The sequence below is a fragment of the Herpailurus yagouaroundi genome, unplaced genomic scaffold, assembly GCF_014898765.1.
Source record: "Herpailurus yagouaroundi ecotype Mexico unplaced genomic scaffold, PumYag 182, whole genome shotgun sequence".
NCBI classification, from domain to species: Eukaryota; Metazoa; Chordata; class Mammalia; order Carnivora; family Felidae; genus Herpailurus; species Herpailurus yagouaroundi.
Window position 1 is genome coordinate 41,795,467 of NW_024412413.1, and position 72,089 is coordinate 41,867,555.

The 72,089-nt window shown below is 41.6% G+C and overlaps 1 protein-coding gene and 1 long non-coding RNA gene across 3 annotated transcripts; one reads left to right on the plus strand and one right to left on the minus strand.

The window, feature by feature from the left end:
* Nucleotides 1-4,605: 4,605 nt before the first annotated feature.
* Nucleotides 4,606-9,016, minus strand: LOC121041069 (uncharacterized). Its single transcript, XR_005795553.1, has 3 exons — nucleotides 8,912-9,016; nucleotides 7,983-8,090; nucleotides 4,606-4,672 (listed from the first exon to the last, which is right to left on the minus strand). It is a non-coding gene; the product is annotated as an uncharacterized LOC121041069 (long non-coding RNA).
* Nucleotides 9,017-9,199: 183 nt separating this feature from the next.
* E2F7 (E2F transcription factor 7) lies at nucleotides 9,200-49,408 on the plus strand. Of its 2 annotated transcripts, XM_040491365.1 has the most exons (13): nucleotides 9,200-9,394; nucleotides 10,087-10,179; nucleotides 17,302-17,577; nucleotides 21,548-21,716; nucleotides 25,275-25,565; nucleotides 26,952-27,110; nucleotides 28,576-28,710; nucleotides 37,642-37,827; nucleotides 38,312-38,384; nucleotides 41,150-41,651; nucleotides 43,018-43,273; nucleotides 44,735-45,156; nucleotides 46,453-49,408. In XM_040491365.1, the coding sequence occupies exons 2-13, from the start codon at nucleotides 10,087-10,089 to the stop codon at nucleotides 46,621-46,623; spliced, it is 2,733 nt and encodes a 910-aa protein (XP_040347299.1). In that variant the 5' UTR covers nucleotides 9,200-9,394; the 3' UTR covers nucleotides 46,624-49,408. The 2 variants fall into 2 exon arrangements, with proteins under 2 accessions (XP_040347299.1, XP_040347300.1); XM_040491366.1 differs by lacking the exon at nucleotides 37,642-37,827.
* Nucleotides 49,409-72,089: the final 22,681 nt, after the last annotated feature.

A 72,089-nucleotide genomic window follows, 5' to 3' on the forward strand; every position in this document is an offset into this window, starting at 1 on the left:
GGAAAGAACAACTCTTGCCCCAATCTTACCTGATTCCACTCACATCTGTACCACTCAAATAAGCCTACCCTGAGCCCTTTCTTCTTGGGGCCTATACCTTCACGGTCCTATTCTCTAAGCCACAGATACACCCATTTGAGAGTAGTGAGGCCACTACTGAATATGCCCAAGAAGTGGCCATGTTGGTTTGTAAGTAAATAGTAGAGAGGAGCACTTTGGGAAATATTCATCGAAAGAGACCAAACTTTCGTCCAATCACAATGCCTCTGCTATTGTGGGAGGGAAGGAATTATGAGTACAACACAGTGTCTACAACCCAGATTTGGCCACCAGCCTAGGCCCCATGCTTAGAAAAAGGATAAGAAGTAAAAAGCAACTACCAACAGAGATTGTTCTCTGACTCCGTATTTCAGCACAGAGAAGCAGTGGCCTGCTAGGACTTTGCTGGGTAGGAGGAGAGTGCGAGGGGGAACCAGGCCGTCTCCCATTCATACTCCATGGTAGTAGCACCTCACAGAAGCAGTAGCAGCAGCAACACCGGTACTAAAAGCAGTGAAGAGCCAGTTCTGGTTTCATGAGATGGCAGTGGCTGCAGCCAGCACCACCTTGACACTGGGCACAGTGTCATCACAGAGTATCCCTGACCTGAGTGCCAACGGCTTTACTTGCCAGAGGTGGCCATGCTACCTGGAGATACCCGATGTCACGCATCACTAATAAGGGCAGAAAGAAACCAACATATGGCAGGGGAGGCCTTGGGTATCAGGGAAGATTTAAAGAACCTGTTTTGAGAGGAGGTATGACCAGGGACTCTCAGAATTCACTGGCGAGACAGGGGTGAGTTTCTGAAGGAGCTAGAAGGTCCAGTGTGTTACATGAAGTATTACAGAGAAATTAACCCCATTTTCATCTCCAGGGGCAGACTGAGGAAAGACGTCTTAATGTGCTATGTGGGCGATGTTGGTTAAATGATTACTCTTTCCAGGAACAGTATGCATTTTAACAGAGACTTCTTGTGGACGATACATTAACCTTTGTACACGAACATTTCCCCCTGATTGTTTAGAGAAGACCTGGGCTAATACATCTCCATTTGAGTTCAATATTCTAATTGTCTAGTTTTTTCAAGGTGAAAGGCTCTGCATATAAGATGGTTCTGGGTTAGGAAAGGCAATATCTGTAGTATTTAAGCACAAGTTTCTAGTTCCTGAGCTGCTAACCCCAAGCCTTCTTTCCACCACTTCCGACCCCAACCTCCTCTTTCCACTGCACAATGGAAGCATCTTCATGCGGTCCTACCAAGGATCACAATGAATAAATGTTATTAATATGATGCTATTAGGTAGGTATATAAATACATTCAGCCATTTAATTCTAAGCCTAGAAGAATAAAGGTCACAAAGATCAGTCTTTGGCCTGATATTTTTTTAATATTCTCCTTACTAATGTATGTACATTATGTAATGTAATAAGGAAAGAGGTGTTCAGTTTCACTAAATATGGAAATAAAAATTTATTTCAGTAATATTCTTATATATCCATACTAAGTGATAAGGACTCAGTAGTGAGTAGTTTTAAGATGATAACCTAAGTGTCCACTAAGTATTTAGAATGACGGAATTGGCAGGTTCAGAGGTTTTCCAAATCATTCCTACCACTTAATATTTTTTAACGTGCATTTATTTTTTAAAGAGTTTGTGCCTGTGAGCACACCAGAGAGGGGCAGAGAGAGACAGAAACAGAGGATACGAAGCAGGCTCCATGCCGACAGCAGGTAGTCCGATATGAGGCTCAAACTCATGAACTGTGAGATCATGACCCGAGCCGAAGTCAGGTGTTCAACTCACTGGGCCACCCACGTTAGGTGGCACCCTAATCCTACCACTTTAAAGAGAGACCTGAGCCCCAGGTAGGCAATACTTTTCTGTTTCAGGTTACCCAGCAAGTTCCGGCCAAGCCTGGGCTAGAACCTGTTTCTCTACTCCTCGGTGTGAATTCCTTCCCTTCTATAAGGCTCTGGAAATTAAAGTGAAGCTTGTCCCCCATTTTCTCCAGAATCTCAATTCCAGGGCAGTGGTCAATTCCCATTTTTACTGTTCCGTCCACCATGACCCTTCCAGAGTGGCAGCATAGATGTGGAGCCACGTAAAGGGTGGCCCGTTATACACCCTCCACTATCACATTTCCAGAAACACCTAACCCAGCTTGGAATTCATCCTATCTGTTGTGGTTTGGAATGTTTGTTACAGCACAAAACCCTCTCCACATCCTGGCCTTCAACATGCACACATGGGTACACACATACACATGCATGCACACCAAACACACTATCTTTTCCTTTAGTGAGAACACAAATTACATGATCACTAAGGAAAATGACCTTGCTCCACAGTGCTAACGATGACAACGAATCTATAAAGAATGAATTCCTCTGTTCCCTATGGGACATGTGATCACAGCTTAGGTACCTCTCTTAGAAGAGCTGGACATCTGGATGCAATTTGAGATGGGAGCCATAACTGCCCTTTGGTATTAATATGATCTTTTTGTTGTTGTTGTTGCTAAGGCTATGAGCAGGAACCAATCATAGACTTACTCTCCTGACATAGCTTATGGTCAGCCAAGAATAAATCTGCATTCTTTGAACTTTCTAGCAGTTAGAGAAACAAATGTATTAGGCCCATGAATGGCTGCAGACAAAGGCCATTTTTAAAAACAGTGTGGAGGTTCCTCAAAAAATTAAAAATAGATATACCCTATGACCCAGCAATAGCACTGCTAGGAATTTACCTAAGGGATTCAGGAGTGCTGATGCATAGGGGCACTTGTACCCCAATGTTTATAGCAGCACTTTTAACAATAGTCAAATTATGGAAAGAGCCCAAATGTCCATCAACTGACGAACGGATAAAGAAGATGTGGTTTATATATACAATGGAATACTACTTGGCAATGAGAAAGAATGAAATCTGGCCACTTGCAGCAATGCGGATGGAACTGGAGGGTATGTGTTATGCTAAGTGAAATAGGTCAGGCAGAGAAAGACAGATACCATATGTTTTCACTCCTATATGGATCCTGAGAAACTTAACAGAAGACCAGGGGGGAGGGGGAGGGGAAAAAAGTTACAGAGAGGGAGGCAACCATAAGAGACTCTTAAGGACTGAGAACAAACTGAGGGTTGATGGGAGGTGGGGGAGAGGGGAAAGTGGGTGATGGGCATGAAGGAGAGCACTTGTTGGGATGAGCACTGGGTGTTGTATGCAAACTAATTTGACAATAAATTATATTAAAAAAAAAAGAACAGCCCTCAGTTTATGAACTGCTAAATTGATACACTCAAAAGAGACTTGAGAATTGCCAGGATGTGAAGCCAAGGTCCCTCTGTTGCTCCTTGTGGAGAAAACGTCAACCTCTAATTCCCTCTGTAACTGAACTTTTGAGAACAGATGATGCTACACCCAGATGACTGAGTTTGAGGGAGTGGAAGAAAAGGAAAATATTGGGGCACCTGGGTGGCTCAGTCAGTTAAGCATCAGACTTCTTCGGCTCAGGTCACAATCTCAAGGTTTGTGGGTATGAGCCCAGCCTCAGGCTCCATGCTGACAACTCAGAGCCTGGAGCCTGCTTCGGATTCTGTGTCTCCCTCTCTCTGCCCCTCCCCTGCTCACACTCTGTCTCTCTCTCAAAATTAAATAAACATTAAAAATTTTTTTTAAAAAAGGAAAAGGAAAATATCTGAGGAAGCTTAAATATTAACTAGACAACTCAACCTGTCTGACTGACATGAATTAATATTTCACTACCAAGTATTTTTACTGTAAAGTGTAAAAACTCTTGGGATTTGCAACCGTCAAGGGATAAAAGACTATTTGCAAGTTTGATAAGCTTGATTTCCTCCTTTGCACAGAGGAATGTCACATGTCATCAATGTATTTTCTCTTGGTCACAACCCTTGCTGCTCATTCTCTACCTCACCCATGAGAACTCATTTACAACCTCAACTCCTTTCAAAAATCAGTGACTTAGCCATGAACCAGTAAGACCCAACCCTCTGAATTCTGCATCTACGCCAGAGGGTGACCCACCTGCCCAAATCTTCCTCTCTTCATTGATGGCACAAGAGGGTCCATTTCTGAAATCACTGAGTCGGAAGCATCCCCCAAAATCAATGAATAAGCATACAACCAGCATGATGCTAAGGCACAAGAAACTAGGCATTGGAAAAAAAACACCCGAGCACAATTCCAGATCAGGTAAACTAGAAATCTCTGGGTGTGGGATTCAGGTACTGGTATTTTAAAAAAATCTCCCCCCATGGGATTCTAAAGCATAGACAGCGTTGAGAACCACAGCCCTAGCACAATACAGAGCCCTGGTGACTGTTGCTATGTGGGCAGTACAATACTGTTCCAAAGTCAGGGACCTTTCAGGCAGAGTTTATAGAGGTAGAATTGCAAAATAATTCAATCAGCAGGAAACCTGGTGTGCCAGTTTTAAAATATAGCCCCAAATCATTTGACACTTCTTCCATTGAAACATAGGGTGTATCAAAAAAAAAAAATTCAAATGGATGAAAGACCTAAATGTGTTTAAAGACCATTACCTAGAGAAGAACACAGGCAGCAATCTTTGTGACATCGGCCGTAGCATCATCTTATTAGACAGGTCTCTGGAGACAAGGGAAACAAAAGCAAAAATGAAAATGAACTATTGGGACCTCATCAAGACAAAAAGCTTCTGCAGAGCTAAGGAAACAATCAACAAAACTAAAAGGCAACCTATGGAATGGAAGAAGATAATTGCAAATGACATATCTGACAAAGGGTTAGTATCCAAAATCTATAAAGAACTTATCAAACTCAATACCCCCCCCAAAAAACAAATAATCCAGTTAAGAAATGGGCAGAAGACAGACATTATTCAAAAAAAGACATCTGTGGCTAACAAACACATGAAAAGATGTTCAACGGGGCGCCTGGGTGGCTCAGTCGGTTGAGCGTCCGACTTCAGCTCAGGTCACAATCTCGCGGTCCGTGAGTTCGAGCCCCGCGTCGGGCTCTGGGCTGATGGCTCGGAGCCTGGAGCCTGCTTCCAATTCTGTGTCTCCCTCTCTCTGCCCCTCCCCCGTTCATGCTCTGTCTCTCTCTGTCTCAAAAATAAACAAACATTAAAAAAAATTAAAAAAAAAAAGAAAAAGATGCTCAACATCACTCATCTTCAAAGAAACACAAATCCAAACCACAATAAGATACCACCTCACACCTGTCAGAATGGCCAAAATTAACATCACAGGAAATAATAGATGTTGGCGAGGATGCAGAGAGAGGGGAACCCTCTTAAACTGTTGGCGGGAATGAAAACTGGTGCAGCCACTCTGGAAAACAGTATGGAGCTTCCTCAAAAAGTTAAAAATAGAACTACCCTATGATCCAGCAATTACACCACTAGGTATTTGCCCAAAGGATACAAAAATACTGATTTGAAGGGGCATGCACCCTGATGTTTATAGCAGCATTATCAACAATAGCCAAATTATGGAAAAAGCCCAAATGTCCACTATCTGATGAACTGATAAAGAAGATGTGGTGTTATATATGCAATGGAATATTAGCCACCAAAAAGAATGATATCTTGGGGCACCAGGGTGGCTCAGTCGGTTGAGCATCCGACTTCGGCTCAGGTCATGATCTCACAGCTCGTGAGTTCAAGCCCTGCATCAGGCTCTGTGCTGATAGCTCGGAGCCTGAGCCTGCTTCGGATTCTGTGTCTCCCTCTCTCTCTGCCCCTAACCCACTCACATTCTGTCTCTGTCTCTCTCAAAAATTAATAAACATTAAAAAAAAAAAAGAATGATATCTTGCCATTTGCAACAACATGGATGGAGCTTGAGTAAATTATGCTAAGTGAAATAAGTTAGAGAAAGATAAATATCATATGATTTCACTCATATGTGGAATTTAAGAAAAAAAAAAACAGTTGGGGTGCCTGGATGGCTCAGTTGGTTAAGCATCTGACTTCAGCTCAGGTCATGATCTCGTGGTTCCTGGGTTCAAGCTCTGCAATGGGCTCTGTGCTGACAGCTCAGAGCCTGAAGCCCGATTCTGTCTTCCTCTCTTTCTGCCCCTTGCCCACTCACACTCTGTTTTTCTCTCTCAAAAATAAATAAACATTTAAATAAAAATTTTTTAAAGAAAAAACAGATGAACATAGGAGAAGGAAAGAAAAAAAGAGAGAGAGAGGGAGGCAAACCATAAGAGACTATTAACTATAGAGAACAAACAGGATTGCTGGAGGGGAGGTGGGCAAGGGATGGGCTAAATGGGTAATGGGCATTAAGGAGGATACTTGTGATGAGCACTGGGTGTTATATGTAAGTGATGAATCTGTCCCTGAAACCAATATTATACTATAAGTTAACTAACTAGAACTTAAATAAAAACTTGAAACCAAAAAAAAAAAAAAGGAAGGGTAGGGTATATGTCCTTTCCTATCAAATATGGGTGGATCTTTGACTGCTTCATCCAAAAGATATAGCAGAATTGATGCTACCTTAGGTCTAAGGTTACATCATGAAAGGCAGTACAATTTCCACTTTGTGGACTTGGGTACTCATGGTGGAGTCCTGAGCTCCTGAAAGAAGTCCAATTGCCTTAGCCACCATGCTGTAAGGAAGATCAAGCTACACTGAGAAGCCACATGCAAGGACTCTTCTTGATGCCCCACCCAAGTTCCCAGCCACCATCAGTGTCCACTGAGTAACTGAGAGATTGACAGAACATTTACAAACTCTGGGACCTGAAGGCAGCGAAGTAAGTGTATTAGAGGAATGTCTCCGAATTTGCCCATCGAACACTCATTTTCCAGTTTCCCTCCAAATTTAAGATCACTCTTTAAGCAAGCAATGCAAGAGTCTGAAGCTATATGTTGAGTTATTCTTGTTCTGAATAGTGGCTACATTTGAAACATAGATAGAAAAAACACTGAAAATGCTAGGAAAAGGTCTGTAACATAAAACTGCCTAATCTCAAAGAGACACCATTATTATTTTAAAATATCAGAGAAATGAATAGACTTTAATCATTCGAAAGTGGAGATGGTGGTCCCCAAAAGGAATATCCACGTCCTAATCTGTGGAACCCATGAATGTTACCTTATATGGGAAAAAAGGTCTTTGCAGATGTAATTAAGTTAAGGACCTAAAGGGGAAACCATCCTGAATATAGGTGGGACCTACATTCAGTAACAAGTGTCCTTATGAGAGATACACAATATTTAACAGATAGAAGGGGAGCAGGCAATGTAACCACGGAGGCAGAGAACCAAGTGAGGCAGCCAAATATCAAAGATTGCTTATAGTCACCAGAAGCTGGAAGAGGCAAAAAACAGATTCTCCTTTAGAGCCCCAGAGGGAATGTGGCTCAGCCAACACCCTGATCTCAGACTTCTGCCCCCAGAACTGTGAGAAAATGAATCTCTATTCTTCTAAATCAACCAGGTTGTAGTAATTTGTCACAGCAGCCACAGCAAATTAATACAGTTGGAAAAAAAATATTTCCTAATCAAAATTTTCTGCTTCTATACAAGTGTAAATTTAATAAATGGAATTTTATTCTTTATACTTGTCTCCTTATGCTTCTACCTAGAAGATAGATTTCAGTTCAAAATATCATTTCTCATATAAAAATGTCAAATTTTTATTACTGTTGTTATTTTCCTATATGTCTAATGTTTCCATGCGTGTCTCTTTGATACCATCTAACAGTGATTTTTAGGCTGTATTTATCAGTAATCTAAACAGAGTACAAAGTGAAGGACTTGATTGAGCATTCTAAATTCTGCTTGGGAGGTGAGGAGTGGAGAGCAGAGCACTAGACAGGAAAGGATAAGGAGGTATATGATTTGTTGGGAAGTGTCTGTAGACATGCTTTTAAAAGGATGTCTCAAATACCAACAGCAGGACATCCTACAAAATGACTTACCAGTTATTCCTCAAAACCATGGGGGCCAGCAAAAACCGGGAAAGTATGAGAAATATCATGGCCAAGAGGAGCCTAAGGAGACATAAACACTAAATATAATGCAGTATCCTGGAACAGAAAAACAGTAGGTAATTTAAGGAAATCTGAATAAAGAAATGACTTCAGTTATCATTATTGGCTCATTAATTTCAACAAAAACGCTATACAAATATAAGGTGTTAAACAGGCAAAACTGAGTGCGGGATATATGGGCACTCTGTGTCCTATCTTCTCAATTTTCCTGTAAATGTAAAACTGTTCTAAGCACTAATCTAGTAAAACACACCACATACATACACACACAGCTGTCTCTATCAATATCCATATTTCAAATAAGAAACTAAAGCTGAAGGAAGTGAAACACTTAATACAAATCAGCAAGTCGAGGAAATTTTCTCGACTACTTCCCGGAATGCTAGTGCATGTTGCAAAGAATTATTTGGTAAGTCTTTTCCCCCTTAATTATTGGCGATGTTCTTAAAAAGGAACACCAAAAAAACTCTTCCAGACTTAACAAGAAAGGAAAAGAAAGAAAAGGAAAAGAAAGAAAACCAAAACAGCTGGTTGTGCTTGCAGTCTAGTTTCCAGGACTAACTGGCGTGCCATCTGCTCGCAGCATAGAGTGGTAACTATGGTTCACGTGCCACACCAGCGTGCGGCGTTAGGAAGTTTGCCCCAACAAGCCTGGACAACTTAGCTTCCGCGCAGGTTGCTGCGGGTAGGGGGTGGCGGCGGCAGCGTCCAGAGTGTGTATATCGTTTTTCCAAACTCCATCTGCTTTCCCCTCCCCTGGCTGTGCCCGCGGTCCCCCAGCGCGGCAAGCCGAAAGGACAGGAGCGGGCCTTTTATGCATAACAAAAGAGCTCCCCTCCTCCTCCCGCCGCCCCCACCTTGGCTTTCCCGCGGCCGCCCGGGCCCAAGTCCCCGGCAGGAATTGGCTCCCGGGCCCGAGGTTTCCAGGTACCCGGAAGGGGGAGGGGGCCCGAGGCGGTAACAATTGGGCGGGTGAGGGCGAAACGCGCGGCCGGGAGCGCCAAGACTCCGAGGGGCGGCGGGCCCGGGCCGTGCCGCCGAGCGATTGGCCGGGGCCATCCCGCCGGCCGCCGCTGATTGGCTGATTCTCAAATTCGGTCTCAAGGCGCCAGAGGAGGTGTTTTAGCGGGGACTGCGATCCGGGGCTGGAGCGCTGGCGCTGCCCTGACACCGCGGGGTCCCCGCCAGCTCAGGGCGCTCGGAGCGGGGATCTGCGCGCCTCGCTTTCCCCGCCCGATGTCGCCGCCCGCCTGCTGATCTCCTCTCCCCGCTGGTCCCTCGCCGGTGTGGGATCGTGAAAGGTCCCCACAGAGGCAGGAAACCTCCTTCTCAAAGTGGGAGTAAGTAGCGTGCGGCCCTAAGCGCTGCGTGGAGGCGGGAATTGGGGTAAAAGGGGACCCCCCCCTCCCGCCCAGGCTGCCAGCCTCCCTGGCTGGTGGGGATCGAGTCATTTCTGCCGCCGGACCAAGAGCGTGTGGGGTGTCCTGGCTCCAGCTCTCCCTCCCGTGAGGCAGTAGAGGGGACTTGTTGTTCCTCACGATCTGGGGGGTTCATTGGAAGAGTTTATCCTTGGGGTCTGCTTGGAGGCCTGGGAAGGGGCTGCGTTAAGAGCTGAGTGGGTTTGGTCTAACGATCAGGTTTCCCTCCCCCCTGATTCAAAACCCCCTCAAAGCCGAATTCCTCCCAGTTCTTTGCGCCAAAATTAACTGACCTAGGAGACCCTGTGCTTTCTGACAGATTTGCCCTACACTCTTCTGACTTGGTAACTTTGTTTTGTGCTGTTGCTTTTCATAAACGATTACCAGTTTTGTCGATTTTTTGCCTTCTCAGGTTTTTAGTAATCATCAAACACACTTTAAGTGTTCGTGTTATTCATGTGCGTTTTAGAGTTGAGGGTGGCTGCACTCCTGGAAATTCCCAGGATGAGTTTAGAGAGGGGAAGTTCATGTTCACGAGCAAGTAATAAATATTTTTGTTGGAGGAGAAAACATCCAATTGTAAAATCATTTTCTAATGTAATTGTGCATTACAGATGGAGATAAATTGTTTAACATTAAAAGACCTGATCAACCCCAGGCAGCCCAGACTAGATTTTGCAATTGAAGATGGGGAAAATGCACAAAAGGTAAGTGTGCTTAAATACCTTATGCTCTAACATATTTAAGATGGTCATTTCTAATTCAATGAAGTATTTCGACATGGCACTTGTATTTGTCTTATAAACATAATAATGTTGACGATCGTTACAGAAATATACTTTTTTTAAAATGGAGGCATCCAAACCATTATTGTTGAGTTTCTCACTCACTGCGCAGTAGAAAGAGGCTGTTAGATGTAATGTTGAAACCAATTTATATGAATCGAAAATGTGCTGGACACTGCAACCAAAAATTTATACTTACAGTTGTCAAGAGTGGATTAGCTCATGCTGTGCAGGAATGTTACCCCTTGGGTCCTGGAATATAGACTGTACATTGTAAATACTGGATATTTAAAGTGCTGTGAAGTGTTCTTCATACCAATGAACCCTCTCCTAGCGACTATTCCATTCACCCAAAATTAAGACCTGTGCCACCCATATATAGGGAGATAAAATGACTTAGCCCACTAGCATACTCTGAATATTTTACAGTGCTGCTCCTGGTTCTGTACTGAGCCTTTCTCTCTCTTTCTGCACCCCTTGTGACTTTTAAGACCATGGTTGTGTCTTCAAGACCCATAACGAAGTGGCCATTGTAATGTCTAAACTGTCACCATCCCCACATCGGCACAGCTGCACTCACCAGCTAGTGCCCTACGGAAAAGGTGTAATAGCTTGTTAGTGAATGTCTAAGCATTTTTAGGCAGAAGCCAAATATATAACAGAAACTTTGAATACAAATCTGAGCATAGCAACTTACTTGGGCATTGCACTTCTCTAGGCTCCTTGTCTTTATTTTTAGACTTGCCATCAACAATGAAACTGTCTGGTTGCAAAGCACCTCTTATGTGGACCTTTGAAAATACTTGACAACCATTAATTTTGGATAGGTGTGCAACTGTATGTTTTGTCGTGTTGTTGTTTTTTTTTCCTAGCCTTCAAAATTTTTTTGTTAGGAAAAGAAGGATACCAAAACATTGTTGTTTTCAAGAGGACTTTCTAAAAATGAACCTAAGCCATATGAGGATGGAAATGCCCAGACTTTAAAATGTATATTCAGGGGCGCCTGGGTGGCGCAGTCGGTTAAGCGTCCGACTTCAGCCAGGTCACGATCTCGCGGCCCGTGAGTTCGAGCCCCGCGTCAGGCTCTGGGCTGATGGCTCAGAGCCTGGAGCCTGTTTCCGATTCTGTGTCTCCCTCTCTCTCTGCCCCTCCCCCGTTCATGCTCAGTCTCTCTCTGTCCCAAAAATAAAAATAAAAAAGGTTGAAAAAAAAAATTTTAAATGTATATTGAGAGTTTTGGCTTTGGGATTTTCAGAGCAAAACTTCTTGTTTTCCTTTATAATTTGGATGGAATAGCTTTGAAGGAATGTGTATGCATTTATATAAAGCCTGAGTTAGCGTCTACTTCTTTCCTTCTGGGTCAGTGATTTTTTTTATCAAGTGCCTTCCACAAGGGCATTCTACTCTGGTTGGTATCAGTGAGTACTGTTTGCAGATGAACTTTCCCATTTTAATAGGCGTGGAGAATAACTCAAATGACTCCACAAAGAGGTTGGAAAAGTGGTTAAAATGTTTGAAATGGATTGTATGAGCAGGGATTATTTCACCTCTCAAAGAGAAGGCAAGGAATGAGAATAGTGCTTCTGCCCAGAGCCTAGGTGGAGCTTTCGTCTCCTTTTCACATTGCTGTGTAGTAAACAAAGGAGGATTTCTAGGGATGGCGAGAACGTGGGGTTTGCAGTAACAGAGATCTGGGTTTGATTTCCTGCTCTGCCATTTATTAGCTCCATAACCTCGAACTAATATATTTATTCAGTCACTCAATAAATATTTATATTCCAGGTGCTGAGATACAGTGGTTTAAGTTTCCTAACCTCTCTAAGCTTATTTTTTTCTTCCATAAATTGGAGCTAATAAATAGCACCTCCCTCTTTAGGTGTTTGTAAAGTACCCAGCAACACATACTGTTCACACTGTACTCAGTGACAACGCAAAGATAAAACTACCCAACTGTACTATCATTTGCCAAGTGCCATCACAGGAGTGGGAACAAAATGTTTGGCAAAATAACAGAGGAGGAAATACATTCACAGGGAATCCCGGGAGATTTGGGAAGCTTCACAGAGCAGGTAACATCTGGGCTAACCACGCCTCCATGCCTGAGGACGTTCAGCCTACAGAAAAACAGGAGTGAGCAGAACAGACATTGTAGGCAGAGGAAATAATGTGAGGTGCAGGTGTTCTAGAAATGTTCAAGATACTCAGAATGGCCAGAAGCTGATGGTGTTGAATTGTTGCTTGAAAGCCTCTGAGAGATGCCTGGCACAGTGTTTTGTGAGTCAGCTGGCATTTAGAGGATTTCTCTTTCTTGACTTTCTACACATTGGTCAAGAACTAGAGGTACTGTATGATGCATGCATCTTCTTGCTACTTACGGAGGAATTTTTTTTTAAGTGTACAGTTTTCAGTTTCATTACCCACATTTCCTGAGCCCAGTTGTGAGGTAATAAACAAGACTCTCCTCTTAAGTTGTTTACAGAGCATTTGGGGAGGACAAAAGAAGAAAATGGATGGTTTGGCATGCAGGGGCAAGCAATAAGGATTGAGCTACTGGGGTGCTCTGTGAAGGAGATAACCCTGAACAAGGGCTTGAAGGGATGAATGTTAAGACTTAGGCAAGTGGAGAGGGAGGCAACTGGTAAGAAGTAGCAATGAGCAGTACATTTGGGGACAGTGCCCAGACTTAGTGGGCACAAGTTTTCTTTGAAGGTCATTCATTGTTTTTAGGAGTGATTGAGAGAGAAGGGAAGGTCAGTTTGAGCTATGTATCTGCACCTGTGTGATTACAGGTAGATAAATGTGTGCAGGAGTCACTGGTTGCCTGACTTTGGAATTCATGAAAGGTCCTAGCCAGATACAAACTTGGGAACTGTCAACATTCAGGTTGGTTTTAAAGCCCTGTACATGAGGATGAGTGAACTGTCCCAGAGAGAGCGAATAGAGAGGAGTGGAGAGCTGAGGTTCTAAGAGTAGAAAACGAGGAACCAACGAAGGAGACTGAGAAGTAGGGAGAGAACCAAGAGAAAAAATGTGCTGTTTCCAAAGGGCTGCATGTTTCATAGAGCAAGAATAGTCAACAGTCTCAACCTGTACAGTGAGGTCAAATGAGGTGTTTTACTGTTGATTTGGCAAGTGAGAGGCGACCTAGATGAGACCAGTGGGAACCCCTGGGAGACGGGCAGAGGAAAGCCCTTGGTGTGGATTACTCATTCTAGAAAGTGTGCTCTGAAGAGAAGGAGAGTTTGTTAGTCAAAAGCTAGAAAGAGACGCTTCCTAACATGTCATCTTTGCAGTGAGCCTTAAACCATAGGTCGAGTTTCAAGGGGCAAAGCTTCACCAGTAGCATTAAAGACAAAGTAACGGTGCAGGGCAGGTTTGAAGAAAAGCAAGTGCACTGTTTGGGCACAAGGTAGAATAATGCATGAGATAGAACTGGAAAAGCAGTTGGCAAAATATTGCCAAGGGCCCCAACAAGGCTGATATCTGCACATATTATTTGAGGTAACGTGATCAAAGCTATATCTGAGACCCAAGCAAGACGGGAACCAAGATCTTATAATTACACAGCTTTTCTATGGCTGCATACAGCAGAGTCGAAGTACTGGTATAATTCATAACAAATATTTGTATAGCACTCAGGTGACAAACTGCCTTCACCTTCATTATCTGAGCCCATCCTCACAGCACCTCTATGGCAGATAAGCGAGGCTATGTTGTGTCCATTTGCATATGAGAATTGGAGAGCCTGTTTCAGGGTTACATTTCTCGAGGCCCTCTCTAATCGAAGAAGCTACTTCCAGGGTGTTGCACTTAGATTTACCGACAGGCAGATCGGACACAGAGGTAACGTGCTGGAGGCTTGTTAGGGGTGCTCTGGGGAGCCACGTCTGTGGGTAGGAAGGGAAGGCAGCAGAACTAGACAGAGGGAGAAGCGGATCTGAGACAGTCTCAGGGGAAGTCTGGAGTTTACCCAACTAGGAGTTCTAGAATGACCCTTCAGAGTCATCCCGAGTGGGGGCAAGCCTGGCTAGGCTTTTACATGTCAGCGCTACCTCTATTGGCATCGAGGACAGTCCGGGTCTCCCCGGGAAGTTATGATTCTGGAGGACTCCACCCTCTCAGACTGGTGAAGGGCTTCTAGCATCAGGGGAAATGAGTCATTCATTCCTGAAGAGATCTCAGCACATCCCTGTGTCCACCACACAGCTGGGAGCCTGGCTGGAAAGCTGTAGAGATAGATTCTTTAGTTGGAACCCCTTATTTTATTGATAAGGAAACTTGGGCCTAGACAGAACAATTTGTCCAGTATCAAAAAGACACAGAGCAGAGACAAAAACCAGGTTTCCAGTCTCATTCTAACTTCCTTTCCACTTATACAGTGTTAGGACTACAGGCTAGACAGACAGATGAAGCAGTTGACTTTAGATTACAGTTGACTTTCTGCCCATCTGAGATCTCAGCATAAAAATTTGCTTGGCATTCTTTTTTCTCTTGATGTAGAGGTGTGTACGGTCATAACCTCACAGGTAACCTAATTCCCCTCCAACTTTACGTGTTAAACTGTAGTAAAAATATATCAAAGTGTTGAAGGAAATAATCCATCTAAATAATTCCTCCATAGGGCAAAAGTAGGAGCTCATTACTCCTTTGAGAATAGGTAGGTCCGCTAGAGGGAGCACAGAAGGAGTGTGCATCTCCGTCCACCTCAGTGAGGCTGGCCCACATCCTCTATCACAGGGATACTTTTTGGAAAACGAGATAATCAAGGCACAGTGTTCTGTCAGCACCCATAAGGGGCAAGGCACTGTGCCAAAAAAACTATGAGGAATGAGCCATATGGAACTTGATTCCTGACCTCCAGAAGTGCACAGTCACATTAATGAGTCAAGACATGCACCTAGGAAGTTAAATAGCAATATGACGCATTGTGTTGTATTAGCTCTGAGTGCCAGAATGGACGGTAACAAAGAATGGGAAAGAGGGGAACAGGAAACAGCTAGGTTTTACTGAGGGCTCACTATATGCCAGGAACTACTCTAATAACCCTTGAGGTTGGTATTTTTATGCACTTCATTTTCAGTTGAGAGAATTAGAATATAGTGAGACAAGCAGCTTGCCCACACTGATAAGCAGCAGAGACAGGTAAGCTGGCCCAAGAGCCTGCGTGCGTAACTACTTCCCCATACTGCCTCTCCATAGTGCCAGTGGGGATCAGTGGCCTGCTCAGTACCTTTTGTTAATCCAACAAAAGTTTGCACCCACGATAAGCTCACTTCTAGATGCAAGATTTCAGAAACTTCTGCTGTCAGCTGTTTCTTGCATACCAGTAACTTTTATACTGAATGAAGGTTGTATGTGACCCCAGGCAAGTTATTTAACCTCTCTGTGCCTCAGTTTCTTCATCTGTAGACTGGAAAAATAATAGTACCTAGGTCACAGGATTGGATGAGGTGTTAATATATGTAAAGTACATAAAATGGGGTGTGGTCCATAGTAAACACTTAATACTTTCCCCTCAGAATTCCCTTGTAGAAGACTTCATCAGAACTGCACATTAGTACGGATGTGTTAAGAGATATGGGTTAGATGCAGTGCTCCAGGCTGGCTGTTTCTGCTGCGTGGTGGGAAACCATCCCCCCCATCCCATTCCCTCCTCTCCCCCCACCCCAGTGACACCGGGGCAAAACCTCACCATGGCCAGCCAGCAGCTTTTGCTGATCCAAGGAACAAGAGATGCCGCCCCCACCCCCCAACACAGACTCCAGGGGCTCCCAATCTTCTTTTCCTCTCTTCATATGTTGCTCATTGGTGGGAAAGCACCTTTCTTAAAGGACTGCTTAGCGGAAATCCAAGCACACAGTAGCTACAGGATGCTACATATATAAGAAAAGCATATATATATATATGGAATATATATATATATATATATTCCTATAGGAAAAGCATATATAGGATGCTACATATATAGGAAAAGCTATAGGACAAACCTTTAGCTCATCCACCTTCATCATTATGTAAAATGCAATTGCTTGGAGGTGAATTCTGTTACAGAAAGAACAGAATCTTTCCGTTTTTGAATGATGAGTCCTTATTTTAGGGGAAAGAAACTTTTTTTCATTACTTGGTATTTCCAAATGTGGCTTCTATTCACTTAGTCCTTTTTCAAAGTGGACTAAGGGACATAATGGACCCATCACTGCTCTTTTCTTATAATTATCTAAGGCGGTCTACTCAAAGTGTGATCTGGGGACAGGTGCTAGCCCACAAACTATTGCTAAACCGTAAAAAATTAAGACCAGAATTTGAAAGGCAGGCACTTAGAAAGCTCTGTAACAATTTGATCTTGCCCCCCTGTGGCATCTAAGCCCATGATCAGTGGTCTCTTCCTAGTGAACAGGCTGTAGGTTGTTTGAGTGACAAACTCACATGGAGAGTTACAGGTGGTGGAAAATGCATATAAGTCCTGTGAAGTGAAACTACATATCAGTATGTGGGAGTTTGGAAATAAAAAACCCTGGCCCTTCACCATGGATAGTTTGAGAAGTACTGCTCTAAGGGAATAATAGCCCTTCCAGGTTGGTTTGAAATGTGGCATTTTGTTGGATACTTTTCCATTGGTTGGTCCCGCTACAAATTTCTAAATTAGCACCAGTGAACACTGAACTACAAAAGCATAACTGTACTGCACTAGTTAGTGCAAACTCGTAAATGGAGAAGCAGTATGGACTCAGCCCACATTTGCCCTTATTATCATCCCCAACAATTACAAGCATCTACCAGGGGTACATACACTCAACTTCTTTCCCAGAGCTGCCATGAGAAGTGTATTTAAAAGCAGTAGATGATAATCATGTTCTCACTGAACCACTGTTGGATTCCATGAATCCTTCAGTCTATTTTCATTGGTCCTAGCCTGGTATTTTTCAGCGGTGAATATATGGTCTCTTTGTATTTTCATGTCTCGGTGAATCATGGGAACAAAATGCTCTTAGCTTATACCTGCCCTTTCTCTTTCTTACTAAAAGGTCTCTTTTTTTTAAATAGGAAAATATATTTGTTGATCTCTCAAGGATGGCCCCGAAGACTCCAATAAAAAATGAACCAATTGATTTATCAAAGCAAAAAATTTTCACTCCAGAAAGAAACCCCATTACTCCAGTTAAGCTTGTTGACAGACAGCAGGCAGAACCATGGACGCCCACAGCTAACCTGAAGATGCTCATTAGTGCTGCCAGCCCTGACATAAGAGACCGGGAGAAGAAAAAGGGACTGTTCAGACCCATTGAAAACAAGGATGATGCCTTTACAGACTCTCTGCAGGTAAACAGGCTGTGTGTCTCAGGCTTTATAGAAATTTTTTTTTAAGTTTATTTATTTTGAGGGAGACAGAGACAGTGTGAGTGGGGAGGGGCAGAGAAAAAGGGAGAGAGAGAATCCCAAGCAGGTTCTGCGCTGTCAACATGGGGCCGATGTGGGGCTCAAACCCGTGAAACCACAAGACCATGACCTGAGCCGAAACCAAGAGTCAGAGTCTTAGCTGACGGAGCAACCTAGGCACCCCAGGCTTTATAGAATTTTAAACTCTTTACTTAACAACTTAAAAGTCATAGGATTCTCAGTTTTTCAGTTACCATTGAGCCAAAGGCGGTATTAAACTTAATGTCTTCCTCGCTTTTTTTTTTTTTTTTTTTTTTAATGACATGTCAGATGTCTATAATGGTAAAATACTTTTAGGCAGGCGGTATCTTTCATCCACAAATCCCTGCTGTTTACAGATATCGAAATATGCCAAAACTTAATATCTTACTTCTAGCTGAAATGGAATTCTCACTCTGTGTCTTATTTTTTTCATAATGAATGTATTTTTTTCTCTTCTATATGCTACTCCCTTGACTACTCCCAGTACACATTTAAAAATGATAATTTTTAAAGCAGAACTGTTTCATAATTTTGATTTAAAAAAAAGTTTGGGCTTTTTTTAATGCTGCTGTGAATTATAATTTTTCTCTGATTTTGAGGGTAGCAGTTTATTTTAGACTTTGGAAATTTCATTATTTTTATATATGTTGAAGTCTTTGGTTTGGGGCCTTAAAGGTAAATCATCTTTAAATTATCTGTCCCATGGAGAACCAGAACTATTGAATAAGCAGCATATCTATACTTTAAAGAAAAAAAAAAAATCAATGGTCAATAATTTTCACTCTCCCATTAAACCTTTTCCTAGGCTTGCTAAGAAAAGTTACAGATTTGAATGTTATTTCTCTTCTATTTTTTCCTCCTTTTGGTAGACTTTTTATGCTATAAAAATTACCAAAATGAAGAAATTGAAAAAGAAGAGAAAAAGATATCCTGAATGACAACATGAAATTAATAGAACAAAATGAAGTGAATCTGGTATACTTCATTGCAGTGACAGAGCTAACTAATAGATTTTTCCATGTAACTAAATACAAATCACACCATACTTTGAGAACCACCGCTCCAGAGAAACTCCTGTGTGTATACACCAAGAGACACGAACAAGAATATCATAGCAGCACAGTTCCTGTTAGTGCACACTGGAAACAACACACAAGGCTATGAGTAGGAGAATGGATAACTAAATTGTGGTATATTTATACAGTGGAATATCAAACAGCAGTGACAATGAGAGAAAATCATAGCTACATGCAAGAACGTGGATGAATCATAAAGACGTATGTTGATTGAAAGGAGCAAGTTTCAGAAGACTATCTACTAGTTTCAATTTTACAAATGCTGAAAACCCAAACCAAACAAAACCTAAGCAATATTTTATATAGGAATATATCCATATGTGATAGGATTATTTGAAAATGGCCATGAAATGATACATGCAAATTTAGGAGAAAGGTTACTCTGTGGGGTAGGCAGATGTAAATTAATAGCATTGTTCTGGTTTGGGGCATTAAAGATATTATGTACATGGTAAGTATATTTTATATGACCAAATATTCTATCAAAAGGTAGTAAAAAATCAATTTAAAGAAGATATTCCTCAGTAATTTTTAGGAATACGAAAGGATTCTATGACCAAAAAATTTGAGAACTACTCTTCTAGGGTACACATCTAGGAGTGAAATGATTAGGTCATTGGATATGCAAATATGCACAAAGTAATTGCTTTCCCAAGTGCTGTTCTCATCCACCAATAATGTACGAACATTTATTGATCCACTTCTCTGACACTTGACACTGTGAAATTTATTAATTTCTGCCAATCGAATGGGTGTACAATTGTGTATTATTGTGATATTCACTTGCTTTTCCTTGGTTACTCGTGAGGCTCAGCCTCTTTCGACATGTTTACTGGCCACCATGTTGTTTTTTCCCTTTTCTGTGAAGTGTTTGTGCATGTTCTTTGCTGATGTTTATTATTCATTTTTCCATATTGGTTTGTAGGAGTTTATTGTATGTTCTTGAAATACCTTTATCAGTTCTGTGTGTTACATTTCAACTTACTGCTTGTGTCTTTTCATGTTGTATATTATAATCAATTGTCCCTGCACTATTTATTCAGTCCCTCCTGCTCTCCCAAGTGGTCATTGCTATCTCTGTGGTATGTCAAAGTTCTTTTCATGTATGTATCTGTTTCTTGGCTCTCTTCTGTTCCATTGGCCAATTTGTGCATACCTACACCAATACCATATGGTAATAAGCCTTGATACCAGGTAAAGCAAGACTCTCATTTTTGCTTCAGAGTGTGTGGGCTATTCTTTGCCTTTTGTTCCTCCATATATACTTTAGATTGGATTTTTTTAATGTTTATTTTGAGAGAGAGAGTGTGTGTGCATGCACATACACGAGTGGAGGAGGGGCAGGCAGAGAGAGAGGGAGAGAGAGAATCCTACGCACACTCCATGCTCAGCACGGAGCCCAGTGCAGGGCTCGATCTCCCAAACCATGAGATCATGACCTGAGCTGAAGTCGGACCCTTAACCGGCTGAGCCACCCAGGCGCCCCACAGCTGATTTTTTAAATCTCTTTTTAAATCTGCCTTTATAGCTACTTTGTTAAATTCACTTATAATTTTAAATAATTTGAGATACTTTTGAGTTTTTTATATAAACAATCATCTTCTGCAAAGTGAAAGTTTTGCTTCTTCTTTTCTAATCCCTGTGCCTCAGTTTCTTTTTCTTGTCCTCAGGCACTGGCTAGGATCTTCAATATGATATAGAAGAGGAACAGTAATAATGGGCATCCTTATCATTTTCCAGATTTTAAGGGAATACTTCCAAGATTTTTCCATTAAGACATGTGTTTGCAGTTGGGTTTTTATGGGTACACTTTATTAAAGAAATTCTCCATTTCTGGTTTTCTAAGAGCATTTTTAAAAATCATGAATGGGTGTTAAATTTATCAAATGCTTTCTTCTGAAGCCCTTTGAGATAATCATACCACTTTCTTCCTTGAATCAGTTCGTTGAAAAGCCTTTTTTACTGGGGCGCCTGGGTGGCTCAGTCAGTTGAGCGTCCGACTTCAGCTCGGGTCATGATCTCATGGTCCATGAGTTCGAGCCCCTTGTCGGGCTCTGTGCTGACAGCTCAGGGCCTGAAGCCTGTTTCAGATTCTGTGTCTCCCTCTCTCTCTGCCCCTCCCCTGCTCATGCTCTGTCTCTGTCTCAAAAAAAAAAAAATAAAAACATTAAAAAAATAATAAAAAAGAAAAGCCTTTTACTTTTGCGGCTTGAACTGAGCCTTTCTCAAATGTGGGTTACTGAGACAAGAACACCACGTTAGTATCCTTACAAAAAGAATAAAGAGGAGTAAGACTTAGCTGCCCTTGTTCAGTTCCTTGAACCTTGGTCAGTTGTAAAAAATAAAACACATTGGTGACGCAATGCAGGCCAGTGAATCTCAGAATTTTATGTCAATAGGAATTACCCAGGACCTAAATTCTGATACATCAGGTCTGGGATGGGGCAAGCTCCCGGTGATGCCGATCTATAGGTCTAGTGAGCACATTCATAGCAAGGGTGTAGCAAGCTGTAAATGACTATTTTTCATTTTTTAAGCTTTTCACCAATAGACTCACCCTCAAGTTTCAAAGGAGGAAAAAATCAGTCCAAAGAAAACAACCAATAAAATGTTAAGAAAATTGGGTTAGGTAATGAATATATTTTAACCAGAATCTAGAATGCTGTGGACTGGGATGTCCCCCCAGGTTTGCCAATAACTCATTAGTCCATGCATTTCTTCTGCATTTTTCATGCAATTTCTCCACATGCAATTTCGGTGACATCTCTCCTTTCCCTTTTGTCTGCCCTTTGCAGCTTGATGTTGTTGGGGACAGCGCTGTGGATGAATTTGAAAAGCAAAGGCCAAGCAGAAAACAGAAAAGTCTAGGACTCCTGTGCCAGAAGTTTCTAGCTCGCTATCCAAGTTACCCCTTGTCAACTGAGAAAACAACCATCTCCCTGGATGAAGTTGCTGTCAGTCTTGGTATGTATCACCAGATTACCTGGAGGCCCGTCTCCAGTCACAGTGGGAAACTGGTTTCCTCGAGCAGGCCAAAGTCTTCAGATAGCTTCTCATTAAGTAAAGAGTGGGCTCCCAAAGGATGAGGACAGAGGAGCAGGTAGCGCTTCCTTCTGTCATCGAATTTCTCATCCTCATGCAGAGGATTTCAGGGAGTCTTCTAGGCCTGAGGGTCAAACAAAAATTTGTGTCTTTTTTAACCTCGTAAAATATTTGTATAAAAGACTCAACGTTAAAAACATATCACTTGTAATTTCATATTATTGCAGACAGACAAAACACATTTTAAAATAGCTTACTGTTTATTTTTAAAAATGCTTCTAAGATTTCAGACCTGGTATTCTGTTATCAAATAGGATTTGAGAGCAAGAGCGTTATGTTTGAAGCCATACAGTATGATACAGCGAGCCTGTCAAGCTGGAGGAAGCACATCCGGACATAACTCAAACAGCTAACCTTCTAACCTTCTAACAAAGAGGAGTACATGTGTTCACATGGCATGGGTGTGTGTAATGTGCAGTGGGGTATGGGCTGTAAATATGAAGACAGCTGCCTCAGAGTAGAGACCCCTAGTGGGCATGGGTTGCAGTTGGTCCCAGGATAAACATGTTGACAATCTTAACTAAGCAGAAATCGCAGTGATTTGAAGTTATACGGTGTCCCCTTAAAAAATAAGGTTTTACACACAGAAGAAAAGAAAAAAAATCAACTAAACAGGCTTTATGATAGATTATATTTTTATTTGTTTATTCTCTTTCTTCCCCTAGCCCTGAGAAATGTGCCCCCGTAGATGACTGGCCATCTGAATTATTCAAACTGATGGCTAAAACTGTTTTAGTTGCTAGAAACTTGAGAAAATGAGGCAGTGAATGTGATGGAAGGACCATGGGCTGGGCTTTGGATCAGATGGAGCTCTCCAATTTATAGGCTGTGAGAGTTTTTAAAAAGTTACTTAACCTGTTCCTGTCTGAAACACAAGGATCATAGCACCTACCTTGCAGAAACTTAGCAAAGTTTGGGGAGAATGTCAGCAACATGCCTCACTCAGGGCCGGGCATGGGTAACTCCTACTATTACGTGGAACACTTTCTACTCAGCTCTTACTAGATCTCTCCCTGCCCTCCCCAACCTATCCTGTCACCCTCTGGGAAAGGAAGTACAGTGCCTGGTTGGGGAGCCCAGAAGTAAAACACAGTATTTGGAGTCAGTGCCAATGAAACAAGAAAGGGAAAGTGACCCAGCGGATGAAGACTTAGGGTACACCCATTTGAGGCAAAGGCCTAGAAACTAATCTTACAGAGGATGAGGGTAAAACAGTAGCATACAGTGTCCTTACTGAGGTTCATGCAACCAGCTTCCTCCATATACCCAGCTTCCATCCATGGACCTTGCACTAATGTCAGTGCAGAAGACAAAAGATTAGATCAAAAGATTAGACAAAAACATCAGACAAGCTCCATCTCGGACTAAGGGAAGCATGGTAATAACTGATAAATCCATGGGGGCGTACGTAATGCCATGGCTAGGATTAACAGGATTACGCTGATACAAAAGGAAAAGGCTGGATGCTGGGAAAAACCTTCCTGACGGAGCAAGCCCCAGAGTAGCCTGAAGGTCTCAAGACCTGTGAAATGGAACTTTTTAGTGCACGAGCCAGTAGACAGATAAACCCAGTCCAGATTGAAAGGCAGCTGCCACAGTGGCTTTTACCAACACCGCCTATTAAACACCCATTGTGCATATTAAACACTCATTTTACCTTCAAGCGGTCAGAATCTTCCTTTATTTTCCCTTCTTAGGATGTCTACTCACTAGATGGAGAATTAACAATTTGTATCTAATACAGAATCACAAAACAGCCCAGCATATGGCTGGCCCTGGGGTGTCTCAGTTGCGTTCACATGACATTTCTAATGGGAAGGTTTATGGAATGTTACACTCTAAACAAGATGTGTTAATATATGAAAACAGACTGGAATAAAAAAAAACAGGCAGATCTGGACAAGGGGCTGTTGACTGCCCCTGCCAGCACCTTCCAGCAGGCATCTGGCACCGAAGTCTGAGCTTCTGAGGATGAAGAGCCTTTCAGGTTCATGAGCCTAAATGTTCTGATGAACTGTGAAATGCCTCTTCCTGCAGATAATAGAACTTCGTTTCACCTCCAAAGTTTTCATCAGAATTTGATCAATTTCTTGTGTTAAATCTTTGAAGGGCCAGAAGCTACATTCACTAAGCCTGCTCTGATTATATAACGGCTCCTGGCAAGTGAGCAGAAAGAGGACATCTTTGTAGCTGGACCAGTTTTCTGGGAGATGCCCGGAGGCTTTTATTATGGGTTCTCGGATGAGAGCAAAGGAGCCAGTGGGTTCCAAAAGCCTAAGGGCCTGTTGCTCAGCAGGATGAGTCACAGGAAAGTTTTAAAATCTGTTTATACTGTGACTTCTCATGCTAGCAGGGATTTTAGGTATTTCCAATGCTGTGCAGAAAGTATTTACAAAATAATACATAACAGTAGATAAAAATTGATACCCTATTGGAGACCCGTTACATTTATGGTCACATTTAATCCTCCTCATCTAATGAGATAAATACTAAGGCATAGAAAGATTACCCAGGTAGTAAGGGATTGAGCAGGGATTCAAATCCAGGCAGTCTGACCTCAAAGCCCCCACACTTAACTCCTGTAAATATTTTTGGTAAATGTGGTAGACAGCCCTATAACTCTAGCTATTTTGAGAGTGTTGGGAAAGTGGGTAGAGACTTGAAGAACTTCATGGTCAGCCAGTATTGTGCATAAAGAGTGTCTGTGCTTTACCCCTGGGCTGTTTAGCCCGAACGGCTGTGAATGGGAGCACGGGGACAGTTACCAGCGGCCAAGCTATGAGCAAAAGGAGCCTCGTATATTGTTCAGCCCTGGCTGTAGCTTCCTCCAGCAGCTTGAGAAGGGTGCCCAAGCTGTAGACTCCTAAGTTTCCAACGCAAAATAGGAAACAAAATATTTGCCATCTGTTTTCCTTCCTGGGCCATTAAGAAAGTTAACAAAGATAATTATTCCACATCATTCAAACTCCAGGAAAGGATACGATTGTCCAAATGAGGTGTCACGCGTTGGACACAGTTTATTTTACAGTCTGCATAATTAGGAGAAGTCAAAATCAACCAAACAGCATTCATCAGGTGTCCATTAGACATACTGGTACACGTGTTGCTCAATCCCACCTGTTTTAACGTGCTGAGGTGTTCACGTGGTTTACCTAATGGGTCTAAAGAAGAGACATACTGGTGTTGACGTAACAGAGATGCGACTATCCTCCATCTCTGGGTGGATGTTTTTTACCCTCGCTCTTTTAAGGGTTGGATCCCAAGAACATCCTTACAGGTTCGGTTTGTGGAGCATCCACCCTTGCTGCGCATTGCCCTGGGCAGCATGTAGAGTAGCTTACAGACATGGTCCAGGCCCTCAAGGAATTTTTACTCAAAAATGTTTGCCTGCATGATTGTCGACTTCTGTTTTTCAAACAGGCGTTGAAAGGAGACGTATCTATGACATCGTAAATGTGCTGGAATCACTGCATCTGGTCAGCCGGGTGGCCAAGAATCAGTATGGCTGGCATGGACGGCACAGCCTGCCAAAAACCCTGAGGAGCCTCCAGAGACTGGGAGAGGAGCAGAAATATGAGGAGCAGATGGCACATCTCCAACAGAAAGAGCTAGAGCTGATGGATTATAAACTTGGAGAACGTAAAAAAGATGGCTGCCCAGATTCTCAAGATCAACAGTTACTGGATTTCTCTGAACCCGACTACCCCTCTTGTGAGTGCACCATAAAACCACACGAGTGATGGTTCCTTCCACAGAGATTCACTGCTAAGGCGGGAAGTGCCAGATCGACAGCCCTGGAGGGAGATGTCCTCCTGTTCTACCTACTGAAGAAAGGGGGACAGATGGCTCCCCCACTGGGCTTCCCACTCGACCTCACTTCAAGCCTGTCTGGTGGCAGTTCACTTGGTACTTGGTGTGTTTGGACCACAGATCGCTAACGGCGCTCCCGTTTCTGATTGACAGCCCCATGCTGATTTCTGTTTGTGAGCCTTTAAGGAAATTTCACTTGGAAAGAAGTTATCTTTTCACAGAATTCAGTTTTTTAAATTCTATTTAGGGTAGATTACTTAGGAACAAACCCCGTTAGGAGAACACGTTGGTAAGAAAGATAGATAACCCCTGCTGTCATTTGATACAGAATTTTTTTTTTATTTATATCTACATTATTCTTCCCCTCCCAGCTCCTTTTGAGCCTCTTCCTGTTTTGACCACTGATCTTCATCATTCTTACCCTAAATCCCATTGCTAAGATGATAAAGTACAAGTATCACTCAACATTTCCCTTACATATATAATAGGGATGGAAATGTGGGCCTGGTTTTCATTAGATTTACTGCCTCATGCCTTTTAGCTCCACCCCATGAGCCAGTTCTTATACTAGTAACCAGAGGAGACAGCCATCTGTCAGGGATGGTTTGCCTGCCATATACAGCAACAGACATCTAATCAGTGTCTCTTACTCATTTACAGCTTAGTTCTTCACTTATTTCTGAAAAGCAATGGAAGAGGCGAGCGCCTACTGTGTTTAAGATATATTCTAGGTGTTGTGGGCACAGAGAAAGAAAAACAGAGTTCTTGCCTTTGAGCGAACAGCTGATGTTCTGAAAACCGTCTGTGAAGTCTACCCTTCCTTTTATCCTTCTGCATTCATCTTTTCAAAAAGTTGCTCCAGGAAAACTACCTCATGGATTTATTCTATGAAGTAGGAGTGTAAAGCATTAAAGAGTGGTTTCAGATACGCATTTCAGAGTTTATGCCTCCTGTAGAGTCATTTTCCAAGCCATAAGAAAACCCATCTCATTTCTTGAGGCGCCTGGCTGGCTCAGTCAGTAGAACATGCAACTCTTGATCTCAGGGTCATGAGTTCGAGTCCCACATTGGGTGTAGAGGTTACTTAAAAAAAAAAAAAAAAAAAAGACAAAAATCCATCTCATTTGTTTACAAGCCATCTTTTTGTGCTGTGTGTCCAGTAGGCTTCTGCCTGTAACAAGACTGATCTTTCCATCTGCTGGTAGAGTTAGTTCTGGCAAACTCTAAGTACCATCTTTCATGTGGTAAATTATATGTTTTGATGCTTTCATTTCATTCCCTTTGTAGCATCTGCAAACAGTAGAAAAGACAAGTCTCTGAGAATTATGAGCCAGAAGTTTGTCATGCTATTCCTCGTCTCCAAAACCAAGATTGTTACTCTTGATGTGGCTGCCAAAATACTGATAGAAGAAAGCCAGGACACCCCAGACCATAGTAAATTTAAAAGTAAGCATCTTCACCTAAATCCACTTATAAGTACAAAAAGGGTGTCATATCATATATTGATATTTTCTGCCTGTGAGATTGAAGAAGAAATTGTTTTTGAGAAGTGCAGTCCTTCCTGCACTCATAAAGATTCTTGGGGCTGTGAGAGGTAAGTTAGTAAATACTATAATTCCCATTAAAGTTCTGTCCGATGCCTTTTCCTCGGCAGTTAGGATGGATGGTGGAAGCAGAATGCCATCCATCCCACAAATGCAGGTCAGGGAGGGTGTAAGATGCTTTGCGTTTCTCTTTAGTATTGCTGCTTCCAAGACAGAATGTCTGAGTTTTCTTTCCCCTTTTTTCCTCACCCCCTGCCTACTCTCCTGATGGGTGGAGATGAAAGTTGTCTGCAGGTAAGAAACAGAGGAATGACCAGGGTAGGGTAGGGGTGGTGGGATGAGGCCGCTGGGCAAGAATAGAGTTTCCGAGATTCGTACCCAGTGCATCTTCCTTTTCTGTCGAGCCTAGGTTGAGCCAAATGCCCTTGGCTGCTAGTAGCCCTTTCAAGGCCTGGGAAGCCATGATCTCAGCTTCTGCTTTTTCTGTTTCCATTGGAGGTATAGGCACCCTGTGGGAGAAATGAGTAGGTAAAATGCAGCTCTATCAGAATTGGGAAGAAGATTGCATCTGGGGTGAATGTTTGATGTTCCTGGACCATAATCAGAGCTCCTCTGATTGGTCTTAGATACAAAGTCAAGTGGGTTTCCTACCTGTAAATTGATTTCTTGAATGGACATTACTTTGTGGGTATTGCCCTGCCTGTCAGATGTCTTACCACCTCTTCTGAATGTCTCCTCTAGTACCTGCATTTTCAAATGTCTCTCCCCCAGCCCTCATAAGACGCAGGGAAGGACCACCCCGCCCCTCCCCCACTAGGTGGCCAGATGCCTGTCTTCAGCACAGCTGAACTTCATGACCTTGAGCCCCAACGGTCTTGTGTGCCCAAGAGCGCAGCCTCACGGGAAGCTCTGGGGAATCCCTGTCATTTTCACAGGCCAGCTGCCTGCTGGAGCTGGTGCCACCACCTCCTGCTGGGAGAAACTCAGAGCGAGCTTTTGACATGCCACACATCAGAATTACATTTACTAAGCCTTTAATTATAGCCCCTTTCCCTCCCTTGGCGTTCTTGAAATCTCGGCGCTCCCTGCAAATCTCGGTGCTCCCTGCTCATTACCAGGTGCCTCTCACAAGGGGTGTGAAGTTGTGGAAAAGGAAAGACACACTGACCTTCCCGTAGTATGTGTCTTCAGATACATCAGATCCATAAATCTCGGGCTATTGCATGACAGAGCCGTTGGCCTCTGCTGCACCCCACTGCTTTCTGCTTGAGGTTTATATGGCCGCCCAGAAAAGTGACCTGTCACATAAACTAAAATGTAATGGTGTTACAGACGGTGTGACCATAATTGTGTTTTATATCTTCAAGCAAAGGTACGACGCCTCTATGACATAGCCAATGTTCTGACCAGCTTGGCTCTAATAAAGAAGGTGCATGTAACCGAGGAGCGAGGCCGGAAACCAGCCTTCAAATGGATCGGGCCTGTGGACTTCAGTTCCAGCGGTAAGGTGGCATGGTTTTGCTAGGGACCTATTTTATTTTCAATCCCCAGTTCCTTTCCCAAATCATGCATCTACCACTCAATGAGATTGATCTTCATTTCCCATAACCTGTGTCACATTCAAAATTAGACTAGAGGTATCACTCTTGGAACAAGGAACGTTAGTCTTTAAATGGTGTGTGGGGCCAGCTCCCATATGGTAGGAAGGGAGATCCTGAGAGCTTATAATGTGGGAGTTTCTGTAACTATTAAATTATAACTCATTAGCATGTTTTATTTTATTCCAAAGTTCCTGGAAGTTTGGGATTAAGGATTAAAAATAACACTTCTTATGAACTCTGGGTGTTTCTGCATCAGCAAAATAAAGCATTATTTTTCTTCGAAATCCCAGATAGTGTTAAAATTATATCGATTACTATCACAAAACTAATACGTGATGAGATGGCTTCTAAATATAGTATGGATGTCATGAACACCTTTTTGGTAATTTATTTAACAGGTTACAAGTGTTATAATTTTACTAAACTAGAGCAAAAAAGGGTATTATCTTCTAATTTGACAGGTAATATCTGAGCAATTGGGGACTGGATCCTACTATACCAGCTACTTTACATATAGCTGTGCTGCCTGGAAAAAAGAAGCCATTAAAGTTATTTTTAAATTACCCTTCCAATTTTGGTATTAGTGGCATAAATTCCTGCCACTTAACCCAGGCTCATAAAAGATACAGCTCTCTACCTCACTTACAACACATTATTCACTTAGGATCTAGATGAAACCACTTAAAATCAAGTATAACTAATTCAGGCCAGCCGGCACTTACTGCATGTGCATTGTGCACATGAAGTTACTGTACTAAATGCCACGAGAGATTGAAAGGCGCGTGTGATGCCATCCCTGCCTGCATGAATTACACAGCTTTGCCATTTTGCACACCTCTGCCTTTAGCTTCTAGCCTTTTCACTTGTGAAGCCCTCTTCTTTTCAACCCAAACATATTCTACTCGGCTTTCAAGATGTGGCTTGAATGTCAACTCCTCCGTGAAGTTTTCCCTGATCACCCGGAGAAAAGACTGTCGCATCTGAGCTGTTGCGATGTAGTATTGTGCTACTGTGCTCGGTGATGTTGATGTCATGCCATTGCCCCAGCTCTCTGCATTCATTGGAAGCCCGACGTGGTCGTTTTTGTTTTAATTTTTAAGAACCATATTAAGATATAACTCACGTAAGATGTAACTCACATAACTCATCAATTTAAATTGTACAATTCGGTGGCTTTTAGTACAGGGTTGTGCAACCATCACCACAATTACTTGGAAAACACAGTCCATCCCCAAAAGAAACCCTGTCCACATTAGCACTTCCTTCCCACTTCTTCCCAACCTCTCCCTTCCAGCACCAGGAGAAAATTAATATATTTCCATCTCTATAGATTTGCCTATTCTGGAGATTCCCTATAAATGGAATCACACAATATATGGTCTTTTGTGACCAACTTCATTCACTTAGCACAGTGTTTTTAGGTCCTTCAGCCTCATAGCATGTATCAGTACTTCCTTGCCTTCTGTTGTGGAATACTATCCCATTGTATAGATGTGCCACATTTCATTTATTCATTCATCAGTTGACAGAAACTTGGATTTTTTCCATTTTTTGGCAATTATGAATAATACCACTTTGAACATTCACAGAGAAGTTTTGATACGAACGTCTGTTTGCGTTTCTCATGGGTATATCTAGGGGTGGACGTGATGGCTCATATGGTAGCACTATGCTTAACATTTTAAGGAATGGTCAAACTGTTTTCTAAAGAGGCAGATTCCCGATGAGTTAAAAGCAGACTCAGCCTGTGTTCATCCATGATTACCCTATAGTACCCAGATTAGTGCCTTTACTTGCTTTAGTTGATTAATGAGCTTCTATCGAAGGTGTAATTAGCCTACATTTGAAAATTAGAGAACGATTAAGCACGACACACGGTGGTCCTGGCTCTGGGGGAGCTCAGAGAGGATATGGGTGACATTCTGATGAATGGAACCGTTAGGTTTTGGAGGGAAGGAGAGCTGTTGAGTTCAGGGAGAAGATACCTAAGAACAAATCTGGTGCATGTTTAGAGATCAGCCACCCTGATTTAGGTGTAGGGCATGGGCTAGAGGATAACGAGACATAAAATGTGATTGGTTGGGACGTTTTGGAAGCCTTCAAAATAAACCAAGAAATCTGTCCTAGATGTAATAGGCAGAAGTGACAAGAGATCTTTAGATAGATTAAAAAAAGAAGAGGGACTCAAGGGTAGTAGTGTCATTGCAGAAAATAGGGTAGTCAGGGAACTGAGGTGGTGTTGAGAAGTCTCACGAAGGGATTTGTGTACCCAGCTAGAAGGGCTCCAATCTGATGAGGGGACCAGGACTTGAGACCAGGTCAGGAACCTCATTGTGAACCCACTTTCTCTATCTGACAGAAACCTGATCTTCTTTCTGTATATCTAGTTTCATTACTGACATCACCATCGTCATCAACAACCCAGCAATCTGGAACTTCACATTACCTTTGATTTCTTGAATTCACTCTCCTTCACTCCTTGTGTAGCAATTCCTCATGGGTAAACTTAATAAATGTCTCTTTCCTCTTCTCCTTCCCACCATCGTGGCCTTTTCATCCTCTTCACAGCTTTTTTGAGTTATTATGACACAGGATAAATGGCACATGGTTAAAATTACAATTTGGTAGGTTTTGCATTGTGTACACCTGTGAAAGAATGACCACAGTCAATATAATGAACCCATCACCCTCCAAAGTCTCCTGTGTCTTTGTAATTCCTCCCTCCTTACCCCCGTCCCATCCCCAAGGCAACCACTGATCTGCTTTCTTTCACTCTAGATTTTGTACATATTTTCTAAAAATTTTTATAAGCAAATTATATACAGTTCGATGCTCATTATTCAGAGTGCATATTTGCAAATTTACATACTCACTCAAATTTTTTGATAACTCCAAAATCAACACTCGCAGAATTTTCTCATTCATTCACAGACATGCAAAGAGTGGCAAAAATTTCGGTTGGTAACACCCTTGTTCCCAACTGAGGTCAAACAAGGTAACACAGCCTTCTTGTTTCTCGTACTTGTTCCTACTTGGCTCTCATGCTATAAACAAGTGTCCTTTCCGTGGTCTTTTTAAGGCCATGTATTCACATTTTTTGTGCTTTGTGTTGGGGATTATGCTGTTAAAATGGCTCACAAGTGTCCTACTGAAGTGCTAATGATTCTAAGTACAAGAAGGCTGTGAAGTGCCTTACAGTGGAAATACATATGTTAGAAAAGCTTCCTTCAGGCATGCGTTCTAGTGCTTTTGGCTAAGAGTTGAACACTAATGAATCAACAATGTATATTAAATAAGGTGTCTTTAAACAGACACACATATAAAACAGGGTTATGTGTTGATCAGTTGATGAAAATGTTGTGACTGGAGGCTGGCAGAAACCTAACCCTGTATTTCCTCTAAGAGCAGTAGTTCAGTATTTGCTAATTCAGTGTTCATGGTGACTTCACAGAACATAACTACCGTGAATAACAAGAATTGACTGTAATGTGTATACTCTTTTTATCAAGCTTCTTTCACTCAGCATAATTACTTTCAGATTAATAGTATTGTATCATGTGTCAATAGTTTATTCCTTTACATTGCTGAGTATCCCATTATATGGATATATCATTCTTTATTCATTTACTTGTTGGTGGACATGTGGATTATTTCCAGTGTTTGGCTAGAAATTTACTTATAAATTTATTTATTTACAAATAAAGCTACAGTAAATAGTCATGTACATCTGTTCATATGGTAGAATTCACCAGTGAAGCATGTGGGCAAGCAGTTTCCTACATGAGAGGTTTTTAATAACAGATTCAATTTTTTCAGTTATAGGGCTATTCAGTTTATCTCTAGTAGATCTATCCTTCTACTTTGTGTTCAGTTTTCTCTTTTTCTAGTTTCTTAAGGTAGAAGTGGAGGTGATTCTAGATCGTTCTTTTTTCTAGTAGGTATTTAATGCTGTCAACTTTTACTGTAAGTGCTGCTTTAGCTCTATCCCACAAATTTTGATATGTGTGTTTTCTCTGTCTTTCAATTCAAAATATTTTGCAATTTCCCTTTATGTTTTCCTTTTATTGGGATGTGAGCTCATTTCCAATTTTTCTGAGATTTTTCCAGATCTTTTTCTTATGGATTTCTAACTTCATTCCGTGTGGGCAGAGAATATACTTTATGTAACTTGAATCCTTTCAAATTTATTGAGGTTTGTTTTATGGTACAGATATGGTCTACCCATATGCACTTAAAAAGAATGTATATTCTACTTTGTTGAGTGGAATGTTTTACAAATGACAACTAAATCAAGTTGGTTGATTGTGTTGTCTAATTCTTCTATATCCTTACTGACTTTATGTTTATTTCTTCTCTCAATTGCTGGTAGAGGAATGTTGAAATGTCTGATTATAGTTGCAGATTTGTCTATTTCTTCTTTCAGCTCTATCAGGTTTTGCTATGTGTATTTGAAGCTGTCATTATGTACATAAACATTTAAGACCAATCCCTACGTCTTCTTGGTGAATTGACCCTTTTCTCATTATGAATGACCCTTCTTTATGCCTGATGATATTCTTTGTTCTGAAATCTACTTTATCTAATGGTAATATAATCATTTCAGCTTTCTTTCGATTAGTTAGCATAGTGTATATTGTTCATTCTTTTAACTATTGGTACCTATATTTAAAGTGAGTTTCTAGGGGCGCCTGGGTGGCTCAGTCGGTTAAGCGGCTGACTTCGGCTCAGGTCATGATTTCGCCGTCCGTGAGTTCGAGCCCCGCGTCGGGCTCTGTGCTGACAGCTCAGAGCCTGGAGCCTGTTTCAGATTCTGTGTCTCCCTCTCTCTGACCCTCCCCCGTTCATGCTCTGTCTCTCTCTGTCTCAAAAATAAATAAAAAGGTTAAAAAAAAATTAAATAAAGTGAGTTTCTAGTAGGTAGTATATGGTTGAGAGTTTTTTCATCTAATCTGACAATTTCTGCTTTTTAATTGAGTTGTTTAGACCATTTGCATTTAAGGTGATTATTGATGTTTGACTTTAGTCTGTCTTGCTATTTGTTTTCAATTTGTCCCATCTGCTCATTGTTTCCCTTTTTACTTTTTTTTTTTTACTTCTTTTGGATTTATTATTTTTTATGCTTCCATAAAAATTTTTTTTTTACTGGCTTTATTGGCGTATTAGCGGTAACTCTTTGTTGTGTTATTTTAATGGCTGCCTTAGGATTTATAGTATGTACTTTTAACTTATCACAGGCTACCTTCAAATGATGTACTACTTATATAAGGATCTTCTAATAGCGTACTTTCACTTCTCCCTGCCTGGCCTTTGTACTATTATTACCAAACATTTTACTGCTCTGTGTGTTATAAACTCCACAATGCATTGTTATTATTTTTGGTTTAAACAGTCTATTGTCTTTTAAAAGACTTTCATAAGGGGAAAACTTTATATCTACCCATGTAATCACCATTTCTGGTGCTTGTCATCCCTTTTTTGTAGGTGCGGGTTTCCATCTGGTATCATTTTTCTTGGCTTGATGGACTTTCTTTAACATTGCTTGTAGTGCAGGTTTGCCACTAATGAATTCTTCCAGCTCTCCTATGTCTAAAGATATCTTTATTTTCCCCATTTTCCAGCTTTATTGAGATATACTCAACGTACATCACTGTATAAGCTTAAGGTGTAGAGCATAATGATTTGACTTACATATATTGTGAATTCATCACTGCAGTAAGTTGGGTTAGCATACATCATATTAATACAATAAAAAGAGAAAAAAAGGGGGAACAAATTTTTTTCCTTGTGATGAGAACTCTTAGGAGTTCTGTTAACAACCGTTAACTCTGTTAACAACTATTGTATATAACATACAGCAGTGTTAGCTATAGCCATCATGGCAGACATTACATCCTGAGTACTTATCATGTAACAGGAAATCTGTATGTTTTTTACCACCTTGCTCCATTGTTTTTAAAAGATATTTTTGCTGGGACTCCTGGGTGGCTCAGTCAATTGAGTGTCTGACTCTTTGATTTTGACTCAGATCATGATCCCAGGGTCATGGGATTGATCCCTGCATTGGGCTCTGGGCAGTGTGGAACCTGCTTAAGATTTATGCTCTCTCTCCCTCTGCCCCTTTCCCCCATTTGCACTCTCTCTCTCTCTCTCTCTCAAAATAAAATAAATTTTTAAAAAGGTATTTTCAATGGGTAAAGGTTTCAGGATTGAAGGTTTTTCCTCTCAGTACTTTAAAGAAGTTGCTCTACTGTCTTCTAGGTTGGATTGTTTCTTGTTAGAAATCTATCATCATCTTGTTCTTCCAGATATAATGTGTCCTTTGTCTCTGGTTGCTTTTAAGATTTTCCTTCTGCTTTGTTTTAAATGATTTGATTATGTGTGCTTTGGTATTTCTTCATGTCTCTTGTACTTGGGTTTGTTGGGCTTCTTAGATCTATGGGTTGAAGGTGTTTATCAACTTTGACAAATTTTCAGCCATTATTTTTTTGGAATTTTTTTCTGTCCCCGCTTCTGTTCTTTGGGGATTCCAGTTATGCCTAAATTTGGCTGCTTGAAGTTGTCCCACAGTTCACTGTTTTGTTTCTTTCATTCTCTTTTCTGGGTTTCATTTGGGAGAGTTTCTATTGGTATATCTTCAAATTCACTATTTTTTTCCTGCAGCATTACAGTTTTTATCACTGGAAGTTTGACTTGAGCCTTTAGATTTTTGATGTCTCTACTCAACATGTTCAGTCTTTCCTCTAGTTCCCTGAGTTCATGGAATTATAATACCTGTTTTCATGTGCCTGTCTACTAATTCTATCGTGTGTCACTTTTGAATCCATTTCCATTGATTTGTCTCTTCACTGCAGGTTATATTTCGCTCAACTTTTTGTACCTGGTAATTTTTAATTATATGCCAGACACTAAGATGTGGGGTGCTAGATATTTCAGTTTTTCTAAAAATGTTCTTCAGCTTTGTTCTGGGATGCAGTGAAGTTACTTGGGAACAGTGAACCTTTCAGGCCTTGTTTTTAAGCTTTGGTAGGCAGGGCCATCAGCAGTTAGTCTTTAGTGCATTATCCCCACTACTGAGGCAATAATACCCTTTTCAGCATTCTAACCAGTGACCCATGAATTACAAGATTTTTCCATGCTAGCTATTGACAACAGGCACTATTCCCAGCCCTGGGTGAACTGCAAGACACTATTCCTTCTTCTCCTTTTGAGTGGTTCTTTCCGTAACATTGGGTAGGTTTCTCACACGCGTGGGTGTTCCATGGAATACTTAAGAGTGGGAGTACCTTCTGCAGATCTCCACCATTCTTTTTGTGTGGTTCTCCTTTCTGGTATTTTGCCCTGCAAATTCTAGCCATCCTGGCTTTCCTTGACTCCCAGCTCCAACCTCAATGTGGAGAGACTTCCAGTTTCTGTCCAGGTTCCCTTCCCTATACTCCAACCTGGAAACATTCTCCAGACAGTAAGTGGGGGGGGGGGGGCAATCCTCAATCTCACTCCATTGATTCCTGTCTCTAAGGACCCTGCTGTCCAGTGTCTTGAGAGCCATTGTTTTGATATACTTTGTCTGATATTTTGTTTCAGGAAGGAGGGTAAATTTGTTCCCTGTTACTGTCTGGACCCATTTTCTTTTTGATTTTATAATTTTTAACTTTCTAAAGACCATTTTGGGGGTTTTTGTAAAGGTGATTTTGTTTTTCAGTTTTTATGTGTTTTAGAAAATGTAAGTCTAGCAGGGCCCTTCAGTTTGTTAATCTTTTCATTAAAATGGGCATGCTTTGGGGTGCCTGGGTGGCTCAGTCAGTTAAGTGTCTGACTTGATTTCAGCTCAGGTCATGATCTCACGCTTCATGAGTTCCAGCCCCACATCGAGCTCCGTAATGACAGTGTGGAGCCTGCTTGGGATTCTCTGTCTCCCTCTCTCTCTGCTTGCTACCCCCACTGGCACCTACTCTCTCTCAAAATAGATAAATATTTCTTAAAATTATGCGTGTTTTTTGGTCTCTGCACTGACAGCACAGAGCCTGCTTGGGATTCTCTGTCTGCCCCTCCCCTACTCATTCCCTCTGTCTTTCAAAATAAATGAATAAACAAACAAATGTGCATGCTTTGAACCTAGAAAGAAAAATCACACAGATGAACAGGGTGGGAATGACTAAACAACAGGGACTATTTCTATGTAGAAACATAGGCCTGGCTCTATACAGGAAGTTTTGTCCTGATTTTACACAGCCTCTTTAAGCAAAAAAATGGGCCTCCAAGGCCCTTCTATTCTCACTGTTCTGCAGCACTTCAACCATGACGTTTTTGCTGACCTTATTCCCTTGGTCACTTAGTAACTGAGCCTCCTACTGCCTAAGAAAGACATAATAGAACATAATAGAAAATAGAGATTCGTATACTCATTGCCCTAGAGCTGTGGCAGAAGTGGCTGATCCCAATTAATGTTAAAATCTCTAAATATGTGTGTTGGGCTGAGCATGGTTGGGTTTTCCTTTGATATCTCTGCCCAAAGAAAGCATCTGAAATGTCAGGTCCATTCTAATTTGGGTTGGAGAACATTTTGCTCTACTTTTGTTGCAGTTGGGATAATTTTAGAATATATATGAATTCGGTCTCACTTTATAGTCTGTTACTAACTCTTAAAAAAATTAGTACATCTAAAGAAATTGGGGTTTGAGACAAGGCTCATAAAATTCCTTTGATTGTCTTAGTTTTTAATTTATAGGATAGCTCCATTACAATTACAGGCTCCCAAAGCTATATTCTAAAAAGGCTAAAATTATCCTGAATTATAGCTATATAACAACACTACCAATTCTCTCATTTATTTAGATGAAGAACTAGTGGATGTTTCTGCATCTGTCTTACCAGAATTGAAAAGAGAAACATATGGCCAGATTCAAGTCTGTGCAAAACAGAGGCTGGCTCGACATGGTTCTTTTAACACAGTTCAGGCTTCTGAGAGGATCCAGAGGAAAGTGAACTCAGAGCCCAGCAGCCCTTATAGAGAAGAACAAGGTATATGCCTTTTCTTATTCCGTGGACTCCGTCAGCTGTCATGTAACAGTCACCCTACCCAGGCATTTTAAAATGAGCTGACTCTAGGCCATGCCCTTTTTTTCACTTACCTGAAGTAAAAGGATGGTTGAGGGCAAAAGAGTTGCTGACTTCACAGGGAATGAACATGGCTCCGTGCCTGAAATTCATCCTAGTCAGCCATGAAGATCCACTGGTTTGCCAACTGGGTCTGTTTGATGCATCTCAGACATTCATCAGGTTTACAAAGCAACACTTGTTTTCTTTGTTTTGTTTCTAATTATTGATGAGACCTGGACTCCCCACTAATAGCTAGCTTCTGGAAATTTCTCTCTTTGAATCAAAACCAGAACAGATTTGAGATAATCTTATAATCCCTGAGCTGTGAATAATGAATCCTACTATATATAATTGGTGTGTGTAAGCCTCTTGCCATATTTTGTTAGAGTTTTAATTTCCTTTTTAGGATCAGGTGGCTACTCCTTAGAAATTGGAAGTCTGGCAGCTGTTTACCGACAGAAAATAGAAGACAGTTCACAGTAAGTAGTTTTTAGAAACTCTGAGTGTATTCTTTTCTATTTTCTGGTGTTAACTTTGAACACATTGAAATGCAACCCATCAAAAGGTAAATTTAGCAGTCTTCCTCAGAAGTCAGCCATTTGTTTATTAAGAATTTTCTGGGGTGCCTGGGTGGCTCAGTTGGTTGTGCATCTGACTTTGGCTCAGGTCATGATCCCACAGTTTGTGAGTTCAAGCCCCATAGCAGGTTCTCTGCTGTCAGCACAGAGCCCACTTTCAGATCCCCTGTCCCCTCTCACTCTGCCTCTCCTCTACTCACACACACACACACACACACACACATTCTCTCTCTCTCTCTCTCTCTCTCTCTTTCTCTCTCTGAAAAATAAATAAATACTTAAAAAAAAAAAAAAGAATTTTCTGTTTCCCCTTTGTGCCTAACACTGTTCTGGATATAGCATCAAGGACACAAAAGTAGGAAGAATGGATCCCCTATGCTAATGAAAGCTTATGGGAAAAAATAAAAACAAATACACTGAGAAAAGACAATCCACTACTAACATGGCACTGAGGACTGAAGATTGGAGCTCCAGGAGTCATTTTGTCATTACCATAGATAACTTTGTTTATGAACCACCAGATCTTGTTCCAAAAGTTTTATATATATTAACTCATCTAATCATAACAAACGTTTGAGGTGGGTACTGTTTTTTCTTCATTTTACAGAAAGGAAATGGAAACCCTAAGAGGTTAAATAACTTGCCCAAAGTCACAGTGCTGATTCAAACCCAGGATTCAAACCCAGACTCTTTGATTCAAATTTTGGGTCTGATTTTGAAGAAAATCACGTATTATCAGAAGAAGCAGAGGAAGTGCTAATGAGGGAACAAGAGTGGTTTTTAAGGACAAATTTGGGAAGAAACAGATTATGATGTGGGGTCAGGGAGTACCGGGACATTAAGCCGATTAGTTTAGCTGTAATGATTTATCCAAATAGGATAGTAAAGGGAAACATCATTCGTAAAAAGAACTTGGGGTGTTGGAGGTGAATAGGTCAGGTTGGCAAAGAGCTTTGAAAGCCAGGTGGAAGAGTTTGGGTTTATGAGACAGACAATAATGAACTATGTAGACTCCATGGAGAACAGCACTCTGGCCGCTTTTATTAAGCAGGTGGGATTCAGCACCTGCAGCCTTTCTGCTGTGTCATGGTGCAGATCTGAGCTGTGTCAGCTGCAGACGGAAGAGTAGAAATCAGTGTAAGACGGTGAGTGAGCAAGACTCACCGAAGTAGAGAGACATCACAAAGAACACCTGGATCTCAGACGGTGGTGCTGTTGTTGGTGGAGGTAGACAGGTTGAGGATGGATGACCAGAGGGAGGACGGTGAGTGATAGACTCAGCATGGCCATGTTGAGCTTCTCACAGCCAAGTAGTAGTGATCACTCTCTCAGGCTGTGGTCGGACAGATACACTCACCTCTGCAGCCCAGTGCCCTCCATTTTAACTTCAGCACACGGACAACAAGACTGGGCAAAATAGGTCCTACTGATTAGTTCTTAGAAGAGTCCTTTTTTTTAACGTTTATTTATTTTTGAGACAGAGAGAGACAGAGCATGAATGGGGGAGGGTCCGAGAGAGGGAGACACAGAATCTGAAACAGGCTCCAGGCTCTGAGCAGTCAGCACAGAGCCCGACACGGGGCTCGAACTCACATACCGCAAGATCGTGACCTGAGCCAAAGTCGGACGCTTAACCGACTGAGCCACCCAGGCGCCCCTCTTAGAGGAGTCTTAAAAGGATTTTCTTCACCTGTTTCCAAAAATACACTAGAAATATAAATGTTTTTTAATATTTAGACATTTTTCCATAGAAAACGCCCAGACATTGTTTATAATCTCATATGTTAAATGGGGGTTAATTTTTCATGTGTTCTGCCTAAAAATTGTGATACTGAACAGAACGGGACAAGAATGGCAGAAAATAATTTAGTAGGTAACTTTGTTTCCTCACAGCCCAGTTCATTTATGTCACAGTGGATTTGAAACAAACCAGATGTATCCTTTAAATGAAACTCTGATCTGGGGTCACCTAGGTGGCTAAAGTCAGTTAGGCGTCCGACTCTTGATATCAGCTCAGGTCACCATCTCGCAGTTTGTGACATCAAGCCCTGCATTGGGCTCTGTTCTGTCAGTGCAGAGCCTGCTTGGGATTCTCTCTGCCCCTCTCCTCTCTCTCTCTCTCTCTCTCTCTCTCTCTCCCTCTTAAAATAAACAAACTTTAAAAAAATAAATGAAAATAAAAAATAATAAATAAATGAATAAACTCTGGTCCAGTCTTTGGTATCTACCCAGAATGTCATACAGTGCCTAGTGTGAGGCCCAGCTTCATCACGTTAGAGGTGGGTGACCCTCAGTAGGCTGATGAGTCTCTGAGCTTCAGTCTTGTAAACTGGTGGCAGAGAGCTATCATTATCATAATTATGTAAAACAATTATAATATTATGCTAACTGATAACTATTAGATGTAGAAGAAGCAGGGGAGGAGCCAGTCTGAGCTCTAACCTGAGATCCCTCAAAGGCGGCCCTCCCAATCCCTAACCATCTATCCACATGGGCCCCTGCCTCTGGGATTAGCTAATAGGTGCTCAAGGGGCACACTTCAGTAGCAGCATGAGCAGAATTATCTCATTTCTGCTTTGGTACATCTCTCTGGAGGAAGGCAAAGAATCAGGAGCTGGTGGAACACGATAACTTGTTGAGACCCATTATGTTTCTTTTCGTTTCAGGGGAAAGGCCTTTGCCGGTAAGAGAGTGATGCCTCTGTCAAGCAGCCTGGACCCTGTTGCTCCTTCCCCTACCCTGTCTGCTGACTCAGAATATCGTGTTAATCCTTTAGCGCACCAAGTATTTTCTGTGGCCCAAACGGACCTGCAGTCCTTCTCCATGCAGAATGGTCTGAATGCACAAGCGGGTGTCTCACCGTCTTCTGCCGCCTCAGACGGGGAAACGCCAAAGCCAGCCCTGCTGACCGGCCAGCCCTTGGTGTACGTGCCCTCCACCTCACTGTTCATGCTGTATGGGAACCTACAGGAGGGACCGTCCCCAGGGTCAGGCTCAGGGTCGGAGAGGGACAGTGGAAGCTTGGAGGTCACGGCATCAGAGCAGTCACCCACACCCTCAGTTCAGAAGCGCCTGGGTGAGGAGAGGAAGCCTCAAGAGGAGGAGCCAGCCACTAAAAGACAGAGCAGGGACTATGATGACAGCCCTCTAGCCCTTGTCATGCCCAAGGTAAGGGAGTTTGGGGAGGGAGGGACATGTTTAGTGACATCCCGTTAACCCAGAATTCCTTCCCAGTAAAGACACACAGATACTAATAAGCTACTGAGTCTGGAATGGAAGGTATTTTGTGTATCACTTGTATAACTAAGCCTGGGACTGGCTCTCCCATAGTCTTGCCATAAAGTAGTACCATAGGAAAAGCGATTTTGGGGGCGCCTGGGTGGCTCAGTCAGTTAAGCATCCAACTCTTGACTTTGGCTCAGGTCATGATCTCAGGGTTCGTGGGATCAAGCCCCACGTCAGGCTCTGTGCTGAACATGGATCCCGCTTAAATTCTCTCCCTCTCTCTCTGCCTCACTCCTCCCCCCAGCGCATGCATGCATGCACACAGACTCACTCAAAAATTTTTAAAAAACAAGTGCTTTCTATAAAGCTCCTGCTTTGCATAACATGCTAAACGATATATGAAAAATAGAAAAGAAAGACCCATAATCCTTCCACATAGAGGCAATCACCGTTAACATGATTGTAGATCTCCTCCCTTTTTCTATACTTTCTGGGTTTGTTTTTGTTTTTTTTTTGTTGTTGTTGTTGTTTTCAAACAAGTTGAGATCACTGAAATAGCCATCGTAATCCAGGAGGCACCAGAGTCTCAGAGTCAGGAATACAGGTGCTATTTGGCTTTTAGTGTCTGTGTCTGTTCTCATCCCTGTTCAGAGATCCTGTTTCCCCAGCTACAAAGTGAAGGGAGCAAAAATGTGAGCTGTTCGTATCTCTCACAAAGTAGCCCTCGAAGGTTAATGAGATATGACCAGTAAAACACTGTGAGAGCAGAAGCACGGTCATGACAGCAGTCCATGGTGGGTCAGCCAGACTCAGAGATCAGTACCTTAGTTACGACCCCTTCTCTTTTATTCCTCCCCCTCGCCAGAGTGAATTGTTCTAATTGTGTATATAGCCTGGGGTTGCATAACATCAGGGAAGACTGACTGGAGTATGTCTTAGGTAACCAAGACTGGCTTTGGGCCCATCCTGCCGTTCATACTGGGCCACTAAAAGATGCATCCACACTCTGGATGCGTTAGCAGCTCAGAAATTTATTTCATAGTGTAAATACCATGGCCAGTTTTTCATTATTAAAACTCCATCATTTCTGTGCTTCAGAATCCTAAACCTCCAGGAGCACATGACATGTCCTTGATTTTCACACCATTCCTAGAAGTGTGACCGAAACAACTCACATACACGATGCAGTGTGGCACATGGCGATCTCTGACCTTTCTGCTTATGTCTTAGCTATTTTGAGAAGGCTGTTCTTGAAATGTACTACTGGGATTTTTACGTGCCTTTCTGGTTCCTGCTTGGTTGTGCTTAGAAACCCTCAGATTCCACAGACATCGCTTCTCCCAAGACCCTGGGTCCCGGAGGATCTGCGCCCCTCGAAGACATTCACATGGAGAGTCAAGTCTCTGCTGCAGATCAGGCTTCGGGAAAGGCTTCAGCAAACTGCTGCGTTTCTTCCGAGTGGGGAAATTCTTCAAGAGATGCAGAGGTTGAAAAGTCTTCAAAAGAAAATGAAAGCACCAAAGAGCCCTCTTTGCTGCAGTATCTTTATGTACAGTCGCCAGCCGGTAAGGGATGTCACCCTGTCTTAGGGCCCCTTGGGGTAGTCAGATCATGAATTAGATTTTTAAATTTTCGTCCACGTCACCTGACCGAAGTAGCCCATTAGTGATGCTGTGTACAGCCTCTGAGCCATTTTACTCTAAACCGCTTGTTTCCTCCCTCTGTGAACCGAAGGCAAAGGCTGTCTTCGTTTTCACCAACTGGAAGGATACTAGGAAAATAATTAGGGCAAGTGAGTTTTTTGTTAATGCGTTGAACTTCATTTGCTAAAAAAGCACAATTCAAAAGATCATTCTGTTTTTATAATTCAGCTGAATCTGGCATTGGTTCAGTTTACTGAACAACATGAACCTCATGGCCACTATGTGCAGCTAGCCTGCCGATGTCTCGCATATCTGGAGGTACTGAGCATTCACTGTGGTCGAGGGCCAGGTCTGGAGACAGAGGGCTGGACATCAAAGCCACTTACAGTCTTCATGAAGTATTCAGCCATCCTCACCAGTAAAGCAGCACTAACCATGGCTGCTATGCCATGGGGGTGCTCTCAAAATTGAACTAAATTTTATAAGATAATATATCCGAAGCACTTCGATAATAGGACCTGACAGAAAGACTCAAGTGCTGTTAGTATTTCAAAATAAAGCTGAAACATAGTAGATACCTAATTTTTAAGATATGTACCATGTACGTAAAGCTGCTCTCAATGCAAAGAGACTTTAACTGATTTTCCTCAGCTTTCCATTCACTTCACAGGTTAGGCAGGTGTTTTTTTATTGTTCTCTTATCTAGAAAATGTTCTTTATTCCACTAGCAAATATTTTTTGAGGGTCTGACGTAAGCATGATACTCAGTGGTGCAGATACATTGAGGAACAAGAAACAGACTTGGTTCCTGCCGAATGAAAATGACAGCCCAGCACAGGGATTATTAGTTTTTTCTAGGCCAAGGACCCACTGACACTTTGGTAAAGCCTGTGGATTCCTCTTCACAATGTTTACAAATGCTTAAAATTATTAAATACATAGGATTATAAGGGGAAGCCAATTGTACCAAAACAAAAAATAATTTTTACTAGTGACAAAGTCAAGGTGCTATTAATACTGTCAGATTTGTTGCCTAGGATCCAAGTTGAGGGAAATATAAATTTGCTAGAAATTTGTAAGAATAAAGATAACAATTTTTCCATCCAAGTTCATTTTCCTCCTCGACGTGGAACTCACATTAACTGACCCTCTCAGTAGCCCTGGGCATCTACCACATTGTCACACAGATGGTTATGGGATCTCATTCGTGGCCATTGCTGAGGAGACGCAGTGCAGGGTGGGGAGAACACGGGAAGGGGGTTGGCTGGTCAGGCAGAATCCATTCTTTGTGGGTTCTTTCTCATTTGGAAGCGCCGTGTGGGATGTGAGCTGGAATGGTATCTTCCTGTTATGTTGACTTACCTTGTTCTGCTTCTGTTTCAGGATTAAATGGTTTCAATGTGCTCTTATCTGGCAGTCAGACCCCCCATCCTGTGGGGCCACCTTCAGGTCAGCTGCCATCACTCAGCATTCCTTGCATGGTCTTACCATCCCCAACACTGGGCACTTTTCCTGTTCTCTATTCTCCCACAATGCCCAGGCCAATTTCCTCTGCCCCTGGTGCTATCCCAAATGTGGGACCTGTGAATTTTGGCTTGCCTGGCCTCGGATCAACGGCTCATCTTCTCATTGGTCCTGCAAACATGGTTAATCCAAAATCATCGACACTCTCCTCCGCAGACCCTCAGCTTCAGTGTCCAGGCTCACTCAACCTGAGCCCTGTGATGTCAAGATCACACAACACCATCCAGCCTGAATCCCCCATGTATGGGGGGCATCCAGTCTCTGTAGTAAAATTACAGCAGGTGAGTCCTAAAGTGAGCCCAGGAAGGTCATCACTCTGTGATGGGGTCTGCCTGCCTTTAATTAGCTTTAAGTCACATGACTGTAGGACGGAGGCTCTAGGTCAAGGTCTTCCTAGCTTCCACTGTAGACCCAGAGTTATCTGCTTATTTTATAAAGCATGGAGATATTAAGGCAGGAAATGCTGTGCCTTAAAGACAGAAATATTTTTAGTTGTCAATCTGTTCCTTAAAATTAGAGGGACTTATTTGAGTGATGGTTCAGGGGGGATTTGTGAGGAATGCTGAATAGTCAGATGATTTCTCCAGGCTTTCATTTCAGTAGATCAATAAAGGAGACCACCCTGAATTTTCGTTGTACAGCTATAGAAATAATCGAGAGAAACAGAAGTCTAGATACTAACACAAAGATTCTTAGCATCTGTCATTTCTTAAAATGCAGTGTTTAGGAGACAGGAGATACATATAATGTATACAAATGTACACATAAGACTATTGTAATCGATATAAATTCATCAATACCCTATTTCCCCCTAAACTCCCATTTGTAGCAGTCAGTAAGTATGTGTTGATTTCCTCTTATGCCTTAGGCATTGTTCAGAGTGGTTACTTTTCTCTCACAGAGGAAGAGTTATGCTGTGGCCAAAAATATTTTAGACAAGTCTGTCAGAGGCTGACAAGGTTGCTAGACATTGAAATAAACAGTTTCTAAAGGTGATTATAATGTAATAACATGCTTTCTGATCACCAGTTATGTGCCAGGCACTGATCCAGGCAGTAAAGATATGCCAGTAAACAGGATAAAGGCCCCTGTCCTTTGAGGGAACATTAAGGAGATCAACGTTTAACACAAGAGGATACATATTAGCAAGTAAATAAAAAGCGGCGAGACAGATGCAGATACTTGCTGTTTGCCCAGTGTGGTCTAAAAGGTGCTTGATAAACATGATCTTGTTTAATTCGTGCAGTTCTGTGAAGTCGTCACTTTTGTCATCCCCGTTGTATGGATGAAAACACTGAGGGACACATGGGTTAAGTAATTTGCCCAAGGTCACACAGCTGGTTGCGCCAGTGGCACCCTTCTAACCTGTTTGCTAGGCTGCCTTTCTGCACACGAAATAACAAAGTTAATTTCAGTTGTAAGTGCTGGGAAGGTCAACCCAGATGAGTGTGACAGAAAAGTGCAAAGGAGAGAACGCTTACACGAAGATCACAATGACGCAGGCCAGGACAGGGTTTACTTAGTTCAGAGATCGAGGACAGTTTGGACCTCACTGCTGTTTTTATTTGCTTTTTCAGTCACCAGTTCCAGTGACCCCCAAGAGCATCCGACGCACACATCGTGAGACATTTTTCAAGACGCCTGGCAGCCTAGGAGACCCGGTCCTTAGGAGAAGAGAGAGGAATCCATCACGAAACACCAGCTCGGCACAGAGGAGACTCGAAATCCCCAGCAGCGGGGCCGACTAACCCCACGCCTCACCAGGCGGGGGCGGGATCAAACCACCTGAACTTCCCTGTTGCAGGTGATGCCCTGACGCTGGATGCAAAACGGAACGCAAGCCGTCCAGTCTTCGGCACATGTCCTTCCTCTGTCTTTCACCCACTGGTTCTGGTTACCTGCCCGTCATCACGGATCCTCTGTTTTCCGGAAAGTAATTGTTACTAATTGTGCATTCAGTACCAGTTAGAGTCCAGACTCTGTGCGTGGTGTCACAGTGAAAGCACCGACTGACTTCTGTGGTTTTGATTCAAGAATCCTCTTATTGCTGGAAGTAGATCTGAACAGGCTACTGGAGCCTTGTGGTTTTTCTGCTGGGGGAAGGGGGAGCTGTCTAGCACTTAACCAGGGTGAGCGTTCTGGGCATGTATTTCCCCTCACCCTGACTATAGATCTGTGGTGAGAGAAACTTCCTTTCTGCAGTTTCAAAAAGCTACTGCTTCCCTAGGCTTCACCAGGAAGCCAACTCCAGTTGTGAATCCTATGGTATTATTTATTTTGTTCCTGAAATGGGATTTAGTGCAAAAAGTTTACAACTACAGCAAAACACATGTTTTTTCAGGGTATGACGACTTGAATGTTTATACTTTTTTCCTATGATTTGCCCTGCACTTACTTCACAACCTGCTAATAATGTGGATAAATGTATATGCATGACAGAATGTCAAGACCAAAATAACTGTGAATGGCACACCTTGCTGTACTGAACTGTGCTAACCCTGTCTGGGCGCGAGAACCAAGAGGGACGCCAGCAGCCTGAGAGCTGACCCGTGTGAACCGTGAGGTGTTTACTGTTCATTTGTAAAAATCCTACCATGTGCAGTTCCCTTCACTCTGTGCCCCGTGGGTGTTTTATTTAAATGTTAACCGTAGAGTATCAGGTTTGGAGGCCTTCAAAGAATCGCTGTTTATTGAATAAATCAGGATGGTAGCAAGTGATTATATGGAAAATTGGAACCTGGATGGGACCTTGTGGTAGAATTCTGAAGAGCTAATGATGTGGAACTTGATATAGGAAGATAGGTGATCGTTTTATTTTTTCTTTTGCTTTTTTTCTTTATTATTGGAAGGGTAAGAGGGAAAATGGACACATTATGTTGAGCATCCAAGAGTATGCAAACCAGTTATTTTTCAGAGTTTTTCTGAAAAATACAAGTGGTGAGTGCAGGGATTTCATTGTGCTAACATGAATACTATTCTGGAAACAATTATGCAATACTCGTTTGTTAAACCATATTGCTTTAGGATTTCATCAAGTAGCCAAACTAGCTCTTTTATTCCTAGATTTTTTGATATGTACCTCATTCTTGTCTCTTCCAGTAAGTGGCTTCCTCCCTCCCTTCCTTCCTTTTTCCCTTTCTTTTTTAAGCTTCTGTCTTAGATTTAGAATCTTGGTGTAGGGTTCTATTTTATTATTTTTGGACCCAATAAAATGTTCTATGAAATAAAAATATTAATTTAAGAGACTCTGGGAGTCTGAGCAAAGTAGCTTTATATTAACTACAGGATAATATTAGCCTTATTACCCCACGAGATTTTTGAAAACTTGAGGTAGATAGCCAGATTAAATAAATTTGTTATTATATAAAATTTTTATCAACACTAAACTTATAAAGTTTACAACATGGCATTTTTTTCTTTTTTACAATCTTTGCTAGCATTAAATGGATAAAATTATGGTTCTAATCATCCACAATTTCCTGGTAATGATTACCCTGAGCTAATATGAGCTAATATTTGTTTTATACTTTTATTGAAACAAATAAAAATATGCCCTTTTCAGGACACACAGCATCTATATCTGCACAGGGTACATGCATTTTTAAATATACCATACTTAAGAACGTCCACAAAAATATTTTCACTTGAGAGGTCTACATTTGGAAGACATCCCAATCTGATTTTCCCCTCACTGTTTTTGGATGTTCGCCACTTATTAAACTTCTTTGCTATCCCTTTTTTTTAATTATTATTCTGTTCACATGATGACCATAAAAACCTCAGAGAGTTCACGGTTCTTGAGGGGTGTTAAGAAGCAACCAACCCCCTAAATGAGAATATTAAGACTCTGTGACCATATTCAGCAATAGAAAACTGAGAACTAATCCCTTTTGTATCCGGGACACACTTTTTCATGTGGCTTCGTGATACATAAAAAAATAAAATGATGCGGTGGTTGTGTCTGTCAGGAGAACGTATGTTCCTTACAGAGCAACTGATGAGAATGGACTGCTAAGCTAGACTTGGGTATTTGGAGAAGCGGAAAAGCAATGGCAATCTTGAGTCTATCGTTGTATTACTTAGTAAAAGAAATAATTGTTGGGGACCCTGCTAAGGACACGCAGCTGTGAGTAGGCACTGAGGGAAGGTGTGTGCCCTACACTGTCCAGGGTTTGTGAAACCCTTTCATTCTGGTACAAGAGTTGGGAGAACTTTTATACTTGAATCTACCTACCAAGTTTACATTGCTCAATTCTTTTTGGTAAGGTGCTATTTCTGTATTTAAGTAACTTTTTTTTTTTTCAACGTAAAGCTGCTTTCAGCTAATCTTATTGCACTGCTAGTTTTGTGTAGGTATTAATTTTATTGCTGCTTACTGCTTTTGTTTTCATCCTATTTAGCTCTGCTCTTTTTTCTAGCGGCTATATTATCTATAGCTGTCTGCTTCAAACTTTCCTATATGTAAACTGATTTGTTTTTCTTTTAGAAAAATATTAAACTTGATAAAATAGCAATAAAAATTAATTCATTTAATGAGATGTTGGTTGTATTTGCTCGTGGGCTGTGTGTACCAATTTCAGCAAAAGTGTTCATTGTCGCAGCTCAGCTAACCAAGCCCTCGTAAAACCCAAATCAGATCTTTTTTTTTTTTTTTAACGTTTATTTTTGAGACAGAGAGAGACAGAATATGAATGGGGAAGGGGCAGAGAGAGAGGGAGACACAGAATGAGAAGCAGGCTCCAGGCTCCAAGCCATCAGCCCGGAGCTCGACGCGGGGCTCGAACTCACGGACCGCGAGATCGTGACCTGAGTCAAAGTCGGATGCTTAACCGACTGAGCCACCCAGGCGCCCCTAAATCGGATCTTTTGATTGAGACTTCCCGGTAGTTCCCAAACACCAAACCTTAATATGTCAGAATTACACAGGAGCTTGAGAGGATAGGACTATGCTCTTGAGCCTCTGATTTCTACAGTCAGAATCTCCATAGGTTTGGAGCTTCCAGATGATCCTGATGCCTAGCCACTTAAAAGAAGCTCAGGTGAATGCAATGCAGACCACTTCCCTAACTTCTCATGAAATCTGCAAGGTTAAATGCCTCTCATTCCAGCAAATGCCTACCTTGAGTTCAAAGCCAAATTCCATTGTTAACCCTCACTTTCAAATTAACCTCCAAACAGACCTAATCTGATTTTCTCTACTTTGTTAGCTCTCCAGTCATTTATGTCACGTTAACTGTCAGTCCCCCCACCCCTGCTAAATTGTAGAGTCCTGGGGAAAGCGGCATTGAAACCCCAGTATCGAGCCCAGTCTTGGTACTCAGAAGGCCCGAAATGGTGAAGGGAGGAACCACAGGACCCCGCCCAACAGAGCTGGCCCCTTTGCCAGCACTGTTGGAGTCAGCTCCTGCCTCTCTTATTTTACTGTGGCCTCTTCCTTCCAACACACCACTTCCTGTCCCAGTCTCTAGCCTTCCTTCTCACAAGGCACATACATACAGTTGACTCTTGAACAACATGAGGTTTAAGGGGTGCCTGCCCCCGTGCAGTAAAAAATCCAGCATAACTTTTGACTCCCCAAAAACTTAACTATTAACGGCCTACTGTTGCCCAGAAGCTTTACCAATAACATAACACATATTTTGTTTAGGTATTGTGCATTGTATTCTTACAATAAAGCTAGAGACAAGAAGAAAATCCATTTAAATGGACCTGCACAGTTCAAACCCATGTTATTCATAGCTGTATAACACAGGATTAAGCATGTTTCTACACATACACCAGGATTAGTTAGGATTTTACTAGCATATATTTAGCAGTATATTATGTTATAATGGGGTCGTGCTGCATTGTAGGCACCTACCAATATCTTCTCCCTACAAGCCTCCCCTTTTTGTCTTTCACGGGGTAAGTGCAGTGAACAAGCAGGACTCATGAGGTAGTCCTGAAGGCGATTTTGTCTTGTCTCCCCGCACTCCTTTGAAGCCTGGTCAACCGGGGTAACCCATCTGCCCCTGTTATGAACATCAGGTCAGGTGCTGTGACTTCTCTGGTTACCGCCAATAACAGAAGTTCTATAGCCATTTTAAGTTACAAAGACAGTCTCAATTTATGCAGGTGAACATTTAAAACTTCTGCACCTGGGGCTCAAGACGAGCAAGGAAGGCGTGGATCTTTGTTTCTACTGAGCATTTCCCCTTCCTCAACGTGCTTACCTAGATTACTAACCCTGGCAAGATCAAAGCGTGCAAACATTTGCCTGAACTTCCTGCAATGCAGGCAGTACGTTTTCCTGCAGCTGCTATTCTCCCGCAGTCTCTGGTTTTCCTACAGTCCGTTCCACAGGCGCTCGTGGGCGGGATTTAGAACAGTCCAGGGCTGCCTCTATCCACTGTTAGCCCACATGCGGTGCCCTTTGCTCTGATTCTTGGAGAGAAGGTCCAGCCAAACTCATAGCGGCCTCTCCTTCCTTTTGCTGCCAAAGCTGCTGGCTCACCCACATCCCCTACATCCCCCAGGCCAGTGTCAGACACCAGAAAAGAGGGAGAGGCAAGCAACACCTCCCACACCTCCCCTTAGTGGTTCTAGGGAGGCAGGGGTGTGAAGCCACAGCATAAGTTTCCAAAGAAATCACAAAATCCATTTTTATTTCCATTTGCTCAATCTTTTCAAGGCCTACGGGTGAACGGATTCAACAGTGGCATAACTGATGTGCAAAACCTCTTCTATCAATTCTCTGGAACACAGCCTTTATTCAATTTGGTGCTGCAGCCAAGCTCACTATCTAACAACCTGTCGTGATAGTTATAAACTTCCACTGTCCAAGATTTCTGTTTTCCTAGATGGTTGTTACAGCACTTACTATCTCATAAAAGTAATCTTTGATAGCTGTTGATTTTTTAGTGTTAAGATCAGTTTTATCAGGTCAATGTACTTTCTTAAGCATTTGAAAATGCTTCAGAAGCTAAAAAATAATAAAGCTAAAAGTTTTCTTTCTTCCATTCCATTTTGTAAATAGCCTGCCAGTTCTTCTGCACAAGCATCCACTCTTTCCCCAACTGTGCCCTGAAAAACTCAACTATTGATGGTTATTAAAAAATTTTTTTTAATGTTTTATTTATTTTTGAGAGACGAGAGAGAGACAGAGACAGAGTATAAGTGGGGGAGGGGCAGAGAGAAAGGGAGACAATCCGAAGCAGGCTCCAGGCTCTGAGCTGTCAGCACAGAGCCCGACACGGGGCTTGAACTCATGAACCACTAGATCATGACCTGAGCTGAAGTAGGACGCTTAACCAACCGAGCCACCCAGGCGCCCCAATAGTTATTAAGAGTCACATGAAAGTGGGTGACCCTGATAAAATTAATTTATTGCTACTACAGAATTTATTAGACTTAAATTTGCAAGAAGAAATACATACCCCAATTTTTTTTTAACTGGTTTGATAGTGGGACTATTTTTCTTAGAGTACTGTGCAAAACTAGGGTTTGGCAAAAGTTACTTTGAGAAGGAATAAATTAATCTACCAAACAACTCTCTAAAACTTCTTAGTCTTCACTGAAAAGCATAGGGACCAATATTAGCTTCTTAAGGTCAGAGACCATAAATGATTTATATCCATATTCACAGTATCTACCACAAAACATGCATCCAATAAAAAATTGGGGGAAAGAGTATTAGAGGATGAGTTACCACAAAGACTTAAAAAGACAAACAAACAAAACCTTTGAAGCCTTTTTCACTGCATGGTTCTAGGTACATAATAGTCGTTGAGTAAATAATTGTAGTATAGCTTGTTTTATTTTTTCTTTTTTAGTTTAAAAGAATGACGTCTCCTGTGCCACCAATGCTTCTACAACAAAGCGGTCATAACCATGCTTTTAGGCTTTCAGGCATTATCCCATGCAGCATTTTCCTGACCCTGTGAGCGAGGCTTTCTAGCCCCTTCACAGTCTGGACCCAACCTGACCTCCCTCCTATGCTACAGATTGCATTCATTTCTGCTCCTCTTCCAAGTTCTTTATCACAGGGTCTGAAGCCTGGGAACTACATTTCCCAGATCCCCTTGCTACCAGGTGCTAGCTGTGCTTCTGTCAGTTAATTACTCTCCTGCAGGATTTGGTAGAGAGCAAGGAAGCTGGGGCCATTCTTCCTCAAGCACAGAATGCAGCACACTGAGATTTCCCAGCAGCCATATTTGATTGGACCATGTAGCAGCTGGCCACAGTTTCATGCTGTTCCCAACCATCAGAGGAAACAGCATCTCCCCGACCTCTGGGTAGTAGCCACAGTGACACAATCTGGACGCTTCACAACAACCCCCTGACTGCTGCTTTCTCTGCCTTCCAGCGATTTTGGAAGCACCAAATTCCCTGTATTAAAAACTTTCTCCTGGAAATACCTAGAATGTTTTCCAAGTTCTACACAGACCCCAGCAGTCTCCACCGCTCCGCCTTCCTTCTCTTCCACCCATCCTCTATCAATCATGCCCCTCTCTGTGCTCACATGCCTCCTACTCCCTTTTGCATCCATGCCTTTACCCCAGCTGTTCTCTCTTCCTAAACGCCCTCCTTCCACCCCCACTTCTCTTCTCCATCAGGCTGTCTCACATGCATCTTCTAAAATCCAGTTCAAACGTCCCTCCCTCAGGAAGAATGAGCTGGTTTCCCCCACCACACAGTGAGGCCAGCCAAGGCAGAAATTAAGTTCTTCTCACCTACGTACTAGCACCCTGTTCAATGAGTATGTGAATAAGTGGTCAATCACACTGAAGGAAACACAACAGTGCACCTGTGAATGGGGTAGCTTAACATGAAATGGCAACGTGAAAATGGTGAGTACAAGAAACAACAGCTTCTAACCAGCATCAGATCATGAATAACCCTACCCCACCAATGTCCTGCACATCATTCATTCCGTCAATAAACATTTATCATTACTATGCAAAAGGAGGTAGTCTTGAGTGAGTGTGAGGGGGTGGGGATCAACTCTTTATCTCTCTTTGATAATGGTAGAAAATTACAGATGTTTAGTGTCCAAGGGAACCCTGAACATCATCTTATTCAGTCCCCTATTTTACAGAGAAGAAACAGAAGCAAGTTAAGCGACTTGCCCTGGATTACACAGCTACTTAACCAGTCTGGTGAGACCAGAACACAAGATTCCCAGTGACCCCAACCAGCACCCTTGTCCCTATGCCATGCCACTTATCAAGCTAAGGCAAAGTCTTTTAACAAAAAGGTGGAAGGAGTCGTTCATACAAACCTATCCAGTTTTCAGGAAGTGTGAATTTTACCGATTACAAACTTGGTTGTGCAGAAAGTTGGGGCTTTCTTATACAATGAGTCCCCTCTTCTCACAGCAAGCGGACACCGTGCAAAGTAAGCTGAACGTCTGCACTGGGTTTCAGAAGATGCATATGAGACCGCCAGGTAGAACACAAAAACATGGCGATGGGAGGAGAGCGTTTAGGCAGAGGTGCAAAGGTATGGATGTCATCTTTATCTTTTTTTAATGTTTACTTATTTATTGTAGAGAAATTAGGAGCACACAAGTGGGGAAGGGGCAGAGAGAAGGGAGAGAATCCCAAGCAGACTCCACGCTCAGTGCAGAGCCACAAGTGGAGCTCGATCTCATGACCACAAGATCATAACCTGAGCTGATACCAAGAGCGGGATGCTCGGGGCGCCTGGGTGGCTCAGTCGGTTAAGTGGCCGACTTCGGCTCAGGTCATGATCTTGCGGTCCATGAGTTCTAGCCCTGCGTCGGGCTCTGTGCTGACAGCTCAGAGCCTGGAGCCTGTTTCAGATTCTGTGTCTCCCTCTCTCTGACCCTCCCCCATTCATGCTCTGTCTCTCTGTCTCAAAAATAAATAAACGTTTAAAAAAAAAAAAAGAGCGGGATGCTCAACCAACTGAGCCACCCGGGCGCCATCTTTAAAAATCTCTATCAAGGGGCACCTGGGTGCCTGTCTGTTAACCATCCGACTTGGGCTCAGGTCATGATCTTGTAGTTCATGAGTTTGGGCCCCGCATCAGGCTTTGTGCTGACAGCTCAGAGCCTGGAGTCTGGCTTTGGAATCTGACTCCCTCTCTCTCTGCTCCTCCCCTGCTCATGCTCGCTCTCTCTCTCAAAAAATAAATTATGTTAAAAAAAAAAAAAATCTCTACCAAAACATCTAAACTCCCTTACTATTGACCATAAATATTTAGGGAAATGAAAAAATAGTAAAACTAGTATTTGTTTACTATGTAATTTCAAACCTCAGAAACATTGAGAATTGTTTTATTCCTCCATAAAAAACATATCAAGAATAGTTTGAACAGCTCTTACCTCATCATATAAATGAGACAAGTACTGATCATCTTTTTCCATGTCTTCACGAATTGTTATACTCCTTTCTAAGTTTGGGTCAGCTTCCATATTTTATACTCAGTACTTCTAATTCCATAAAACATCTCCAAGAGTTCATTTAGTGGAAAGCTTTTGTAGGCTTCATTTCATCTGGGGCGTCATCATCTTTTCACCATAATCGTCACTTATGCTGACGAACTCACCTTCTTTAAGTGCCTCTAACTGCAAATCTAGCATCTCTCGAATGGCAGCAGTGCTGACATCCGTCGGCTATTTCTTCCCAACTACATGGATATCCGATTCGAACTGCAATTCGAGCATTATCACTTTTTGTTTCTTTGCCTCACTTTCATCTTTGCTAATTCCTGTTTTGAGCATTCATTTTATTAACATGTCATAAATTCTTCTCACTGGGAAAAAGACGCACCAAGACTGCATGTTTTGCCACGTGCGCGAACAGAGACTTTGTGCAACAAACTTTGAAAGGGGTGACATTGGTCCTGGCGGGCAACTGCTTTTTACGTAGTGATTTGTGGGCTGAAGCAGCGATGTTTGAACTTTATGCAATTACTCGTGGTTAATATATCATATCAGAGTAACTGAAATTTGAGCCAGGGTATGGGGGCTGGTGTTATTTAACTAAACCACGGTAACTGGCAAGTGTGCATATCAGAACTGTGCAAAGCAAGGACTGATTGCATAGGTTCTGGGACCGAAATTAATTTTAGTTTAAGTCGTCATTCTATCTTGTGGCAGAAATTAGTTTCAGTGAATTCAGAATAGTATCAGTCAATTCAGTCCCTTTTCCCCACCACACACTTCCTGCTGTTCTCTAGAGGCAGTACTCTTAGGGGCAAGTATTTAAAAGCATATTTCAGACAGGTTTCAACAACGAGGGGCGTTGGGCTTACGCCACTGGGGGCACAGAGTAGGACTCCAGCTCATTTTTACTCCAATCCCTTTTGTTCTTCCTTATTCCACATGCCAGTTTTATCAAACTGCAGCAATTACAGTTCCACACAAGCCAGGTTCAAAGGAAGAGAGGAAACAAAGCTTTGAAAGTCCTTCCAGAGGAGTAAGGAGGAACTTTCTCAGAGTTGCCCAGAAAATCCCTCCTTGTTACTAGCCCCAAATGTGTAACATGTCCACTTCCAGACCACTTATTAGCAAGAGGTACAGGATTGCCTCTATCCCATTTAGACTTGTCCCTGCAACTGAAGCACATGGGCTCAACGGGGGCAGGGTTGACACTTGAACGAAACTTGGTTCTGTTAGAGTGTAATAAGCGGGATATAGATGCGGGTGGCAATTTCACTAGCATCCGCCCCCTCTCCCTGCAGTCACATGGCATCACTGCCTGGGGAAGGACAAATGGCTTTTCAGTCCTTATCAGTTCAAACAGACATCAGCTGAGAAGTACATTTTTCCTTCTGCTGTGTAGTCCCTTGTATCCCTTTTAAACATATATATATATATATATATATATATATATATATATATATTTTTTTTTTTTGAGAGAGAGAGAGAGAGCGAGCAAGCGAGAGAGCAGGGGAGGAGCAGAGAGAGGGGGAGGGAGAGAATCCCAAGCAGGTTCCACACTGTCAACGCAGAGCTCGCCTCGGGGCTTGATCTCAGGAACATAACCTGAGCAGAAACCGGGAGTTGGACGCTCAACCGACCGAGCTACCCGGGGGGCCTTCCTTGTGTCTTCTTAAACCCTTGGTACCTACCAGTTCTGCCACCTCCCTGGTACCTCCTGCTGGGCCTCATCCAACCACTGCCTGTGTCAAGTCTGCTGGTTCGCAGTCCTACATTCACCATGCCGCTTGCAGCCCCAGGGAAAACTGCTGGTTTTCTAGGGCGCTGGTCTTTCACTGCCTTGTGCATGCCTCAGGGGCCCAGAAAAGTCTCGTGAGGCTGCCTCTAACTCTCTGCCCAGATGGTTTCAGGTAACACTGGGCCCCATTTCCTGTTTAACTCTGCCCTTTGGAGCTGCCATTTATAAAGCTTCAGCTTGGTATGCAAAAGCAATTAGCTTTTTCAACCCTGCAAGGCCATTCCAGTGAAGTGTTTCACTCATTTTGAGGACCTAAATCATGAAGAAACCCTTGTCTGTACACAGAAGCACATACAAAGGTGTTTATCTTTCCATTTTTGAAATAACAAAAAGCTGTAAACAAACTCAAGTTCAAACAACATGGATAGTGATCGATTCATATCGCATACTACTATTAAATACTTTCAGTGAAATAACTAGACCTACATGCATCAACATGGATACGTCTAAAATACAGAGTACTAAGTGGAAAAAGTAATAGGTAAAGAGACATGCACATTCTACATTATGTATATTTTTAAAGCACTTTTGTAATACACTTGATCTTAGCCAAAAGGCCGAGAAGCGATAAAGCACTTATGTAATAAATAATAAAAAGAATAGACACAAAGAATGTACTCTGGCATCAGGATAGTTACTTCTAGAAATGAAAAGGCTTAAAAGAAGTATAAGATGGGGTTGGTGGAATACTCCCACTGCATCTACAATGTTTTATTTCTTTTTTAACAAAGGAATCTGAAGTCAATGGGGCAAATGTTAACAGTTGGTAATTTTAGCATACAAGCACTCATGGTTTTGTTATATTAACCTCTTCTGGATGTTGGAAATATTTTGTAATTTTTTAACTAAAATAAATATTTTTACATATTTGTATAACATATAAATATATAAACATTTTACATAAGATGTGAGAGTATGTAAAAATATTTAATATTTTATACAATAATCTTAGAAAATGATTACTATCTCTCTATGATAAGTCAGGGGCTCCTGCATGGGTGCAGGAGGCTGTAACATCAGTCAGAATAGCTGCTGCCCCATCCTGGAGGAAGTTTGTACAACCTTACCGTGCTGAACTCAGCAGAGGCTATACACTTACCTTTCCAAAGAAACCTAGGTGGAAGTGATGAGTGTCCCTTTGGAGCAGGCTTTAAGACAGTGCTCATGGTTTTCTATGTCTGTTTTTCCTTCTGCCAAGAAACCACATGTCCCAAGGGGAAGCTGCTCTGTCACGGCCTTCAGCAAGGAGCAGAGTCATAGCCAACCTGCAATGACCATGCAGCATGAACATGAATAAAACTTGTTCTCAAATCACTGAGAATTGGGGTCATTTACTACCTCACCTTCATTTAGGCTATCTTGTCACAATTTAAAAAGCACAATAAATGAAGAATCGACAGAGCATGGGCTTTCAAAATCACTATTAACATTTCACAACACTCTCTCCCTCTCCTTTTTAATGCAGAAGACTAAGCAAACTAAGGAAGAGTTATTTAAACTCAATAAATTCAACCCTTTGAAAACTCCACCTGACCTCCCATTGCCACAGCCCAATTTGGTATCAGACTTTAGGCAAATGTCATCACACAGTGGTTTTGGGGATAAACCAGGGATTTTGTACTGGGATGTATAAATCATTTTCGAGGGGTAGTTATATATCCAAACAATTTTTAAAGGAATCAAATTCCCTTCCATCTTCAAATTCTATTTGTATTCATTTTTAAATCATATCATAACTGATAATCTTGGTAATTCCTAACCTTAATAGCCTTGGTGATCTCTGCCCAATTGTTACTCTGGTATGACATGTTATGCTACGTTGTATTCTAGGGTTTGGCTGGGGGGGGGAGGGGTAATTATTTTATTTTTGAGAGAGAAAGAGAGAGAAAGAGCACATGCACAAGCAGGAGAGAGGCAGAAAAGGGGGTACAGAGAATATGAAGCAGGCTCTGTGGTGACAGCAGAGAACCCGATGCAGGGCTTGAACTCATGAACCATGAGATCATGACCCGGGCTGAAGTCAGATGTTCACCCAGCCACCCAGGTGCCCCATGTTGCGTTTTTATAATACTCTGTTCTCATCTCCCCTCTGTAAGCCCTTCCTCTCATAAGAAGAGTTTATATCCTACCCAAAGATTGCAAAGGTGCACTGTTTGGAGTATAGAAATCTATGGGACGTCCATCACAGAGATGATTTTAAATATTGGTATTGGTGCTGAGAAAGTAAATAATTCTAATGACTGGGTACCAAACCCTTTTGCTGGTCAGAGAGCTTCCAATTCTTTTGCTGTCAATGCCATTGAAGCAAAGCTAAGACAGTTGTCCACTGATTGTGGAAATAAATATATAGAGAAATATATATAGAAAGCGTACTAGGTCATTTTTGGCAAGTAACTCAGAAATCATTTAAAGAATTTGGGTTACATTTTCTAATAAAATTTCTTCCAGTCCCATTATGTATTTCTGTGAATGAAGTTTCTTGAAGCTTCCAACTGGAAAAAATATATAATACATATAATATTGATGCTGATCCTTTCCAGATTCTAGCAATAACAAATATCCATCATACGTAAGTGACCTAATGTTTTTAAAGCTTCATCTATCTAAGGTGTAGATTTCCGAATACAGCACTACTTTTTAATGTTTAATAGTTCTTGATCAACATCTGTAATATATTTGTGTTTTTCAATCAATTGTGTACTAAAAAAATATAGATAACTAAAGCCTTATAGTCACAGAAAAATTTTGTAACTTAAATTCTAATTTATATAGTTTTGTTAAGAAAAAAAATATGATATATATAACATTATATGTATAACCTTATATATATAATATATATATTGTAGATATATTATATATATATATATATTTAACATATATGTATAAAACATCAGGACATTAGTCTATAGGGAAAGTAGAATTCAAATAGAAGTTTAAGGGAGAAAAGGAATTATGTGACTATTACTCATTTAAAAGAGCTTGCTCATGAAATTTTAAAATGGTTGATGGTATATATCAGATCCCTATGGCATTTAGAGTCCACGGTATATACATTAAAAGGAGTGACATGGCAGTTTTATTTTTAAATGGCGATATTCATAACCATAGGAGATTATATTCTTAACAACCATTTCAACTTACAATTAAAATTTTTACATACCAACTTAAAAATGCACCAGAAAGTTTCAAAATTGTGCTAAGGGGTACACGAACCAACAGTCTGTAGACCACTCCCACATTCCCCAGAGGTGGGCCCCTCTCGCTCCTGTCCCTCATTCCTTCAGCTCCCCGTAGGCTCCCAGCATTGTCCACGTGGTGGCAGTAGTGTCTATTGAGAAGGACAAATTTCCAAATGTAGCGGATTTCTAAATCATTCCCGTATTTCCATGCTAAATAAACAGTTTACATATTGCATTAGGACAATAAATGTTCCCTGTAATTTACCCACTGCTGCATTTCAAAATATTTCATTAAATTTTCCAGCCAGGTAACAAATAGCTAGAGCTGTGAATACCACAGCTATATACATGTATCTCTTTTCCTCCACCTGGGAATGACCTGTACATTAAAATCACTTTTTATGCTCCTCTCTGTTTTTCTCCCCCACCGCTTACGTAGCCTCTGCCCAACCCCCCAGCTTCAGTTGCTAAGCAACTAAAAGAGCTTTGTTGTTCCTGAACACATTAACTGCCCTCATTTTCTCTAATGAGAACATGGCTGCAGCCCAAATCACCTCCTTTTCCTGAAAAACAGAGCAGGGTGCTTCTGACTTATGCTACTAGTAAGGCAAATCATATCCCAATAGATAAATTCAGGAAAAGGAAACCGGAATGCTCGAGCAACTCTGAACACAGTACCAGACACAGTACTAACAAGGATTCATTTTTGCCTTATGAGAAAGATCGTATAACTGAGCACCTATTACATGCTAGGCACTGTGGTAGGTCTTCACATTTATTATTTCTTTTAATCTTCAAAATGTTATTTAATACTCAACACTGTTTTTTCAAGGTTTTTACACCCCAGGACAGAGCTACTTTGTATGATTCAGTAGAGTACAAGGTATGCTGTATTTTTGAGAAAGAGCTATTGATAAAAGGGAAATAGGAACAGAAAACTTTGATAGATAACCATTCAGCAGTGATTCTTATACAAATGATTGTTTGTTTTTTTATTTTAATTTTTACTTTCATTTTCCATATAGGAAAGCTGTGACCCACAGAAATTAAATGTTTTGCTAATGTTAGAGAGTCAGCAAATGGCAGATTTAGATTATGTCAGACTAACACCATTGTGGCACATTGCCTCTCGTTCATCTTGAGTTCAGAATGTTGTAGGAATTACTATCTTAGCTCATTAATTCATCAAAGATGTTCTTTGTCCAACATGGAGAAGAAGTATGAAGAGGATTGCTACTGTAGAACTCTGTTAGGCTTTTCTCTATGCATGAACAGACCGTTTGCAGTCTTCTGTGTGAACAGAGTTGGATGAACTGGAGTTTAAACTTTGCTTTGCCACTTGCATAACCCGAGAAAGTTACCTCCTCACTTTGTGCCTCAGGTCCTCTTCTATAAAAAAAAAAAAAAAAATGGTCTCCACCTCATAGAGACTATTTGAAATTTAATGTTGTATATTGGCAAGGATACGTTAAACTGTTCCAACAGATGGACTTCCAAATGTACAATGTCTCAAACGTTCAGGGCAGGAGGTTAACAGCCGTTCCGCTGTCTTAGACAAATGACTTTCAAGATCACCGTGAACATGATCTCCATCCAAGCAAGCTGGAAGTGGGAAAGAGTGGGAGAAGTATGTTTGCAAGGCTTTTTTGAAGTCGGAGCTGGAGGCAGAACACATCACTTCTACTCACATCCTGCCGACTGAACTCAGGCACATAGATAGAACCATCTGCAAGAGGCTGGGAGATGTAATCTGGCTGAGGGCCCAAGAAGAAGGCCTAGAATTTGGACAACACCTAGCTGTCTCTGCCAAGGATCATGTGTACATAACTGTTTCTTACCACACACCTAGTAAGAGTTCAGTAAGTATTAGTTTCTTCCATTCCTCCTTCCCTCCTCCTTTTCTTTCTTCCTCTGTTATCTCCCCTCTATAGAGAAAGCACTTTCTCTATATTAGAGATATAGCTATATCATATTAGCTATATCCATTATTTGACAGCATGAAAACTTTTCTGTTGACACTGAACTATAAAAAAAAAGGTGAGATGGTTCTTACAGCAAACAGCTTCAAGCAAGAATCTAAACCTACTCAATAAATATTAGCTATTTTAATTATAATTTTGATTTCCTCTTTTCTAAGTGATCATCGGCTACAGAATACTTGATTTACTAAATCACAAAATAAAGAAGTATTCAAAACAATGCTGGATTCTCCATATCTCACTTTGTAAATATCCTAGAATATCATAAGTTCTCCCAGAAAGAAGGGCCTCTTAAGGTCAATTTGTCAAATTTCTTCAGTTTAGAAGTGAGAAAAATAAAATGGAAGTGAAGGCTTTACCCAAAATCACACAGCTAGTCAATGGCAGGGCTGAACTCTTGACATCTAGTCAATATGAGGAGAAAAAAAAAAAAGTATCCAAAGTCCTTATCAGTGCTCAAGAAATGGTTGTAATTACTGAAGAAGTGCATGCAAAGTGCTTTGAGAAGACAGTGCAGCTTAACAGAAGTGTGGAAATAGTCCTGTTCTCCTCAGAAGGCCGATGTTAAAATGGCAATTTTATTTAAAATCAATATCATTTTTGGTTGAAGTCTTTTACCAGTTTCAAGCTAAACAATTTCAAGGCAAGAAAAAGACATTAGGTGAGTTAACTTTAATGGAGGAATAATGTCAGAATTGTGGCGGGTCCAGAACAGGGTGGGAGGGGGGTTTTGAAAGACAAAACCAAGTAGAGCAAACATATTTTCATGGAGTAAGGACAGGGTGGTGGTGGTGGTGGAGAGGCTTCAGAGGCCAAGAACCAGCATAAACATTCTGAATAACTAAGAGAAAGTATCTCACTTTTTTTGAGAGAGAGAGAGAAAGAAGAAGAAAGCAAGTGGGGAACAGGGGCAGAGGGAGAAAGAGAAAGAATCTTAAGCAGGCTCAGCACAAAGTCCAATGTGGGGATTGATCCCATGACCCTGGGATCATGACCTGAGCTGAAATCAAGAGTTGGACACTTATCTGACTGAACAACGCAGGTACCCTGAAAGGGTCTCTTTTTAACCTTATTTATTAAACACATGAGAGTTTATACAGTAAAAAACAAAAACCCAGAATGCAGGTGGACCTATGTCATTACACTATTTTTAAAAATGTTTATTTATTTATTTTGAGAGAGAGAAAGAGTGGGGGAGGAGCAGAGAGAGAGAGAGAAAGAGAAAGAGAGAGAGAGAATCCCAAGTAGGCTCCATGCTCAGCATAGAGTCCGACCTGGGGCTTGATCTCATGACCTTTGGATCTCATGACCGTGAGATCATGATCTGAGCCAAAATCAAGGGTCTGACACTGAACCACTGAGCCACCCAGGCACCCCATCATCATACCAATTTAAAGTTGAACAAATTAACGCTCAGAGACCAGAATGACTTGTGAAAAGAAATAGAACTTCAATCTTTTGACTTCAAATCCACTAAGCTTTCAACTAACATATGCCATAGGAAAGGGACCAGTGAGTTAACCAAAGACAAACATCTTTCACTTTACAATATTACTGTTAGAGGTTATGGTATATGGAGTATAAATACAGCCCTACTTCTCTATTCACCCTTATTTATCCATGCTCATTGCAATGTGACTTTGCAGTTCTTTGTATCATCTGGTAAACCCCATTTCCCCACCCCTTAAATTTGGCTAGCCTGGGACTTACTCTGGCTAAAAGAATCACGTAGAAATGGTGACATGTCAAACCATGTGTGATCTTTTTCTACTTTGGACTTCTGCTCCCACCATGAGAAAAAATCTGGGCTACCCAGGTGTAAGATGAGAGACCATCTGGTGAAGAGGTGATTCATGTCAGCAGAGATCTTTCTTCCTTCCTTCCTTTCTTTCTTTTTTCACATTTATTCATTTTTGAGGGACAGAGACAGAGTGAGAGTGGGGGAGGGGCAGAGAGAGAGGGAGACACAGAATCCGAAGCAGGCTCCAGGCTCTGAGCTGTCAGCACAGAGCCCAATGCGGGGCTCGAACCCACGAAACGTGAGATCGTGACCTGAGCCAAAGTCAGATGCTTAACCATCTAAGCCACCCAGGCACCCTGTGGCAGCAGAGATCTTTCTAAACCAGGCATCTCCCGACCACCCCACCAGTTCACAGAAAACACACACACAAGCCCAGTTAATGTCAGTCAGGCCGAGCCCAGGTCAGTCAATCTACCCAGTGGACCCATAGACTAGTGAGAAATAACAAATGGTTTTTTTAAATCCACCCCCCATTTGGGGATGGTTTGTTACTCAGCAATTGCTAACTGATACAAGGGAAGGTTTGTATTCAGAACAATATTGAGGTTCCTGCTAGCCCAACAATCCATAAAGATTCACCCAAACATTATAGGAATCCATCGGAAATATGTGCCAACCTCTAGTTTCACAGCTTTGCTATGTAGCCGGCAAAATGTACATTGCAGTGAAAAAACAAAAATTATTTTCTCAGTCACAACCACACCCCCATTAAACAAATGCTGGAATAACTAAAAACTATTAATCCAAAAGGCATCAAATAATTAAATTGCCAGGGAGCCCTATATTTTCATTCAACTTTTCCTGCTTTGTACGTAGAACGTGGCATACAAATGCTTTTAGGGTAGAGTCCTAATTGTACTCATTTCCTTGAAAATGTCAGAAGTTAATGATAAGCAGAGTACTTTTTTAGTCCAGAAATAGAAAAGTTTTTAGGGCTCTGAGAGGTAAGATCAGGTCAAAACTTGATAGCTGAAAACAAAAAAAAAGTTTCATCCCCTGTAATCTAGAGGTCTCCCTTCCTTCCTGAACAATTTGTCCTGTATCATAAGCTAGTCTTTGGAATATCAGTTCCAGACACCAACTCATCTTCCGACTTTGCTGACTTTGGAGTTTGGAGAATCAAGTTTCAAGAAAACCAGGCAAAATCATTTATGAACTATGTGAAAGTGGAAATTCCATATGTTTTCTAACTTGTAAAAAGTAAAATATTTTCTTAAAAACTCTATCTTCTCCATCCAAACTTGTTTTCTTAAAGTATAACCTTTTCTGGTAATTACTCTCTAAAGGGAAGTATTTTGAAAGGTCTCTTTTGGAAATTAAAAAAAAAAAAACATGTTATTCAAGTTCACCTTTGTTCTGTGTCAGCAAGTATTTCCACATGCTGTTCACCAGCAGGCTGTTGATGCTATACAAGTTACTGAAGGTAGTCAGCCTTTCTTCAGGCCTAGAGTGGATGGAAAAAAGGAAAGTGATTTGACGGTGACATTCTAGATCTAGAATAGGTCTAGTGAATCTAGTTAATATTGAAAACATTTAAAAAGAGCATCAGGAACTCAGTTATCCTATGCCAGAGGTCAGTTATTCCCCCATTTATGAGAAAGTATCGTTCCGTCATTAGGAGCCCGTGTTTTAGATTCCAGTCTCAGCTCTGCCATTTATCTGCTGTGTGACCTCAGTTTCCTCCACTGTAAAATGGGGATAATACTAATGTCACAGAGTGGTTTTTAGGGAAGTATTCCATGCACCTAATAATAAATACTACTTATTGAGCTGAGCACTGCACTAAACATGACATCTCATTTAACCCTCAGATGAGGAACCCAGGCTCAGAGGGTTCATGCTGAGGCTGTCATTTGCAAATGGTGGAGCTCATAATTGCCCTCAAATGTGTCTGATTCAAAACCTCCTCTCTCTCTTCTTCTCTCCTTCAGCTAGCTTGTTGCAGGTGAGAAGACAACTCTGGGGGCCGGTCAAGACTTAAGAGGGAAGGAACTTGAATTACTGGCTCTCCACATGGAGACGAGAATTACTTGCTGAGCTTGTTCCAGTTGTTGACTGACAGAGAAATACACTTCTACTGTGCTAGAGCCATTGTGGTTTGGTCTCCCCCAACCAAGACAGTTGACAAGTAACTCAGAAAGATTCTGGTTGTATTTGCCACCTGGGGCAAGGGGATTTAGGTGAGCTTTCCCAGGCCTGGGTATGGGGACCAAGGAGGCCCAAGCCAGAACTCTGGCTTTCAATTCTGCTTCTAAGTAGTCATTTTAGAGGCTGACTCTACTTTTTCTGCCTTGAAGGAGGTCGACTCTCTGCTGTATGAAGAGTGGGATTAAGGTGATTTCCAGATCAAAGACTGAAGTGGGTGGGGTGGGTCAAGGCTGACACAGGCTATGTTACTACCAAGGCCAGCATCCTTGTAAGCCAGGCCATCCTGGTTGTTAAGCATTTTTACTGTCACACATAAAAATAAGTACCCACTAGACCAGGCTCCCTTAAGATATGCACCTGTATGTTCCTTGTCACCAAGTTACTTCCATAATAACCCCTCTGTTTCCAGCACTCTTTGCCCCACTCCCCATACTTGGGAAGTATGGTCAGTGGACACACAGTAACTGGTGGTGGGAATGCAAGAAACAAGACCACTTCTGCTGTCTGTGGCAGAACACAACAGAGCAGGATCCTGGCTGGCCTCTGCTTTAAGGGAAGTCTTTATTAATTGCGTATGGTTCACAGGTGTTCTTTTAAAAAACTCCGACTTTCTAGGGAAGCACAGTTCTCATGAGTGGCTTAAGCTTTGCATCATGAGTCTTATATTAAAAGAAAATCCAGGGGTGCTCGGGTGGTTCAGGCGGTTGAGCGTGCCATTTCAGTTCAGTTCGTGATCTCACTGCTCCCTGGGTTTGAGCCCCGTATCAGGGTTCAAGCCCTATGGTGGGCTCTGTGCTGACAGCTCAGAGCCTGGAGCCTGCTTCAGATTCTGTGTCTGCCCCTCCCCTACTTGTGTGCACATGCTCTCTCTCAAAAATAAATAAATATCAAAAAAAAGAAAGAGAAAACATCGATGTGGTACAATTTGCTTACACTATGATATTTTCTAAATAAATTCTTTTTAAAAACCCAAATATATTGGTTGAATGATGTTAAAGGCCATTGGGATCAATCTGTGGTGGCCCCACCTCAAGGGGGGGGAGGGGGGGAAATATACATGTGTACATGACAAGTAGTAGAGCAGAGAATTAAAAGAGTGAACTTCCATTTCAGACAGTCTGGGCCCAAGTACCAGCTCTGCCGTGAACTCTCTGTGAGATAGGAGGTAAATCATTTGGTCTCTCTCAGCCCAGGCATAAGTAGAGGTAATGATAATCACCTAGGGTTTTATCAGGATTGAATGTTACAATATAAAGCACTCAGCACAAGGAATAAACTCTATGACAATAATCACACCAATGTAGTAGCCGGTTGGGTGGGAACTTTCATATCAGCTGGTCAGAGCATCCTTGCTAAAGGGCAGAGCTGGTGACACAGATAATTCTTACTCTTCAGGATGTCCTTCTTGTCTTCAGCTTAACTCCTGCATCCTCTTTGTTCCCAGAGTAATCCTTCAGATATAACAGTAACAATTACAGTATCAGTTGCTCTTACATTCCATCTGGATTGGACTGGATTTCCAGTCCTTGCCATTCTTCCTTTTGACCTTTGACACATCTGTGTTTTTCTTAAGGTATTCATCCATCATGTGCTATTTGTGTTACTTTACTAACTTAACTCCAAGGGAGCAATAGCATTTCCCTGTTTCCAAGTTCTAATGCATGTTTTACTATCAGTCCCAAGTACTAACCACAGATAGTAAATTCCAGGCTCATACTGCCCACTCATCAGGGAGAGGAAGCCCAGATACAGAATAAGTATCTCCACAGACCAGCCTGGGTAGTCCACAGAGCGAAAAGAACTTAGATCTCACAACTGACAGGTAGTGTCCATCACTGGGGCATAGCCTCATTTGAGTTACCAATAACAGCCAGGGCAATGATGCCATCTGTGTGGCCCTGAATCACGTGAAGTTAACATCTATCCTTGTTTACCCTGATAAGAGGACAGCCTTGGGATCAGCCCAACATCCCAAGAGATCATCTCAAAGGGTTGAGCCTCCTCTGACTGAGGTGGCCGCTGCAGAAGGAGAATGTCCCTAGATCTTGAAGACTTGTCTGGTCCTAAATTCTGCTTTATGCTAGGATCTTGGGGTACAGCTGTAATCTACCCAATATGCCAGGTGGGTTACATCATTTACTGACCTCCCTTTCCAGTGCCTTTTCCCCCTGCACATATCCCACCAACGACACACCTCTACAGGTCAGCTGTAGTCCTTCTCCAAAAGTAAAAGCCCCTCCTTCTATGTAGCAATCTCACTGGTTAATGTTGTTTAAGTATTTCTACTTTGCTTTGTCTTAATATTTCTTACCAGGGACCAGATAGCACAATAAATAGGAAAGCTGATCGTTCCTAATGCAATCTTGCTCTTTTTCTTTATTTTCAAGTATCCAGGAAAATGCTTTTGGCTTCTCTGGGGTCTAGTCACCATGGTCATAACCAGGCTTCCAAGTTCATGAAAATCTTTCATAATACATTAAATCACGCTCCAGTGCACCAGTTTTTATTTGACTAAATTGGCTGTATTTGGTTACAGCTGTATGACGGTTACAGTATTTCCTGGAATAACTTCAACATTTACTTTATTGCAAAATACTACAAACCACATTGTGTTCACCGTAACCTTCAGCCAGCACTTTAACTCCAACGTGCCTGGCATGCCTAAACTATTTCCTTCTTTTCTCCTATTCCCATGCTCTTCAGTATCTGAGGTCAAAGAAAAGTAGGAGTTATTCAAGTAAGTGGGTATAATTCTTTAGAGATTTTTTTTTTCTCAATCACCATTAAATCAAAGTTACTGGAATATCTACCAAAGTTCAAAGGAATTTAGGTAGCTATGTATATATTTCTTTCTTTTTTAGCAATTTCTCAATGCTCTAGATCAGGAGTTGGCAAGCTATGGCCCTAGCAAACCTAGCCTGCAGCCTGTTTTTGTAAATAAAGTTTTATTGAAACATAGCCATGCTCATTTGTTTATATATTGTTTACAGCTGCTCTCACATTATAGCAGTAGAGTGATGGCCGGCAAAGCCTAAGATGTTTACTCTCTGGTCCTTTACCAAAAAAAAAAAAAATCTAACTGAGTAAGTTAGGATTGGGTTTGAGTAGAGATAAGAAAGTAAGAAAGAATTCTAAAATTAGTGGGGGAGGTTATCAGATAAATAAGAACATATATGCTCTCATAATGCTCACATTGTTTACCTGAGCAAGCATAAATACATTTTTACTTCTATAAACTGACTTTTCTTCCTAGCACTTATAGTAATTGATTTATTGTCATCTCCCTCCACTAGAATGCAAGCTCTGTGAGGTCAGGAACTTTGCCCTGCTTTGTTCACTTACGTATCTCCAGTGTGTGTTTGTGAAGCAGAAACATGAGGAGATAGGGTTAATGGCCTTGATTCAAATTTTGGAACTAGCATCTATCAGTCATGTATTTTGGGTAAATTATTCTTCTCTCTGAGCCTAATTGGCCTCACACATAATGCAGGAGTCAGAAGACTTGTAACAATATATACCCAACACATTGTAGCTTCTGATACATTATTGTTGGTGTGGAAATATGAAACTCTAGAGTAGAGTAATTCTAGTGCTCATTTTCTAGTTTCTGGAGTGTTTAGGGACAATAGTGGCTTCAAAATTGAGATATATGAAAGTGGCCTTTAAAAATAACTTTTTCCTCCTTTTTCCCAAGCTCCTCATGATCCTTATGCATCTGAAATTTGAGGACCACAGAACTAGAATCTGTGCTCTAATTCTGAATCCTAACAGAGAGAGACTGATCTGCCTGGCTAAATATACATACTGGTCTCTAATCATCTACAGCCAGAAGGGGGCAGAGTCACAGATTCTGTGTGGCCATGGGGGCTCATCTCCGGAGTAGGACACCAGCCTCACAAATCAGAATAACTTTTGCTAAAGTTGCAACTGCCCCTAAACACCCAGGAAGCTGGAGGATAGACCCTGGAGGGTTGCCATCAGAAAGGTTGACAATTCCTGAATCTTATGTGTCAGCAGGAATAGTCAAGAACCACAGGAAGATGGTTTCTACCTTACTTCCAACTTTCAAATCTCTCTTGGGTGCATTAATTGGCAGAACTGAATTGACATTGAGAACCCTAGCTGCAAGGGAGTCTAGGAAATGTAGTTTTAACTTTTTGATCTGTCCAACTGGAAGAATAGTGTTTGTGTGGGCTACTGTATGGCATTAGCTAGCACAAATGTCATTCTTTATCATTTGTATACTTTCATAGCATGAAAAGAGTCAATTCAGCATTTTATCTTTAGATTTCCTATTTAGAAGAGGAAAAATAAAACATTTAAAAGGATTCTGATATAAAAGTACACTATTAGGATTCTCCAATTTGGCCAATTCGCTGTAAAGTCATCAGATTAAAGACATGCAATCCAAAAGTCATCCAAAAGCCTTCCAACTCCAACACTCTCATAAAATTGGTCCAAATCCCAACTGTAAATACCATTCCCTGTGCAAGCATAGGGCTCACCTCTAAATATCTGTGGATTCCACATAGACTTATGTTTCCAAAGCCAGTGTGATCTGGGGATTCCTACTTCCACATGTGTTTTCTCAGTTATGTACCTTTTTGATCCAGGTGAGAGATTTAACCCTAATTTCTACAAGATTCCATTCACAAAATCTGAATAAGGCTAATACATTGTACTGACAACAGTACAACACTGCAAACAACTTTGAACAGTGGGCATTGTGGCTCTTAAAAGATCCTCTGGTCTCACAGTTCGTGGGTTTAAGCCCCGCATCAGGGTCTGTGCTGACCGCTCAGAGCCTGGAGCCTGCTTCAAATTCTGGGTCTCCCTCTCTCTCTGCCCCTCCCCCACTCACACTCCATCTCTTGCTCTCAAAAAGTAAATAAAACATTTTTTAAAAATTTTAAAAAAAGATCCTCTGGATACTCCAGTGAGTTTTAATGACCCCAGTCTGTATTTGGTTTCAAGCATACTCCATCTTGTCAGCTGAATCATCTGTTCTCTAGAGTAGGGGGGAATCCCTCCTTATCTCACCCAGAATAGCTTAGTCTTTATTAATTGAAGGAATGTATTCATCTTCAAGTAAAAGAAAACAAACCACAGAGACTTAAACAAATAGGGGTTAATTTTTCTGATATAACAAGGTGTACAGAGTAGGCAATCTGGGGCTCATATAATCACTCAATGATTACATAGGTGTTCCAGGCTCTTCAGTCTTTCTGTTTCACTATTATCAGGCGTTACCGTTTGTTTTCCTGCATGTGGCCTCCTGGTTACAATATGCCTGCTGCAATTTTAAGCATTAGGGTGTTTTCTAAGTAATTTGAAGCCTCCAAAATCAAATAAATATTGATTATGGTATTCACTATATATTTTCAAATATCATGAATCCTATTACACAAAATATTTTAGAAAGCCAAACAGAATTCAAATTTTAATATGAAGTTGCCTGAACATATATAACAAACTGATGTCCCATTACAGAGATAACACAAATTTAAGAAGTTATGATAAGGGCTTCTACCTTGAATGTCTCTGTGTTATGTACTAGACATGTAATATGGGCGTTTTACATGCATTATTTTATTAAATTTTCATGTCGTCATTTAACAGATTAAAAAGACTGAGGTTCAGGGGCACCTGGGTGGCTTAGCCGGTTAAGTGTCAGACTTTGGCTCAGGTCATGATCTCATGGTTCATGGGTTGGAGCCCAGCGTCAAGTTCTATGCTGACAGCTCAGAGACTGAAGCTGGCTTCAAATTCTAGGTCTTCTCCTCTCTCTGCCCCTCCCCAGCTTGTGCTCTGTCTCGCTCTCTCTCAGAAACAAAGAAAAGCATTAAACGTTTTTTGGGGCTTTTTCTTTGTTTTTTTTTTTTTTTTTTTTAAAGACTGAGGTTCAGAGATGTTAAGTGATTT

Excerpts from the sequence above, each read along its gene's own strand:
- E2F7 (XM_040491365.1), top strand. The coding sequence starts at position 10,087 with ATGGAGATAAATTGTTTAACATTAAAAGACCTGATCAACCCCAGGCAG. Across the intron at positions 17,578-21,547 it reads CCTTTACAGACTCTCTGCAG|CTTGATGTTGTTGGGGACAG; the intron begins GTAAACAGGCTG and ends TGCCCTTTGCAG. Across the intron at positions 41,652-43,017 it reads TAGCCCTTGTCATGCCCAAG|AAACCCTCAGATTCCACAGA; the intron begins GTAAGGGAGTTT and ends GGTTGTGCTTAG.